Source organism: Lolium perenne, chromosome 4 (genome assembly GCF_019359855.2).
Source record: "Lolium perenne isolate Kyuss_39 chromosome 4, Kyuss_2.0, whole genome shotgun sequence".
NCBI lineage: Eukaryota > Viridiplantae > Streptophyta > Magnoliopsida > Poales > Poaceae > Lolium > Lolium perenne.
The window spans coordinates 215,485,285-215,557,373 of record NC_067247.2 but is presented as its reverse complement, the minus strand read 5'-3'; the positions used below and the strand labels follow the sequence as shown (position 1 = coordinate 215,557,373).

Here is a 72,089-nt window from a genome sequence, read left to right as displayed (position 1 = left end):
GAGGGTGGGCGGCCAAGATATGGCCGGCGGCGAACCACAGATGCGCACGCACGGCGGCGGTGATCCCCAGATGCGCACAGACGCCGGCGGTGACCCATCATCATCAAGGTAGCGAAATCAGCTCTGTTGTGCCGATTCTATATCTTGTTGGGATGGAATTCACGGCTGAGATTTCTTCTAAAAATTGCAGACTTTTTCTGTAGTTCATCTCAGTTTAGATAGATATTGTACAGTGGTAACTAAAATATATCAGTGCGAACACTTTGCTTAATCATAGCATAACGTCTATGAAATAATCTGCTATTTATAAACTCTGAACAAATTTGCCATGGTTGGGCATAGAGCTAAACTAGCACAGGTAACATGCAGTCCATGCTCAACACTAAACATACAGTCAGGGGTGCCGTCTATGTAAAAAGTTGGATATCTCTTTAGCCAATAAATATTCAGAATCGATTCTGGCTTCAGTAGTTTCTCAATTTGGTATCCCTAAATCTGGTCCTTGCTATGTTGTTAATTATCATGCTTTGTTGACTACACTAGATTGGTACGTGGTATGCTTGAGTGGCATTGAGCCCACGGAAATGCAGGCTGAAAACATGAAAAAACATGAGTTTTTTGCAACGCCTCTCAAATCATGTATCAGTCGTTATGTTAGCTGGAAATCATCCAGGGAACTGGAAAATGTGCGCTATAGGCCATGAAATGGCCAAAAACATGAAAACTGTGAGCTATAGCCCATGGAAATGGAGGCACAAAACAAGAAAAACACGTTTTTTTGTGACGCCTCTCAAAACATGTATGTTCTCTTCATCATGATTTTCTTCAGAACATTGTATCAGTGACTATTGTATCTAGACTGTCCCTATCAGATCTAGACTGTCCCTATCAGTGACTATTGTATAGTGAGAGTCATTTTTAAGATTGGGAGATTTGAGATTGACAAAATTGGGATGTTCTATATCTTCAACACTGTTTGTTATATCTGTAGTCTGTCAATGTGGTACTGCAGTAGCAATGTTCATGTTGTACTCTTGGCATGCTTCTGTTAAGTAACAATAGTTGCAAAATACATGTATGTTTTATTTCCTAAAATTACTTCTGTTATGGATATCTTCTGTTGCAGCCATGATTACTGCTGGCTTTGGCATAGTTCTCTTCCTGTATGTGACAGTTTATCTATTGCCGCTAATTGCTAGTTCGGGTTGCTTTAGGTTTTAGTTTCCTGCTTTGGCTGTTTGTTAACTGAAGAATTGACCGATCATTCTGCGCTTCATATAATCGGCAGCATATTTATTCATGCATTTGATATCAAAGTCTTTTTTAGCGAAATATGGTCTGGATCTTTAAGTTGTAATGTTCCATTGTCTGGCTCAAGGCTCAAGTCAGGGTGGCCCTGTCTAGCTGGCAAGCGGCGGCGGCATCTCGTTAAGCAGAGGATGGAGAATATGAGCCCAGTGACATAGTCCCCCGAGATGGCCGCGAACACGATGCCTGGTGTTGGTCAAGCTGAGCTCACGATGTGTCAAGCGCCGGGACCAGCCGAGCGGGATCCTCGTCCCTGTTAGGGCAATATGCTTGTTGTATTACCAGGGGGCTAAAGGCCACAATATATAGTACATGTACAGGTGCACATATGCAGAAAGCCCCCTAACATATGGGGAAACTACAATATACAGATATATACATCTAACACCCCCCCCTCAAACTCATGGTGGATCCACAACACTGAGTTTGGAGAGTAAGAAATCATGCTGCGCTCGAGTCTGTGCCTTTGTAAAGAAATCCGTCAACTGCAAATCTGAAGGCACATAATGAACCGCAACAACATCATCCTGCACCTGAGCACGTGTGTAAAAAGCATCAACACCAATATGCTTGGTCAGCTCATGCTTGACCGGATCACGTGCAATACTGATAGCACCTGTACTGTCAGACAAAAGTGGAGTGGGTGTCGTAACAGAGACCCCAAAATCTGCAAGCAACCACCGTAACCAGGTCACCTCAGCAATCAACAAAGCCATAGCCCGCAACTCAGCCTCAACACTCGAACGAGAAACTGCTACATGTTTCTTCGTCTTCCAAGCAACAAGCGAACCACCAAGAAACACACAGTAAGCAGAAAGTGAACGATGATCCGTAGGATCACTCGCCCACGTAGCATCCGAGTAGCACTGGAGCTAGAGAGAGCTGGAACGGGGAAAAAAGGCGACGAGTGATCGTGCCACGAAGGTAACGAAGAACACGGAGGAGATTACTATAGTGAACAGTGGTAGGAGCTGAGACAAACTGACTCAGAATATGAACAGGATAAGAAATATCAGGACGAGTGACAGCAAGATAAACAAGATTTCCAACAAGATGGCGATAACGAGTGGGATCAGGAAGAGGATCACCATCAGTAGGACGAAGCTTAACATTAAGCTCCATAGGAGTATCAACCGTGCGCTCATCCCCAAGAGCAGCACGAGCAAGAAGATCCTGGATGTACTTTTACTGAGAGATAGAAAAGCCATCAGAAGTGGAGGAAACCTCAATGCCAAGAAAATAGCGAAGAGGACCAAGATCCGTCATAAGAAACTGATCACGAAGACGAGCCTTGACGAAGGCAATATACTCAGGATCATCACCAGTAATGATCATATCATCAACATAGAGAAGAAGAAGAGTACGTCCACGAGGAGAAGTGTGAACAAAAAGTGCTGGATCATGAAGACTAGGAGAGAAACCAGCAGCAGTCACCATAGAGGTGAAGCGCTCAAACCAGGCACGAGGGGCCTGTTTGAGACCATAGAGAGAACGTCGAAGACGACAAAACTTCCCATCGGGAACAGAATACCCAAGAGGAGGCTGCATGTAAACCTCCTCACTCAACTCGGCATTAAGAAAAGCATTCTGAACATCAAGCTGGGAGACAGACCAGTGGCAAACAGAAGCAACAACAAGAAGGGAGAGAGGAAGCAATCATCATAGCGACAGCCTCAGCCTAGAAATGCGGCAGAAGAGATGAAGCAATCATCATAGCAGGAGTAGTCTCAAGAATATGATGATGCTTACGCTCGGCGACACTATTTTGAGCACGGGCGCCGGGATAGGAGAACTGGGCAAGAGTGCCATGCTCAGCAAGAAAAACACGCAGGTGCTGGGAGATATACTCTCCGGCAGAATCAGCACGAAACACACGAATAGGCGTGGAATACTGAGTACGAACCATGGCTGCAAAACGCTGATAAATAGAAAGCACCTCACTACGAGAGCGCATAAGAAACAACCAGGTGTACCATGAAAAATCATCAATAAACAAAATATAGTATCGATGACCCCCTTTTGAAGGAAAGGGAGCCGGACCCCAAACATCTGAATGAACTAAATCAAAAGGTCGCTGAGATACAGACGCACTAGTAGGATAGGGAAGCTGAATCTGTTTGCCTAACCTACAACCCTGACACGAATGCAAAGACACATCTCCTGAGACAGACCCCAGAAGACCACTACGAATTAATGACGATAAACGGGAGCCATAGAGGTGACCCAGCCGATGATGCCACTGCTGAAAAGCTCCAGTGACAGAAGCAGCAACCGCAGGAGAACTGGCAGATGAAGTGTCAGCACAAGGAACATGAAGCTAGTCTAACTCCCAAAGACCTGGGGACTCAAGGCTGCGAGGGCCAACTCCAACCAGGGCATGTGTACGGCGATCCTGAACAGCACAAGAATCAGCGTCAAGAATGACGCGACAACCAGAATCAGTAAGCTGACTAGCAGAAAACAGGTTCATCTTAAGACTAGGAACATGAGAAACATCAGGAACAGAGAAAGAGGAAGTAGAAAGGGTGCCTCGACTGGAAACAGGAAGAGAGGTACCATCAGCCGTGATAACACGAACATGAGAAACAAGAGAGCGAAGAGCAGAAAGAATAGAAGACGCAGAGGTCATATGAAAAGAAGCTCCAGAATCCAGATACCATGGAGATGACATACCTGACTGTGTAGAAGGTGGTGGTCGCGCGGTGCCAGAAGAGCCAGACATAGAACCAGCAGTACCCGTCGAGGAAGAGCCTGTACCAGCGAGCAGACCACGAAGACCACGGATAATGTCATGATCAGATAGCGCAACAGCAGAAGATCCTGAAGAACCAGTCTGACGATGAGTATGCTGCTGCGGACGTAAGCTGGGATCCCTCTGCCAGCAAGTAGAGATAGTGTGGCCAGTCCTGCCACAGTAGGTGCAAGGAAGTGATGTCGAACCACGAGGCTGCTGGGGCTGACGCTGGCCATGGAATGGAGGAGTAGGGAGTATCGACTGTGCTGGAGACCGCAACGAGGCCGGCGGCATAGGAGGTCCACGAGCAGACGGCACAGGAGGGCCACGAGCAGCAAGAACAGAGGGAACCTCAAGAAGACCAGCACCACGAAGACGAGTCTCCTCAGCATGAAGCTCAGCAAGTACCTCAGAGAGCGGAACACGACCACGGGCAAGCAGCTGGGCACGGCGCGGCTCAAACTCCTTATGAAGCCGCGACAAGAACTCAAAACGCACTGAAACTCCAGATCCACGCGCACAGTCAGACAACAGGGACAGGTGGCACACATAGCTGTACGGAGAGAATCAAGCTGACGCCAAATAGCAGCACTCTGAGTGTAGAACTCATCAATACTAGAATCACCCTGCTGAAGGGCATGCTCCTGGCGGACCACAGACAGGTAAAGAGCATCCCCAGACGGCTGATAGCGCTGACGAAGAAAAGGCCACTGAGCAGCAGCGATGGGAAGACCCATAAACTGAAGGTGAGAACAGCAGCAGCACGAGCATCCTCATCTATCCACTGAGTGTACTCAGTCAGATCAAGCCGGTAAGTCGCAACAGCATTAGAGTGGTCCTGGACCTTCCGGTCATAATCAGTCAGAGCAGTGTCATCAGCACTCTTGGCTGCATCCTTATCCGCCTGAGTAGCATCAGGGGCAAGGGCAATAGGTGGCGGTGCAACAGGCACCGTAGGAGCAACGGGGCGCGACGGACAGGAGAACTCGCCAGAAAGCACACCCCAAAGACGAAGACCGCGCATGTGGACGCGCATGAAGGCAGCGAAATTAGGGTAATTCGCGCCATCAAAGATCACCGGGCAGCGAGGGATCGCAACATAGCCCGAGGAAGACATAGCTCTTTTTTTTTGCTTTTTTTTCACCTCAGATCAAAGTCAACTGCGACGTGGGAGACGAGAAACGGGCCGGCGGCGCAGGAGACGAGAAACGGGCCGGCGGCGCAGGAGACGAGAAACGGGCCGGCGACGCAGGGAGACGAGAAACGGGCCGCGCGGATGAGCAGAGTGGAGGGCGTCGGGCGGAGGGGCGAGCCCTGGCGATGCGTGTTGAAGGCGGGGTGTCGGGGAGCGGGAGCGATATGGCGCGGCGAGCCCTGGCGCTGCGTGTCGAAGATGGGGCGTCGGGGAGCGGGAGCGGCCTGGCGTCGGGCCGAGGGCCAGCTCCCAGATCAAAGACGGGGGCGGCGAGCGGGAGCAGGTCTCCCAGATCGAAGACGGGGCGGGAGCAGGTCGGGAGCAGGTGCAGGTCGGGGAGCGGGAGCAGGTCTCCCAGATCGAAGATGAGAGGAAGAGCAGCAGATTGGAGCGGACGGACGGGAGACGGAAGAAGACGAACAAGCAACATCGGCCGGGAGAACTAGAGGGTCAATTTTTGCTCTAATACCATATTAGGGTAATATGCTTGTTGTATTACCAAGGGCCAAAGGCCACAATATATAGTACATGTACAGGTGCACATATGCAGAAAGCCTCCTAACATATGAGAAAACTACAATATACATATATATACATCTAACAGTCCCGACGTCAGTGGCTATGGCGAACGGGTAGTGGCGATTGTCCACAATGTGCCTCGTCACGGACTAACAAACATTGTGGACGCGACCACTGGTTTAAACGGATCCTAATTAAATTGACTAGTCTTCAACCCGTGAGCTGGCGCACGGCTCATTATTTAAAACAAAATGAGAAAATATTGTAATATTTTTAAAAAAGAAAATACAAATGAAGCTTTGTAATTAATGCCTTTCTCATAAATAATGAGAAGTTTGAAGTACTTGGTCGTTCAATCTCCAAAGGTAGTGGAAATTCCATAACAACTACCATAAGTATTATTCTGATTATACAATATCTCAACACCTGGTAAAAGAAATCGGTCGATCAGTATAAAAAGCCCTTGCAAAAAAGTAAGATATTATACCTTGTGGCGACATGAACCTTGCTAACTTGCTTGTGACAGTAATGTACGTCAGAGAGGAATATAATACAATACTTAATCTTGGCATAGAAGTTTATATGTATGGCTTATATATCCAGACTGAGTTTTTGAACTGAGAAATTATCATGTGAGTACATATACGTGCCATGTTAGTTCAACAAAGAACCGCTAACTTAATCGGCCTGCAGCAGAGTAATATGTAAACACCAGAAAGATGCACCTATGAAATCTGACCTGTTAGGAGTTAGGACATGAATGTACAACTCCAGGTTATGGCCTTTTTTTGGAAGATAGAGTGGATATCAATGTACGTCGATCCAATAATTTATAATATGAACCAATCCTTGTAATTATAGATGGCCAGGATAACCACTTCATTTTGTGGCACAATTAGAATTTAAGTGGAGCCCATTAGAAGCATGCACAGCGTGTTAATCCAGATCGCGGATCCTATTAATAGGCCAAGGATTCAACAAAACTACTACGGTTCTAGCTATGAAACTAACCTTCCAGATAAGATACGTCCTTGTGCTCCTAATTGTTAAGATTCTCCGTACTTACATTCTTACGGAAATAAATTAGCTTGAGTATATGCATTTTTTTATTTGAAACTGAAAGAACTTTTAAGAAATCTCATGCTGCAAATGTTACCATGACAACATTTTTCTTTTGTAACATACTGAAAATATAATATTACACAAATAAGCTTTTAATTTTTGAGACATGCAGATAATTTTACCAAGGTATATAAAACTTAATGAATAGCTTATACTCCCTCCGCCCTATGAAGATATTCAAATTTTCAGAACAACCTTCATGCATGGGACGGAAGAAGTAGTACGTAATAATCTTAATGAGCATAGGAATTCTCCTTATGTGAGGTCAATTTTCTAGAAGCTATGGTTTCACATATGCATTACACACAACTCAAATAATGGAGGCCACCAGGGCTTGCAAGACTAAATAGTTTGATGTCGAATATAAAATATCATCCCGTCAGTGTATTGGTCTGCAAAATTAGCCGCCACAATTTGCCTCATAGTATATCACCATAAAAAAAATGTAGTTCCTGCGATGCAGCAATTTAATCATCCTAGATTATCCAGATAACTGGTAAATACATTAACAAATACTGGTTGAGCAGCTCATGAATCTAATTGGAAAAAAATCGTGGATTGCTTACATGTGTATGGCGCTACTACTCCCCGCGTTACTGATGACGATCTTTGCCTCTGCCTGCGTGATGCTAGTAGGGAGAGAGACATAATGTGGCCTCTCCAGGTTACACCACCGTAAAGCCAAATAGGCAACAGTTTAGGAGATCGCGCATGGAAACTGGATCGAGAGCACGCCCGGCCGGAGCGATGATATCTCCTTTTTGTTTGACGGAGAAGAGTCAGGCGGTACCACGATTCACGACTACGGAGGATATAGAACTCTTCGCTTGGTTGTTTAATCATGACCGCGTGATTTAGATCGTATGGTAATTTTCAGACTGTTATCTAGGATTAACGTGGTGGCTTGTTGGGAGTCTCCAATTAGTAAATATAAGATTGTTCCTAATTAATCGATTGTTCAGATTTATACTTGAGCTAATTTTTGTCCAAAAAGTAAAAAAAATTTGGGACTCAGACCAAATTGTTCAGAAATAAATTGTGAGAAGGTTGGTCTGAACAGTAAATGTATACTGAAGTATCTGCTTGAATAGCTGCTGCACCACACGCGAGATAGGCTAGGCGGCTAGCTGGCCATATACGCATGATACTAGCGACTCAAGCGAGCCAGTTCAACGAGCGATGCAAGTCAGTTCAACGAGCGACGCAAGCGAGCCGCGAGCCGGTTCAACGAGCGACGCTAACGAGCCTACGCGGCGTGCGCGGCGCCGCGAGCATACTTAAAATCAACAACGCGGCTCTTACGCGACAAACCGCAGAAATGTTGCGGTCAGGTGCGGCGCAAACGCGGGCTTCTGCAGTGCGTCCCGCCTGCACCCTGAATCAAATCTATTTGATGCTCAATACCACGCAACGGTGGTAATTCTGCGGCATCTCCTCCGAAAACACGTCGTAGAATTTTTACAAAACACTAGAAACACCAAGAGAAGTATGGGTCATGTCGTTAGGAACCAAAACCTCACCCTTGTACATAAGCACAAGAGGCCTAGCTATAGGATCCTCACTAAATTTTCTCATATCCTCTTTGGTGGCTAATAGAACTAAGGAATTCACTCTCTCACTTTTCGTTATATCACTCAATGCATTACAATTCTCTCGCCTATCTATAGGTGCATCCTTCAAGTGTACTTCGGTTTTCTGATGAGATTCATTGACAATTTGCTGTGCTGACATAGGCTGCAAGTTGATTTTCTTGCCCTTAAACTCCAAGTGATATGTATTGGCGCGGTCATTGTGTTGCACAGAACGATCATATAGCCAAGGCCGACCCAATAGTTAGTGACACACCGTCATAGGAACCACATCAAAATCAATGGAATCCTTATACGGTCCAATCTCAAAATCAACACGCACCATGTGGTTTATCTTCATCTCACAATTATCACTCAACCACTGAATATAGTATGGATACGGGTGCGACAGATACTTCAACTTCAGCTTGGTACACAACTCCTTGCTTGCTAAATTGCGACAACTCCCGCCATCAATAATGACCTTGCAAGCCTTGTCAGGACCAACTAAAGTTTTTGTTTGGAACAAATTGCAGCACTGTGCACTTGGCAACACATTAAGAGCACGCTGAGAGCCTGAGACACAACAATAGTGCGAGCTTCAGACGGATAAGCATATACACCATCACTGTCATAATCATCATCTTCTAGAGAATATGGATCAGCATAATCTCCAGTCTCATACTCATTGTCCTCACTGATAAATATGACCTTGCGGTTAGGACAATCTCTCTTGAAATGACCATTGCCACCACATGTATGACAAGCCATATCACGGTTACGCGCAGTAGATATGCTAGAACCACTTGTACTTGCAGCAGATTCAAACTTCTTTGTGCTGGACACATTGGATACCAGTTTGCTGGACGAAGTAGGAAGCTGTGCGGAGTGCGTAGATGGCGCCGACGCCGTAGATGGGGCCGCCCTAGGCGTGTAGCGCCCAGCTCACGTAGCACGACCTTTGATTTGCGCTTCTTCAGCCAACTGTGCTTCAGCTTCTCTTGCATGATGTAGCATTTCATTCATAGTAGTGTAACTGTGATGACGAACAATGCCTTTGATATCATACTTCAAACCATGTAGAAAACGCTGCATTATCATCTCAAGTGACTCACGGACACGGCCACGCTGCATAAGCATCTCCATCTCCATGAAATAAGTATCAACAATCTTCACACCTTGTCTCAAGAGGATCAACTTATCATATATTGATCGCAAATAATTAATGGGAACGAAACGAGCTTGCATTATGGCATTCATCTCGCGCCATGTAAGAACTGGCAACTCGTTGTCTTCTTGACGAGCACGTGTAACTCCATCCCACCAACGCAATGCATAACCATCAAATTATGAGGAAGCAAGGTTAACCTTCCTATCTTCAGTATAGTCATGTAGGCGCCACAACTTCTCAATTTTCAGCTCCCAAGTGAGGTATTCTTCAACATCAGCTCCTCCTTCAAATTTCGGTATTGAGAACTTTGGCTTACCCAAACCATCGTCTTGCTGTTGTGGAGGGACACGACGAACTCCGAGTTCAACAAAGCCATGACCACGGTTACCACGTCCAACACCACGACCAACACCGCGTGCTTCATTCTGAAGCTCAGGGTCTTCATCTTCTTGTTGCTGTTGTTGGGTGAGATTATCAACAGCTATAGTCAAAACTTGAAGACTGCGCTGAATATCCGTCATTTGATCTTGCATTTTGGTGACAGTCTCATTAGTATTATCCAGCTTCTGGGAGATCTCTTGAACAGTCCCCCTAGTTCATTGTCATGAGTGCGGAATTCACGTCACATCTCATTACGAAGAGCTTCATACTCCCTCCATGTCATCACATCAGCGGCATCCTTGTTTTTCTGGTTAACAATTTTCTCATCACTAGAATACAAAGTTAGTAGATTAGTGCACTAAAACAAAATATATGGTGGTACTCTCACAACTCACTCAAAACTGATAAGAAAAGAAAATCTTACCGCTCCAAAGTGAATTAGTGTTGCTTACCACTTGTAGTGACAACTAGTGCACATATGTAGCGAAGCAAATATCAAGGGTATAAGAATAAATCACACGATAAAGCAGGATATATATGGGGCTGTAGGTAGGCTACCTATTTGCACCAATAACAAGCTCTAGCACTGACCGTAGGCAACCAATGATATTCACACAAGGCGATAAATGTGCTAATGCAACTATATGGATGAAAAGGTTGCAATGCACTCGAGAGACACTAGCAAAACTCAACGAAACATGCACAAGATTGCTCAATTACAGGTGCAGAAAAGTAAACTAGGCCTTCACTTGATCTTACTAGCATTTCAAACTTTTTTGTTTGGATTTTCTTTCTGTAATACAAGCAACTATGTAGCTCTTTTTGCTTCTTTTCGTTTTTTTATTTCATGACTCAACTCCTTGTAACACGGCCAACGGAAAATGCAAAGCACCAAAACCTAACGAGCAGCCTGTCGAGCGGTAAAACTAGTCTCTTTTGGAAAAGTTCATAGTCACTTATATCGATAGGCTGTGTCTATGGTTGGGAACACGCAAACTGTATGCTATGTGGACTCAGAGCAACAAAAACTGACACTAGTCGATAGCAGAAACACAAACCCTAACAATACTAGATGGGAGAAAAAGATACGCAAAAACAACTATGAAAAGCAACTAAAACTCGAAATTAGTGCAATCTAAGGCTATGGCAAACTCTAACCCTAATATTTTTGGCCTTTTGTGGATAGGAAAACACTCACAACTCAACTATGGGGTGAATTGTGGATGGCTTACCGAGGAAACACTGAAATCTCATACCAAGATGATAAAGGGTTTCCCGATCTTCTCAGTAAGCATGGTGGTGATGATGATCACGGGATGAACACAACGGAGATAACACGATGATGAAGTGGATGATAATTTGTATGACGCAACGAAGTCTCTCGATTGGTCCCTGTCGCCAATGCAACAGCTCTCAACCCTACAAGATATTCGCAACTCCACACACTTGCGCACGTAGCCGCTGACCACGAAGCGGTAAGTTGCAATCGTCTAATTTCTAATGGAACATCAGATCACACAAGACTTTCAGTAGAAAACACCAAATCAATGCAATATGGTGTAGGGATTCAATAGAGTTGCATAGCAATCAACTATGAACTAGGGTTTATCTTGAATGTGGTCTAAACCTAATTTGGGGGCGTCCTGGGCACTTATATAGTGGTTCAGGACGACCAGGGGTCAAAAAGACACATAGAAAACCGACCCAGATTGGATCTGGTTGAGACAGACTCGGACTCGGCCGGTCTGGAGGCCGGTCGACCGGGTATGGGACCGGGCAGGCCGGTCAAAACTGGGCCTGGCACCGGGTGGTGATCGGGCTAGGGGTCTAGAGCCCCTGGATGTGGCCAGGTGTGCACCGGCTGAGATTCTGGTCGGAACCGGGCTCGTCCGGTCTGGGTCCGGTTGGACCGGGCCTAGGACCGGGCGCGCCGGCATGGCGGCCGGTCTGACCGAGCCTGGCACCAGCCTGTACTTCTTCCTCCTTCGTGCATGCCTCCCTCTCCTCCCTCGCGCGTCCATGAGATATCTTCATGTCCAGCTCCATGTCCAGCTCCATGTTCAGCTTCTTGTCCAGCTGCTCCTCTCCTCCTCGTGCGATGCTTGCTCCCTTTTCGTACCTGATCATACATAAGTAAAAGAATTTAGGCAGTATAAAGTTCTTATCGATCAAAGTATCACTTAGGAACAAGTTCACCTGTTGTTTTAGGTCCAATCCTAACTTCATTGGACTTGAGCTTTACAGCAGCATCGTCTTTATCTTGTAATGACGGAGGTAGTAGTGTAGTAGAGATGTCCTCATCATGACCCTTTTCCTACTAGTGTACCTCCGGCTGCCTCAGGCCGCCGCCGCTGCTACCTCATGCCCCGCTGCCTTAGCAGCGCCGCTGGCCGGACGTAACAGTTGCCGACGCCACACGTAGCAAGGCCGCTCGCCGCCGGTAGCAACATTGTACAACCATGGTAGCAATGCAGCCAACTAGCGGTAGCATCTTCGGCTGTCGATCGCCGCCCCGCCGCTCACGGTAGCGCACCATCTGCACATTGCCCCGTCGTTTGAGTAGAGAGGGAGGGGCAGAGGGAGACGCCGGGCGAGGATGTTGGCCACCGGTGGTGAGGCATCACTGCCATCCCACAGCTCGGAGCGAGGAGAGGGCTCGACTGCGGATGACGCCCATAGGAGATAGATGAAAGTATGCCGATGAGGGGAGGTGTGGTAGCTAGCGTCTCTGCTCCCTGTCCCGCGAGGTTGCCAGAGGTGGGCAGAACGCGGCAGAGACAACGCCGGACTCACGATTTAAGTTGGCAGAACCGAAAGACTACGACCTAACAAATTTAGACCAACTACATATATAATAATTTAGTCTCTTCAAACCGCATAGTAATAAATTCTAGAAGAGGATACCATTCTAGTTCATCGGGCTGAACTCGTCTACCCAGCCTATTTATTCACGGGGCACATGGTAATAATTAGAGCCAATAATACTTAAAGATCATGGTTCTTTTTTGTGTGACCATAACAAAGCTAAGTCTCCATATAATTTCATTCATACCACTCTCGTCCACATCAACAATGAAAATCAAGAACAAGGTTAATATCACATACAAATGATTTTCTAAATATATTAGAGCACCTTCAACGGTCCGAATTATTTTAAATACTACGAGAATCCACCTTTTTGTGTCTATTTGGTTCGAGCCGCAGACATGAAATTGGCCTCGTTTTAGCCCCACCGGCCGAACACGTTTTATCAGCCTAGGCGTGCGGTTTAGGTCCAGATCAGGGGCCCTAAGGACACCCTCGTTGCACGGGACATCCGGTGGCGATGATCGCGAGCCGGCGAGAAGGGAGAGCGGTGCTTGGACCTGCATTGCTGCACACGGCGTGGCCGACAACAAAAGTGAGAGGTGGTTTGTGTGGCCTGGGAACTTACACAACTCAACGACGAGGCCTGGGCATGCCCGATGATTGCCTCCAGCTTGATCATGAGCATGTCCTAAGCGACGGAAGGCGATAGCCCGAACTGGCTGTTGGCTTTGGCTTGTAACCCCAAGGCCATCTCCGTGGCCACCCTTGCGGCAGCGTCGACAACTTGTTGCGGTGTCTTCGCATGCACGACGGCGCGTTGGTCCTTGCATTTTTTCGCTCTGTATCATCCTCTCCTCCTATCCTCCATCGTTTGCTCGTTCTTTGGCACATTGGCCTTCGTCGCGCGAACGAGGGCAGTGGCCCGCTTTGAGTTTCGCTTTGAGGCTCCGTTCGGTTGTCAGGGGTTAGATCCCAACAGGTATCTAATCAGCCCGGGGTGGGAGTGAAACCCGCGCGTCACTTTAATCCCTGGCAGGTTGGAATCCGCACTGTTCTAATCCCCTCCACCTGCTCTGGCCGTTCGGTTAATACACGGAGCTAGCAACCGTGGGGTTCGGTTTGGAAAAAGAACAACAAAACAAGGCAATCTTCTACTTCTTCTGCATCTGCTTTTCCCAGCAATCACCGATCATAATAATATTTGTAAAATGAACATCCTCATATTATGAACCTGGTATTATCAACATTATATTAATACCGTCATAACAATATTAGGAATTCCTTGCATTGCAGTTACACTCAACAAAATCTGACTGTTCGGTTATAACAACACATGATAAGATCGCCACAGGGTTGCCAGAATTTGGAATATTGGCCCAACGAGGCCGGTTAAACTAACAACAGCTCCAGACAGCAAGCTCCACTCAAAAAAAAAAAACTCCAGACAGCAAGCAGCAGAAACTTACAAACAGAAAAAAGGCACCAACGTTGAATCCAAATAATATCATTTAAAACATAAACTTGAGCTGAACAAATAAATATGTGGTCTTTTCCCTCATCACGGTACCCTTGCTTCACGTAGAGCTCCAACTCTTTTCCTTGGTCACATACCTATAATTTACGGAGAAAAATATAAACACATGGTTAGGTAGAAGATCACATGCTGTATGCACACATAATATTATGACTCGACTCCATATCAGTAAATGGAATACAAAATTTAGAATCTAGAACACCGTCTACCTGAACTACATATCAGTGAGCCATAAATATTACTATATTCATCTCCAGTTGACAAAAAAGGCAGTATCTACCTGAACTAAAAAGAAGACTTACAGTACTATACAAGGATCTGGAGACAAAATGCCTTCGAATGTTGGAGGCAAGAAGCAAGAAGCAACCAGAGTAATCTCCACTTTGAGCACCCTTCTTCTCACCTGCCAACAAGGCAGATTCTATAGCAAACTGCTTTTCCCTCATCTCGATGTACCTGTCCATACTTCCCGCGATCTCGTTGCTGCTTTGCTTCTTTGGCTTCTTAGTCTCTTTCTCTTCCTTGTTTCTGTCTGTAGTAGCTCTCTTGTTTGTCCTTGGGTTAGTTCTTGCCACACTTTCATCCGTCCTTGCCTCAGTCCTTGCCACACTTTCACCCGTCCTTGCCTCAGTCCTTGCCACACTTCCATCTTCATCCTCGATTGTGATGTGCTCTGTCAAATCTGCATCTTGTTCTACAGTGTATGCCCAAGTCTCTTCAAACCTTGGAAATTCACTCTCAGTGTGACTGAGCTCATCTCCATCATCTGCTTGTGTAAGATCTGGATATTTTGGTGGCTGGGTAGAATTGACATTGTAGGTCCCTTCAGCTATTTGCCCATCATACAACTCCCCTAGGGCATCAAAGGAAATGACTTGGTTTTGAACCTTTTGATTTTGGGGAATGAAATGACCAGGTTGTCCCAAAGAGCATCTTCTGCTTCAATCATAGACCTTGTATCATTCCATCCTACTCCACTTTGCATCCTCGCCTCTTTGAGCATTCGATACTCTCTTTTCAGCTCCTTCTCTTTTTCTTGGATTGGCTCTTTGTGTATGATACATAAATATTCTTTTGATGAAACTCCTTCACGATTTTGTTCCAGGCTTCTGAAGACCATCCATTTTGACCCCTATAGTGAATGGTGTTGTGCTCATGCAGTAGATCAACAAGAGACTTCTCCAGGAGTGAGTTCCAAGAGGCTCTTTTGTTTTCTACATGAACCAAGGTAACAAGATGGTTATAGCGGGCAGAAACATGTACAAACATCTAAACATTTATGTTAAAGCGGGTAGAATTAACAAACTAGAAACTATAAATCATTGTTACCTGGATTAGTCTTGTTAGCCTTCTTTGTCGAGCCAACTTCTGTTGCCTTGAGTTGCCTGCTTTGAGATGCCTTGTTCACGATCAAGCCATATCTTGGTGAACCTTTGGTAACCATTGGGGAACCCGCGGTAAGTCCTGGGGAACCCTTGCCTGCCTTGAATTGCCTGCCTTGAATTGCCTGCCTTTAGTTGCCATGTTGGCTGTAGGAAATATCAGAAGATAAACATTTCACAATTACCCAATAAGACAATTACACAATCACACAATTTATAAGGTATATTCATTACATAATTTCTAATGCAAAAACATTACAGAATTCATTACAGAATTTCTAATGCATAAACATTACAGAATTCATTATAGAATTTCTAATGCATAATCATTACAGAACTCTCCAAATGCAGCAACCAGTACACACTAATTTCTATGCCTTTGGTAGTCATTCCACATCTGGTGTGCTATTGTATCTCTGAGATTGTTTCCTTGGTTGTCAGCATGCTCATTGCCCTCATGCTCATAGTCTTCATCACCATCAGGTAGATCAACAAAGTTTTCTGGAGGGATATTATCTTGTGGATCATCCAACCATTGCTCATCTCCATTGAGTGCTTTGATAATGTTGTGCAATAGGGCTGCAGCCATGGGTATCTTCACTTGGTTCCAAATTTTATGAGATGTTGCAACCTTGAGGATGGGAAACCGTTTCTTTAAAACCCCAAAAGCCCTTTCAATAGCATTTCTAAGTACTGCATGCCTGTGGTTAAATAGCTCTTTATAATTCCGAGGTCTTCGGCGACCTGCACCGAACTCCTTAAGATGGTAGCGTACCCCACGATAAGGTGCAAGGAATGAAGATGTGTTTGCGTACCCACCGTCCACTAGATAGAACTTCCCCGCAGGTACATGGAAACCACTGTTCCTTGCTGATCTAAGGACCCTAGCATCAGTGGCCGATCCCTCCCATCCAGCAGATACGAAAGTGAAATTCGGATCAAAATCGCCAACCATCATCACATTTTGACTAAGTGTTCCTTTCCTATTTCTAAATGGAGCAGCTTCATCAGGAGATACGGAAATAGGTATGTGGGTGCCATCTATGGCACCGATACAATTCTGCACAAAGATAAACCTACATGTGATTTTGTATTCGAAATTGTAAGAGCAAGTATTGATCAAGATGAAAGTTTAAGATAAGCACCTTGAAGTAAGGATAGAACCTGGAATCACTTTGAATTTTATAAGGTACTTCATTAGGATTGGGAAGCTTCAAAAATCTGTTGCTGAGAATAGGGACAACTACATTGAAAAACTGCTTCATGATGTGATGATAGCTGTCATTGCTATGTCCAAACTGTAGTTGGAGAGCCTCAAATGAAGCATTATGACTGAGCATATACATAAAAAATGCCAGTTTCTCCTCTACTTTAATTCTGGTATCGCTAACCAATCGTTCCCTTCTAAGGTAGTTGGCCAATGATCTGAAGATTTGGGGTTCCATTCTGAAAGCTACCCTACAATTCTTCACGTGCCCTTCAAGTAGCTCCTGAACTTTTTCCTCTCCCGTTAGCACTGATGTATGACGTTTCTCCTTTTGTCTCCCTCCACTAGAACCCAACGTATATAGTGCAGGCAAAATGAACATCATCATATCATCATCTTCCTCATCCCTCCTCTTTCTAATGCGATCCCTTATCATCATATTCATTGCAAAACTAAAATAATATATATATTTTTAGTTTCCAAGTTAAACAACCAAATCGCTTGTAACATAAAATAGGAATTTACCCAAGAAAATATAACAATCAAGAATAAATGCAGCCACTGATTCATAAAATAGGAATTTACCCAATAAAATGACAAGTAAAGCACCAAAATGAGCAAGTTAAGACACTTCTGGTTGTGCAACTGTATTATAACCAGACTGATTGACAGCGAGCACGATTGCAGGGCAGAAGACAGAGTAAAAGGCAGCGATACAGAACAACTCATTCTAGTTTCTTCAATGTGGACAGCATATAATTTTTGCTATTTCTGGCGATGACCTGGAACATCTTGGGGTAAACCGATGTTGAAAGCAAGCCACGGCAAGATGTCCTAAATGCTAGAGAACACAAATATGTGCTTTCGTACTATGGCAAGAATGTAGAGTAACACCAGCATAGCATCAAAATGATAATGATACAAGTACTAGCAGATACATGACACTAGTTGAGAAACAAGAAGAAAGCCATACCGATAGGGAAAGCCCAAGGATTTTCAGCGTGACTATGAGACCAGATCAGTGTCCGCAAAACAACTATGAGACCTGATCTGTGTTAAACAGTCACAGACACCAGGATCCACCATTTCACAAAATCGTGACACGGGGCGCAGTGGGTTACTGTATTATCTAAACACAAAATAGTTTATGCTGCAGGTTACTATATACTTCGTACTATGTTTATGCTAAAAGGGGCCAGAAATTTTGATCAAAAAATTATATAAGCGAGAAACACATAACTTGATCCTTACAAAGTCTGGCAATAAGCAGTGTCGTAGTAAAAAACATGCATTCATAAGGGGTCTGGCAATCTAAAATTCTACAGATTTCTAAATCTCTGACCTACCGAATTCAATTATACAGAACTTGTAGTACAATCGACGCCCGAAGAGCCCCGATCGTTCAAAATGGAACATCAATCTCAGTCCGGGCCTAGTCACAGAATCGGGGGGGGGGGGGGGGGGGGGACCTTGCGTGCACGGAGGAGGGCGGAGGGGGGTTGATCTAGTAGAAGGAGCGGAGAAGGGACTTACCGGGGTAGGGAGGCGTAGCGGTAGGGCGAGCGGCCGGGTCGGCTTCCGCCTCCAGGTCGTGGGGGAGGGCGCTGGAGATGCGGTGGAGGGCGCTTGAGATGCGGTGGAGGTCGCCGCCTCCAGGTCGCGCCGCCGCTGCGTCGCTCGGGATGGATTTCTTCCACGAGTTGGGAGAGGATGATTCAATCCAGAGTGGAATGGACGGGGTGGAGCGGGTTTGGGCCGGGGTGATTTCCGCGTCGGGCGTAACCGAACGGGCGGTTGCAGTTGGGCCGGGATTAAATCTCGCCCGGGCTGACCCGCGCGGATTGACGCGGAATGGGCCGCGTTCCCGGCCGGGTGGGGTGTAACCGAACGGAGCCTGAGTGGGTGTTGGGGTGTGCTCCGGTGTCCCCCCCTCCCCTGGTGAACGACGTTCAGGTGGGATACCCGTTCGAGACGGTGGGGCCGTATTAGTCGCGTATAATTATACTCCACGTCATTTTCCACATAGATGATCGGATGCCACGTAGATATTGTACGTATCTTTGGTGAAGACGGTTTCCGCCGGCCCCACGGCATTAGAATCGGAGTTGGACCCGAAAATTACGTCGATCAGGTGGAGTTGATGTAGGGATGGCACCCACAGGGTATGGGTACGGGTAGAGCCATCCCATACCCGTACCCATCACCTTTAATCTTACCCGTCACCCGTACCCATACCCATCAATGGGTACAAGTTTTTCCCATACCCGTCACCCGGCAGGGTAAATGGGTACCCGCGGGTAAAAATACCCGCTCTTACAACACATCAAATTCTTCAAAAAAATATGATAGGAGGTGAAGCGATCCTAAATAGAGGTCTAATCCTCACTAATCTACCAACGATTATGAAGGAAAGCGTGAGATTTATCCTAGCAACATGAAGACATGATTAGGGAAAAATTAAGTAGTTTAAAATATTATAATGGCTCACTTGTTAATTTTAGATGGGTACATGGGTACGCGGGTATGGGTTCTATTATCCCATACCCGTACCCACTCTACCCGATGGGTATGATATTTTCCATTTACAAACCCATGGGTAATATTTTGTCCCATACCCGTACCACTATTGGGTTTTTACCCGGCGGGTACGCGGGTCATGGGTACCCATTGCCATGCCTAAGTTGATGCCGGCGATAGGCGGTGGTTACGGGGAAAATATTTGAATCCTTGCGTGTGCGCCATTGCTGGTTCTCCTTAGGGTTTGGAAGGTTCTATCGGGAGGGAGACGGCAGGGACGACGACGTTGGGAACGGCAAGGCGTAGCGGTTTCGTTCGTGTGCGCCATAGCTCGTCCTCGTTAGGGTTTGGAAGCTTCTGTCCATCGGGAGGGAGACGGCAGGGAGGACGACGTTGGGGCGGCAAGGTGTAGCGCACGGCGACGAGGAGTCTGGGCAAGGTCGGACGTGGAGGCGGGAGGCGGATCCGGCGATGAGGAGTCTGGGGCAAGGTCGGACGTGGAGGCGGGAAGCGGATCCTGCGACGAGGAGGCTGGGCAAGGTCGGACGTGGAGGCGGGAGGTGGATCCGGCGACGAGGAGGCTGGGCAAGGATCGCACGCGGGTTGTTCTGTTTGCTACAAAGTGCGGCGTTAGGGTTTGGCGGATCATTGTTGGTTCGTGGTAGGTAATTGATTGTAAAAAGTAATTGCATGTTCATGATTTGGTTGATGTTAGGGTTTGGGTTTGGAGCTCCTTTTTTGAGATGTACTTATTTTGGTTGTTACTTTGAACAGGCGATGGACGTTTCAGATTTGAGTGCAAGTTCAATGGAGTACGAAAGCGGAAATACAGATGAAGAGGAATTCAATATTTCGTCTGCCAACTATAATGCACCTCCTGAAGATGAACAAAGTTGTGGAGACGATGATGTCGACGAAAGTGTGAGTGAAACGGAACTACTAGTTTTATTTAGTACTTGCATGTAAGTAGTTAAGTGCTGATTGTGCTTATTTTTGCTAATAGATGGATGCAGATGGTGTTGATGTAGAAGATGATAATGTAGAGCAAGAAGAAGATGTTGACACTGATAATGTGAGTTTGTAGTAATAATTGTGTGATTGCATAAAAATATGGAATGTCTGATAATGTGAATTGATGTTGACATGGTTTAAAATGCATTAGATTCAGAGTGATGTTGTGGAGGAGCCAACTGATGACGAGAGATTGGACTGTGGTTTTGTTGATGAGGTATGCATTTTAATTTTATTAGGTGATATGTATGTTTAATTTATATTTAATAACTGAACAATGCATTTTATATAGTCGTGACATGGCCGTTAATATTTCTTGTTTGGTCAGGTCTTAGTTGGCGATAATTCTTCTTACGACTATTACGGTGATTCAGACTTGGAGACTATAGAAGAACCTGTTAGAAGAAGACATGTAAGATTTATGAATTTATTCGTTGTATGACTCGCGGCCATGGTGTTAAAAAAAATGTTTTAAATGTTATCCAATTGTGCATGCAGGTGAAATCAGTTGGTAAGAAAAAGAATGGATCAGAGGATGAAGATGAGAGTGATACAGAAGATAAGAGAAAGTTTTACTGGGAAGTAATGGAGAAGACATTTGTGTCTGAGGCAGCTGCTTATACTTTTTATAATGGATATGCTCGACAAGAGGGATTCAGTGTAAGAAAGTTCAAGTTCAAAGAGACTAAGGGTGCTAACAAAATAGTTCGCAGAAGGCGGTTTGTGTGTTCTCGGGAAGGAAAACGTAACAGCAAGTTTCTGACTATGGACAACCGCACTCGTAGGTTGAGACCTTTGTCACGTTGCAATTGTAAAGCGGAGTTGGATGTGAAGCTTGATAGAGGTTCGGGGGTTTGGCGAGTTGCAAAATTTGTTTACAAGCACAGTCATAAGTGTGCAGAACCGAGCGAGAGCCCATTTTTATGGTCACATAGGAGGATAAAAGATTTCCAGAAAGCGGAGATATTAGCATTGGCAGCAGCTGGGGTTAGGAAGCATGTGATCATGGATACCTTCCTCAGCAAGTATGGTCGGTACACCACTGTTGGGTTTATGAGGAAGGACTTGTACAACATGTGCTGCAGGGAGAAGAGAAAGTTACTTGCAGGTGGTGATGCTAGCTCAGCCATTGCCATGATGGAGAACCGGAGGAAGAAGTTTGCTGATTTTTTTTTTGAGTACGACGTTGATAGTAAAGGTCATTTGAAAAGCTTGTTCTGGTGTGATGCTCAGTCCCGGCAGGATTACAATGATTATGGAGACGTACTTGTGTTCGATAGTACATATAAGATGAACCGATATGGTATGCCATTTGTTCCGTTTGTTGGAATTAACAATCACCGGAGGACGACAGTTTTTGCGTGTGCCATCTTATCAGATGAGAAGGAACGCACGTATGTATGGTTACTGAAGACTTTTTTGAAAGCTATGTTGCAGCAGAAACCCAAGTCAATAATCACCGATGCCGATAGTGCGATGATTAGAGCTATTCGAAGTGTGTTTCCGGAGCAGTCGCACCGTATTTGTTCATGGCACATTGAAAAGAACATGGCTCGGCACCTAAGTTTCAAGTCGTTGAGTGAGTTTCGGGCTCTGTTGTATTACACGACCACACCGGATATATTCGAGGAAAGATGGCACGCTTTTATCCAGAAATGGCAGACGGAGAAAACACAAACGTGGCTGAAAAGAATGTACAAGAAGAGGAGATTATGGGCAGCGGCGTACCTATCTGAGGGGTTCTGGCTTGGTATGAAAAGCAATCAGCGAAGTGAAAGTCTTAACTCATGTCTTCACCTACACCTAGACTACGGTATGACACTAGTGGATTTGATTTTGCACTACGAGAATGCTATAGTGCGCATTAGAGAGACGGAGGCAAAAGATGACTGCATCAGTTCACAGACATCACCTGTACCAGTAACCAATTTGAGGAGAATTGAGAGAGCTGCTGCAAAGGTATTCACTCCGGCAAACTTTTATATATTGCAGCAAGAGATATATAAAATAGAAGGCATTGAGGTTATAGATCAGTATAAGGGAACAGAAGGTGAGATGCAGTTTGTTGTTGCTTGGAAAAAGAGAAAGCATGCAAAGTTTTATGTTGACTATAAACCGGCCAACTTAGATAAATTAGTAGAGTGCAGCTGTCGAAGGATGATCCGGAGGGGACTTCCTTGCAAGCATATTCTGCATGTACTTGATGTGCTGGATTTGGATGAAATACCGGGTTGTTTAGTTCTTCTGCGATTCTCTAAACAAGCTAGGGGTGGCTTGCCAGCGAGGCGCACGAGCGATCTATATGATTGGGGTTTTCCCGTAGCGGAGGAGCGACAAAGATTTACGGAGTTGAATGTGTTACAAGCTGAAGCATTGCAAGTTGCATACAAAGATCCACTGTTGTTCGAGCGGACCAAGGCATTTTATGCTGACATTATTTCAAACAAGATGGAGTATGATAATGTACCCAACCGTCCCACAAACTCGCTGAATACTAATGTAAATGAATTGGGTGACCCTGCTCAAGTTGCTGCTCGAGGTGCGCCTAAGAAACGAAAGCGTAGAGATGATGGACAAGGACCCGTGACAATGAATGGAAGGCCATTATCGTATGACGAGCGGGGTAGGGGGATTCGATGTAGCAGATGCAAAAAGGCTGGACACACCAAACGTAGCTTGAAGTGTGACCTGAATCCTAGGTGAGTATAAATTTTTGCTGGCGATCAATTATTTATGCATCCTTTTAAACTTTAGTTATTTACTTTATCATCTGTTTTGTTAATTGCAGGCATGTTGCGCATATGTTTGGAGGTCAGGATGATGAATGACTTATTTTGAAGGACGAACTTGGCACGACATTATGAAGCTTCAGTTGGCATGCCGATATGTGTTATGTAGTCATTGGCTATATGAAGCTGTAGTCATTGCTCATTATGTGCTGTATTTGAAAATTTTTGATGATACTGATATTTTGATGGTGCTATTACTACATTAATTGATGCTGATGATATTTCACAATTTTGATGCATACAAATTGTTGGCAGACCATGGTTTTAAAGTTATGTTATTTAAAGATCTGTTATATGAAGGTGGAGTTGGAATGGTGACATGGGTTTTAAAGGAGATAATTACAAAAACCCACCACAATTGCGGCTAGGGTTTCAAAAAACCACCGCCTTTCATATTTTTGACAGAAAACCACCAGTTTGATCTAACAGCGTGACAGATACCCACCACTTCGCGAAATGAGCTCGGTTTAGCGGGTTAAGCATCAAATTGACAGGTGGGGTCCATAGTCAAGCTGACGTGGCAAGTGTCGCCGTTAACGGCCGTTAACGGAAACAGGTCAAAACGACCCGGCCGGCCCGTGCGTTGGGTCGGTCTGTTGTTTTCTCCCCTTCTCCCGTCCGCCGCCGTCGCACGTCCACCGCCGCAGGAACGCCGCCGCCGCCATGCCGTCGTGGAACGACGGTGAGAGCAGCAGCCAAGACAGTCTGCTCTCTGAGTTCGCACATGGGGCCGATCTGAGCCCAACGTCTCGGGTACGTGTTGAGCTAGGGTTAGGGTTTGGTAAAATTTGGGAATTAGTTGATTTACTCTGTTGTATTCGAATTGGTTGCATTTTATCTTGTGATTTAGGTCCCAGAGACCATGTATGACCCGGATTACGCCGGTGTTCATGTTGGGCCGGAGCGCTGCCACCATCACTTGCTGTGCCACAAGTATGTGGCATTCGAGGGGACGAACACGGGCCGGAGGTTCTTGGGCTGTGGATGCAAGGTAGGAACATCTCTTCAATATCTTGTGCATTTACAAATCCTTGTGCATTGAGAAAATGTTGTGACAGTTCTTGTGTTGTGGATGGATGTAGCAATAGAAAACCTTGTGTCATATTTAGCACCATAGTTTTCAGCCACATTGTTTCATCAACACTTGTACTAAATTTTGGAATAAAAATAATTTTCAGGAAAATATTTGTGAGACAGTATTTTGGGTGGATCAGGAGTGGCCACAATCTCTGAAACATGCATTGCTCCAGTTGTGGCATTCATTTTAGGAGGAAAAGGAAACCAGAATCTCTGGTAATGTAGAGTATGCTACTGCCAATTACCAGCTAGTGCTTGAGAAGAGGGAGCTGGAAAAGAAAAACCTTGAACTGCATAAACAACTTGGTAGCCTGAGTAGTGACCAAGAAGCAATGGTTGCAAAATCTGCTGCTGAACTTGAGAAGGTTATGAGGGAGAAGGCAGAGCTGCAGATTGCCACTCTAAAGGAGGAGAAGAAGAAGCTGGAGTATTACGTTGCAGATCTCTTCAATTTTAGAGATAGAAACCAGAAGAAGATGAAGGCCATACAAGAGATTTGTGCAAGTTGGGAGTGAAGCATGCCACTATGTTGATGTAATAAATGTAGTAGATGTTCTATCTCTGAGATTTGTGTAACTGAACCAAGTACTATGTATGTTGTATCACTGTGTGGAGAGATCTCCTGTGTGGACCAAGTACTAAGTGTTGTTGTATGAAATAACTGTTGTGTTGGTTACTCCTTATGAAATGCATGGTTTAGTAGCTACATTGTTTGCCAATGTGTTATAATTGATTGAATATGTAGCAGTATGTACATTACAATAGCTAGTGTGTCAAAAATATGAAAGATGGTGGTTTTTTGAAACCCTAGCCACAATTGTGGTGGCTTTTTGTAATTTTCTCGTTTTAAAGTTATGTGCTGTTGAAATTTTGGTAACATACTTTTATGTGAAACGGATCCATCGGACAGGGTACTGGGGCGCAAGGCCAGGCTGCATTACAGATGGTCTGTCGATGCTACTATGGTTGATGCATATTTGTCATATAAGTGCTGTTGAAATTTTGGTAACATACTTTTTTGTGTCACACTAGTAGCTTAATATATAGATCAATCACACTAGTAGATCAATCACACTAGTAGCTTAATATATAGATGAATACTTAAAATCACACAATCACAGTACTTGCCAAACGTACTTAAATGTCATACATATAGATTCACAGAAGCCGAGATTGACACAAGCTGGGAAACCTTCTACGGGACTAAAACCCAACCTATGATCACTGCTGCTTTATCTACTTAGTAAATCTCTTGGAGATCCGGACAACCTTCGTTTTCACCGTCTCTAACAGATTTGAAGTTGCTAGAACTATCTGTGCGTTAATGAGGTTCCTTGATCCGTTTATCATCTCCTGCAAACAATAGGCATCGGTTATTCATTTTATGTACCACGGAACAAAGGTGTTTGGTCACCATGTAGAATATCAGTACCTGTGATATTTCTTTATTCCATTTATCTCCATCCCAATGTTCCATGCATTGAAGAACAAATAAGCCACATGAATTGCTGCACAATTAATTCGGTTCATTGTGTTAGTACATGCAATAGTAGTGTAATATGTATTTAGTTGTAGTTTGCATGTACTGACCCATCTGTTTGCTGCGGCATATCGTATGATTTTATATCCCAAGATATCACATCAGGGAAAAATCCAGATGTAGATTTGTTGTACTCTTGGATGTCAGCAAAAATTTGTTGTCTCTATACAAATATAGATAATTAGATGTTTCTGTACGCATGCAATTTGAAGACAATATGTAGTAGAAGAAACAAGATTTAGAGTCTCCGACCGTGTCTATGGTCACACTTAATGGAAATAATGAGTCAAGAACTTGGAATTCTTGCTTGGGTGTGTGCATGATCACGGTAGTCCAGTGATTGTTCGATATGTTAACTGGAAAATATGCCTGTGTCACAGGAAAAATTGTCAGTACATGCAATGTAAATTAGTATTACTACTAAATTTTGTCATATTGATGGAATACTTTACCTTCTCCCGCCTAAAATATTCGTCGATAACTCGTTGAATGGTTCCAGTTCTTACAGCTAGGTGATCATCGTTCTTATTATTTTTTTTGTTTTGTGGCCCTTGCGATGTGCTTCTAGTAGGAATGATGACCTCCACGCTGCACATAAGTACCGATCATCCCCAACACGACGAGACAAATCTCCAATGTAAGCATCGATAACCTGAAAAACAAAGGTTTGGTGTAGTTAACACACAAACATACATGTGCATAATTCATACATTAAAAGTATGTGCACAGTTGAATCGTCAGCAATATACTTACATCATCTGTACACCATTTATGGTCTAGAACCACTTTAAGCCGTTGTGATGTCAACGTGACGCCAATATCATTTTTGTAGATAATTTTTTTCCCATTTACCTCACTCTTGCAACAGAGTTGAACAAAAATCTCTGCTGCTGCAATGTGTTCCGCTATCAAGGCAGTAGAGTCTTGCGGAATTTCAACATCATTGCTGGACGGAGTAGCTGTACACACAAAATGCATTGTGTTTAGTATCAGATTAGTAATCAAAAATTTAAGTACATAAATTCCGTTGCGTACCTATTGCGGGAGTTGGCTTTTTTCGAGGTTGTCGTTTCGTTCGATTCTCAATGATATAAGGATACTGCAGTTTAAGAGGGAGCTTTCGCTTCCTCTTTCCATTTACATCTTCATTCTTCCCGGTTGCACTGTTGACACTTTTTGATCCTTCTGAGGCACCCTCTTTGTGTTCGTCTTCTTTGTTCATATTTTTGAGGGCAGGTTCAAAAATATTTGATGGCACCTCCGATGAAGAGGCCTCCTTAAAATCTTCAGCAACTTGCCATGGATTGTCTGGCGTGCCATCCCCTAAGAAGTCACATTTGGTCCTTGCAGGTGTTATGTAATCCTCTTCTTTATTGTCCTCTTTCGACACCTACGGAAAGGAAACATACAAGCACGTGACGCAGGTGAAATATCCAAAATATTACAGACATTGTATATTGTAAGCAGTAGATTGTATATTCACAATAGTGGAAGCATGTTAATCTGCATTATTTGTTGTTAAACTAACCTTGTCAACATCTTCTTTAGGTAATGACACACTCCGGGTGTCACTTTTTTTGTCGTAAACAAATTCTTTTCGTTCAGGTACTCCGTTGAGGTAAGATCCGCAGCCTTCGTCATAACAGTACTGATCTGAAAGTGTTTCCGCGAATGGCTTGTACCTAACACCTGATTTGTTTAATAATTTGACAACATCCTGCAACAAGGAAACAATTTTTAGGATGTCAATAATAATTAAATACATGGTGAACTTTGTTGTTCATAATTATTTCGGCCTAATCACCTTCGCGCATCTCTCTGGTAGTTCTTCCATCATCTCCCTCTTAAAATCCTGCATCATCCTCTTCATGGTGGTTTCCATCTTTATTTCCCTCGACGGGCCGGGTTTTCTCGAGCTACTAGCCTTCCCAGTGCTCCTTCCATTGCCCTTTCCATTGCTCCTTCCAGTACCCGGTTTTTTAATTTCTGCACCCATGTTTTTGTTTCCATCTGTTTTCTTCCCATACTGTCGCCTATATTCCTCTGTGATGTTATCTTCAATCTAAAATTCACAAATTTAATATGTCAGTACGATATTTGACAGTACATAGTTATATGCAAAACAACTATAATAAATGAAATGGCCGGTATATGTATGCTTACCTTAAGGATACCTTTGCCCCGGCCATTATCTTGATCATAGCTATCTCTCAAGGCTACAGCAGCTTCTATCCAGTTGATCATAAGTGGGCGTGAAGAGATGCGAGCATAAAGTGATATCTCATCAAGAGGTTGCACTTTCTCCCAATACAAGTACTACATGTAAAAAAAATATAAAGGATAGTTAGTATATGTTGCAACAAATACAAAAAAAAAACATTAAAGGACATGTACCTCTAAAATTGCAACATTGCCTTTCGGCCACTGCCTAACATATATTCCTCTCCGGCAAGGGCTGATCTGCTCGATGACATATGCAAGCGTGAATTGGTTCCAATTCAAGTTGTGTAACTTGTACATTGTTTCCACAAATGCATAGAACGGCTTGTAAACCGTAACTGTTGAAGTAGGAGCTAGAACAAGCCCTATAAGAATTAAGACAGCTCTTCGAAGGAAGTCGTCATTTGTGGCTTTAGATGTAATGATTTCATTAATCATATCTTTCATGACTAAATTGCCAGTTTTTTTACTAAGAAATCTAGTAGGTATGTTTGTTTTCCATTCTTCTCCTTCCTCTTCCAAAATATCAGCAGACGACAAACCTTCATCCTCTAATCCTAGCAAGCATTCCACATCCTCATTTGTTGCCGATATTTCACCCACCCTAGGTTCAATGATGAACCTACCCTTTTCCTCGTCATAAACCTGCATCATGTATTTGACCAATAGTGGCCGTATCTTTCTGGATGGAATTTGGATCATGCATCGGCCAACAACACAAGTGCGTAATTTGTCTCGTTGCTTGTCGGTCATTGCTGCTACGACTTTCTGCCACCTAATTATGTCACAGAAAATCTCCCCATCCGGGTCTTGCATCCTGCAGACCAATTGAACAACATGAAATTAATACGAGGTAGGAAATAAAATTGTACAACTGCATCACATAAAACTAATACACTATACCCTGGGGTTTAATTACGTCATAACAGATTTCAACATCATGTGACAGCAGATTCGAACTTCACGTGATAACAGATTTGAACTTCATGTCATTTCATATATGAACTTCCTGTGAAAACACATCTGTACTTCGTCTGCTAACATGTATGAACTTCATGTGATTACAATGATGTATTCCGTCTGCTAACATAAATGAAGTGCAAGCTAGCAATATGAATCAAGTCGTAAGTAGCTGAGGCTGGGTAAATACAAATCAATTAACGACTCAGTTACATAGACAAACATGCATGATTTCGTGGAGATACATGACTAACGGGATCGTTCATTTGTGTTGCATGTGATGAGGACTATCTATACCGCATGTGGTGAGGAAATTAGGGTTGAGGGAGGAGGATGCGACCGTGAGAGAGAGTATGGTCGCGTCACAGATGATGGTGGCCGCGGCATACGTGCGTTTGTCGAGGCAGAGACGGTGGCCGCCCTAGATACGAGGATGTCCGCGGCAGAGACGATGATGGCCGCAGCAGAGACCCACGGTGGCCGCGGGAGAGATCTTGTTCTCGATGCACAGACGACGGTGGCCGCCACAGAGATGTGCGTCCGAGGGTCGGTGATGTGCGGGGTGCCGGACGGTGGTTCAGCTCGGGGGTGGCGGACGGTGGTTCAGGTGGGGGGCGGCGGACGTGGGAAGATGGAGGTTGAGAACTAGGTCAACGAGTCCACGACCTGCACTATTTCTACCCAATCACCCCGCACTACTCGCACGTAATGTACCAGTCAACGCATTCATTAATCATTAAATGGGCCGCAAGCCCATTAAGTTGTCCCAACTCATAATAATGCAATTTACGTCCCATATTTGTAATTATTATTTTCAATGCAAAGTTTCAAATTGCATTCTGGTTTTTACAAATAATAATTTCCAAATTTTACTTCATGCACATTACATCTATGTCTGTAAACTAAGATCTATCATTTATGAAGAAAGTTACAATTTTATTGTTTCATACAAATTATGAAAAATATTATGAATTTTTTTTGCTGCATCCCTTAAATTGTTTCATACAATTTTATTGTTTCATACACAAGGTTTAACATCACAAGGTTCACAAGTATGCCAAATCTTGGCCCAATCCATGGTGGTTTGGTCATTTTCCATCAATTACCCCCTCTTTTTGTCCGAAAACCCCTCTCTCGACACATCTACACCATGGGGCCACCATGGTGCCAACTCCAAAATGGAAAAACACTGAGCAACCAAGGATTCACATCAGAAGGTTCACAAGTGTGCCAAATCTTGGCCCAATCCATGGTGCTTTGGTCATTTTTCATCAATTACCCCCTCTTTTTGTCCGAAAACCCCTCTCTCGACACATGTACACCATGGGGCCACCATGGTGCCAACTCCAAAATGGGAAAACACTTAGCAACCAAGGATTCACATCAGAAGGTTCACAAGTGTGCCAAATCTTGGCCCAATCCATGGTGGTTTGGTCATTTTTCATCAATTACCCCCTCTTTTTGTCCGAAAACCCCTCTCTCGACACATCTACACCATGGGGCCACCATGGTGCCAACTCCAAAATGGGAAAACAATGAGCAACCAAGGTTTCACATCACAAGGTTCACAAGTGTGCCAAATCTTGGCCCAATCCATGGTGGTTTGGTCATTTTTCATCAATTACCCCCTCTTTTCGTCCGAAAACCCCTCTCTCGACACATCTACACCATGGGGCCACCATGGTGCCAACTCCAAAATGGAAAAACACTTAGAAACCAAGGATTCACATCACAAGGTTCACAAGTGTGCCAAATCTTGGCCCAATCCATGTTGGTTTGGTCATTTTCCATCAATTACCCCCTCTTTTTGTCCGAAAACCCCTCTCTCGACACATCTACACCATGGGGCCACCATGGTGCCAACTCCAAAATGGAAAAACACTGAGCAACCAAGGATTCACATCACAAGGTTCACAAGTGTGCCAAATCTTGGCCCAATCCATGGTGGTTTGGTCATTTTTCATCAATTACCCCCTCTTTTTGTCCGAAAACCCCTCTCTCGACACATCTACACCATGGGGCCACCATGGTGCCAACTCCAAAATGGGAAAACACTTAGCAACCAAGGATTCACATCAGAAGGTTCACAAGTGTGCCAAATCTTGGCCCAATCCATGGTGGTTTGGTCATTTTTCATCAATTACCCCCTCTTTTTGTCCGAAAACCCCTCTCTCGACACATCTACACCATGGGGCCACCATGGTGCCAACTCCAAAATGGAAAAACACTGTGCAAACAAGGATTCACATCATAAGGTTCACAAGTGTGCCAAATCTTGGCCCAATCCATGGTGGTTTGGTCATTTTTCATCAATTACCCCCTCTTTTCGTCCGAAAACCCCTCTCTCGACACATCTACACCATGGGGCCACCATGGTGCCAACTCCAAAATGGAAAAACACTTAGCAACCAAGGTTTCACATCACAAGGTTCACAAGTGTGCCAAATCTTGGCCCAATCCATGGTGGTTTGGTCATTTTTCATCAATTACCCCCTCTTTTTGTCCGAAAACCCCTCTCTCGACACATCTACACCATGGGGCCACCATGGTGCCAACTCCAAAATATCAAAACCCATTGCAACCAAGGTGTCACATCATAAGGTGCACAAGTGTGCCAAATAATGCCCCATCCCATGTTGGTTTGGTCATTTTTCATCAATTACCCCCTCTTTTTGTCCGAAAACCCCTCTCTCGACACATCTACACCATGGGGCCACCATGGTGCCAACTCCAAAATATCAAAACCCATTGCAACCAAGGTGTCACATCATAAGGTGCACAAGTGTGCCAAATAATGCCCCAATCCATGTTGGTTTGGTCATTTTTCATCAATTACCCCCTCTTTTTGTCCGAAAACCCCTCTCTCGACACATCTACACCATGGTGCCACCATGGTGCCAACTCTAAAATGGGAAAACACTTAGCAACCAAGGATTCACATCACAATGTTCACAAGTGTGCCAAATCTTGGCCCAATCCATGGTGGTTTGGTCATTTTTCATCAATTACCCCCTCTTTTCGTCCGAAAACCCCTCTCTCGACACATCTACACCATGGGGCCACCATGGTGCCAACTCCAAAATATCAAAACCCATTGCAACCAAGGTGTCACATCAGAAGGTTCACAAGTGTGCCAAATAATGCCCCATTCCATGTTGGTTTGGTCATTTTTCATCAATTACCCCCTCTTTTTGTCCGAAAACCCCTCTCTCGACACATCTACACCATGGGGCCACCATGGTGCCAACTCCAAAATATCAAAACCCATTGAAACCAAGGTGTCACATCAGAAGGTGCACAAGTGTGCCAAATAATGCCCCATTCCATGTTGGTTTGGTCATTTTTCATCAATTACCCCCTCTTTTTTGTCCGAAAACCCCTCTGTCGACACATCTACACCATGGGGCCACCATGGTGCCAACTCCAAAATGGTAAAACACTTAGCAACCAAGGATTCACATCACAAGGTTCACAAGTGTGCCAAATCTTGGCCCAATCCATGGTGGTTTGGTCATTTTTCATCAATTACCCCCTCTTTTTGTCCGAAAACCCCTCTGTCGACACATCTACACCATGGTGCCAACTCCAAAATGGAAAAACACTTATCAACCAAGGATTCACATCACAAGGTTCACAAGTGTGCCAAATCTTGGCCCAATCCATGGTGGTTTGGTCATTTTTCATCAATTACCCCCTCTTTTTGTCCGAAAACCCCTCTCTCGACACATCTACACCATGGGGCCACCATGGTGCCAACTCCAAAATGGGAAAACACTTAGCAACCAAGGATTCACATCACAAGGTTCACAAGTGTGCCAAATCTTGGCCCAATCCATGGTGGTTTGGTCATTTTTCATCAATTACCCCCTCTTTTCGTCCGAAAACCCCTCTCTCGACACATCTACACCATGGGGCCACCATGGTGCCAACTCCAAAATGGAAAAACACTGTGCAACCAAGGATTCACATCAGAAGGTTCACAAGTGTGCCAAATCTTGGCCCAATCCATGGTGGTTTGGTCATTTTTCATCAATTACCCCCTCTTTTCGTCCGAAAACCCCTCTCTCGACACATCTACACCATGGGGCCACCATGGTGCCAACTCCAAAATGGAAAAACACTTAGCAACCAAGGTTTCACATCACAAGGTTCACAAGTGTGCCAAATCTTGGCCCAATCCATGGTGGTTTGGTCATTTTTCATCAATTACCCCCTCTTTTCGTCCGAAAACCCCTCTCTCGACACATCTACACCATGGGGCCACCATGGTGCCAACTCCAAAATATCAAAACCCATTGAAACCAAGGTGTCACATCAGAAGGTTCACAAGTGTGCCAAATAATGCCCCATTCCATGTTGGTTTGGTCATTTTTCATCAATTACCCCCTCTTTTTGTCCGAAAACCCCTCTCTCGACACATCTACACCATGGGGCCACCATGGTGCCAACTCCAAAATATCAAAACCCATTGAAACCAAGGTGTCACATCAGAAGGTGCACAAGTGTGCCAAATAATGCCCCATTCCATGTTGGTTTGGTCATTTTTCATCAATTACCCCCTCTTTTTTGTCCGAAAACCCCTCTGTCGACACATCTACACCATGGGGCCACCATGGTGCCAACTCCAAAATGGAAAAACACTTAGCAACCAAGGATTCACATCACAAGGTTCACAAGTGTGCCAAATCTTGGCCCAATCCATGGTGGTTTGGTCATTTTTCATCAATTACCCCCTCTTTTTGTCCGAAAACCCCTCTGTCGACACATCTACACCATGGTGCCAACTCCAAAATGGAAAAACACTTAGCAACAAAGGATTCACATCACAAGGTTCACAAGTGTGCCAAATCTTGGCCCAATCCATGGTGGTTTGGTCATTTTTCATCAATTACCCCCTCTTTTTGTCCGAAAACCCCTCTCTCGACACATCTACACCATGGGGCCACCATGGTGCCAACTCCAAAATGGGAAAACACTTAGCAACCAAGGATTCACATCACAAGGTTCACAAGTGTGCCAAATCTTGGCCCAATCCATGGTGGTTTGGTCATTTTTCATCAATTACCCCCTTTTTCGTCCGAAAACCCCTCTCTCGACACATCTACACCATGGGGCCACCATGGCGCCAACTCCAAAATATCAAAACCCATTGCAACCATGGTGTCACATCAGAAGGTGCACAAGTGTGCCAAATAATGCCCCATTCCATGTTGGTTTGGTCATTTTTCATCAATTACCCCCTCTTTTTGTCCGAAAACCCCTCTCTCGACACATCTACACCATGGGGCCACCATGGTGCCAACTCCAAAATATCAAAACCCATTGCAACCAAGGTGTCACATCAGAAGGTGCACAAGTGTGCCAAATAATGCCCCATTCCATGTTGGTTTGGTCATTTTTCATCAATTACCCCCTCTTTTTGTCCGAAAACCCCTCTCTCGACACATCTACACCATGGGGCCACCATGGTGCCAACTCCAAAATGGGAAAACACTGAGCAACCAAGGTTTCACATCACAAGGTTCACAAGTGTGCCAAATCATGCCCCAATCCATGGTGGTTTGGTCATTTTTTGGACATTCCCACTCTTTTCGTCCGAAAACCCCTCCGTCGAAACACTTCCCTTTGCTCTAGTATATTTACAGGCAAGGACTGTTGCTGATCTGCTCTAATATTTGGATGATTTGTTGCTCATGTGCTCTAATATTTCGATGATTTGTTGTAATATTTAACTTGGTTTAAATTTAAATTTGCATTAGTCCTAATGTGCTAGCATATCAGTAAATCCACAGCCATGTTACCTAACCATCTATATGCAAATTTGTCACTACTATTACACTAGGATTCAGGAAACGCCCTCATCATGTTAATGAAAGACATGCATATTTTTGTTTTCAATTATGGATTACGTTTTTTTTGTTTATGTTTCAAACTTCTGCTAAACTTGAGCTGTGCTTCCATTCACAAATTAATGCAAGATGCAACCACCATCATTCCAAATGAAACACAGAGCTAAGCATCATCACCTACATAATAATTGAACACACAACATAGATCCACACAGATTCAGTAATTAAGACCATCACTATAGTAGATGGTCTGACAACTCAGTTCAAAAGCTAACCAAACATTGTTCAACACAACACGCAGCAGTAGTTTCAACATCATAAACCAAAAGCATATCTACAAAAGCATCGACAGCAACCACCATCCACAGGAACTAGGCTTCAAGCATCCTCCATAGCAAGCACCAAGAGAAGCCCATGATGCTCTGCCCTAATCTGCTTGGAGGTGCCAGTATGGGCTAGCTCCTCGCAGTGCTGCCTCAGGCTATTAAGCTTGCCATCCCTGGGCTTCACCTTGTGCCATGGACAGAAGTACTTCCCCCTCTTCTTGAAAGGGAAGGCCCCAACATCCAGCTTCTGCATCATCTTGGTCTTGAAGGATCCAATGTTCTTGCTGTCCACGGACTCGGATGAATCCTGGGAGTCATACTGCACAACAACAAAATGTACAAGTTATGATTACAGATACAAACCAAACACAATGAAATACATGCAATGGTACAGAACAACTTGTATAGCTCACCTCCAGGGAGCCATCTGAATCCTGCAACTCCTCATATGGAGCAGGGACATGTGGAGCAGGCACTGGTGGAGCAGGCAATGCTGGAGCAGGCACAGGTTCTTCCTCCTCCTGGATTGGAGGAGGGACAGGTACTTCCTCCTCCTGGATTGGAGGAGGGACAGGTCCTAGCTCCTGGATTGGAGGAGGCACAGGCTCCTCCTCCTCGCGCTTCCGCTTCCTGAAACTTTCACCAGCCTACATACAAATATGAAAAGTCACCACAGTAATCACCTATAGGAAAATAACATCCAAATACTATGCATACCAAATAGATCATCTTAATTATTCTTTCATTATATCTTATGTATACTCCAAACTACCAAGTCTAAGGCAATTATATTTATAGTTACATTATGCTAGCACCTACCCTGATCATGCTTTCATTATACTATACATTACAGGACCCTTTCAATGATAGCACATTAATCCCATGATAAATCCCCACATTAATCTCAAAAGGTTAATATTCTCACATTATTCTAGGTCATCAAAATTAGCTGGATGCTTACATTATAATTTTGCAATATAATCAGCACATACTAAATAATTTACAGTACAGCCGTGTACATAATTTAAATAAAAGAAATTTCCAAGTAGCAGGACACAGGAGGCTAATTCTTGTCAGTGTAACTGATATAGATGTATACTGTCTGCTCTGTTAAGCAATGCATCAGAACTGCAATAAGTCAACAAGCAAGTAACTATATCACCTGTAGTCATTATTTTCATGGGATTTATTGATAATTAATTACAATCTTAAATAATAACTGATAACTCCTTCGAGGCTTTCCAACTTAGCAAAGATGGGATGTGCAACATCATTAATTCGACCAACATGAGCTTAAAGAAACAGCTAGCATGGTAAGCTAGTAACTATGAAATGAGAACCAGCAGCAATGCAACCATTGCACCTACCAGCTTATCTTCACATGACTTCCATGACAAATTTGATGAATCAGAACAACAATGAAGCATCCTCCTAAACTACAGTTTCTTTTGTTGTGTTCTCTGCTCTAGCTAGGCCGCTCCAATACTATAGTATTTTGAAATCACTAAGGTTTAACTAACATATAATGTTTGATGTCATCTACGTCCTGGTGTTTAATCATCATCAACGTTTCAAACCACTTGATGCATGTCTGTGTATAAATACTACTATCAATATGCGATAATCTGTATATGAACATATTGTGTGAAAACATTTGAAACTATCAATATGCGATAATCTGTGCACCCATTCTTGCCTCTCAGACCAGTTAATCGAAATCAAAAAAAGCCGACAACGAACTAACCTCCATCTGCATGTCGTCCTTGACCTCGCAGACATGGCCGGACGCCTCCGCACCGATCAGATCCGCCACCACCTTCAAGGCCGCGAACGGTTCAGCCTGATCCACCAGATCCGCCACCACCGTGACGGCTGCGGCACCATCACCCGCAGCATCACCCGCATCGCCCTTCCCTGTAGCAGATTCGTCGCCGTCCACATCCGCCGTTGCCGCCACCAACGGGCCGACGGCGGGAGAGCCGATGACGGAGGTCTCCACGGCGGTCTTGCTTGCACCGTCCGCCGTCTTCTTCTCCTCTCCAGCTCCGCCATCCCCTCCAACCGCCTCCGGCCGCGCATCCCCTTCCACGACCGCCAGCATCTTCACTTCTTCCGCGGCAGCTCTACCAGGTTCCATCGCCGCCAGATCTACTCAACGGCGGACGATCCACTGCCTAACCTACGGGCGGAGTGACAGGGAGAGAGACGAGGGTTTTTTGGGGGAGAGATGGAGCTCGAAGAAGTGGGGAAGGGGGGGGGGGAAATGGAAGCGGACGAGCGGTTCCAGGACTTTTATATGCCCCGACGCCTCCGCTCCCTCGCCACGTCTTTCTACATGTCACCGACGCCTTCCCTTCCTTGCCACGTTACACGCCACGTCATCCCCGTATACGTACAGAATACAGTATAAGTGACTCCCGTATACCCTACGCCGAAGCGGTATCGGCTAATCCTGACCGTCCTTGTGTTTTTCAGCTGAACGTCGTTCGCAAGGGGGGACACCGGAGCACAGGCGGTGGGTGTTTAGACAGCGGGAGCGCTACTTGGGGCGGCTTCATCAACGTCCATGGCGACCACGACGTCCATCGCTGGCTTGGGTTTGGCCTTGGTGAAATATGGTTTTGGGGTTGGCGGGAGCAAGAGTGGCTTTTGTGCGACTGGCGGGATAACAATGTTGGACTCGGCTCCTCTGAGCCGAACCAAATATCTCCAGGCCGTGCACCCGGTCCACGCAAACTCCAGGAATTATCCTCCTCCGCTGTGCCTCCAGTTCGTCGTTCTCCTTCTTCCCTCCACTATCCACTCCCCTCGCCTTAAACCCATGTTGCTCCCCTCCTCCTCCTAACCCCCACCTCCAGGCCATATCCATGGCCACCTCCATCCCTCGCGCTCCGCCACCCAATCCTCACCACAACCACCTCCTCCACCGGCCACCGACCCTAACCCCCCTGCTCCGCCTACGCCTGCCGTTTCGCCGCCTTCGCCATCCCTCCGCGGCCGCGGTCACCTCCACGGCGACGGCCGCCGTGGCCCACGACGACATCTCCCAGCTCAACCACCGCCTACGCGCGCTCGTCCGCCGTCGCGATGCCGCTTTCGCTGCCTCGTCCCCCATTGACCCCGCCCAGGCGGAGGCCTACCTCCACATGATCCGCGAGCAGCAGCGCCTCGGCCTCCGCCAGCTCCGCCGGGATGCGGCTGATCCGAAAGAGGATAGAGACGGCGGAAGCGACGAGGAGGTCGAGGAAGAGGGCGGCAGAAGGAGGAAGGGCATGGCGGCCGGGAGCTCGTTGGGGCACCGGGTGGATCCGCGGGAGCTGGAGCCCGGGGAGTACGTCGTGCACAAGAAGGTTGGCGTCGGCAAGTTCGCCTGCATAAGCGGAGAGGACGGCGAGGACTATGTGTTCATTCAGTATGCTGACGGCATGGCCAAGCTCGCCGTCGACCAGGCCGCGCGCATGCTCTACAGATACAACCTGTATGCCTCCGCAGTTAACCTGCCCACCTCTATCCTCCCGTTTGATTCTTAGCTATATTATGTGTCGCTTCTAGTTACACTTAGGACTGACGTCATGGGAGCAACTTGCTTATTCGGGCGCTTCTTTAGCTGATACTTGTGTTTACATTTGATTACATCTTGTGCAGTAGGATGGTCTCTTCAGTTTGATGAAAATTAAAAATTCACGCTGACCATTTATCCAGTTTGATGTTTTGTGCAGTCCTCATGAGAAAAAGAAGCCACGGAATCTGAGCAAGCTGAATGATCCCTCTACGTGGGAGAAGAGGAGGCTGAAAGGGAAGCTTGCTGTTCAGAAGATGGTTGTCAACTTGATGGAATTATATTTACAAAGGATGAGGCAGAGGAGAACGCCGTACCGCAAGCCTGTGGCAATGGATCAGTTTGCTGCTGAATTTCCTTACGAGCCTACCCCAGACCAAAACCAGGTCTGCTCTCGACTAAAAGCTGTTCTTCTTCTTTTATTCTTCAATAATATTGTCAAAAAGAAAAGAAAAAGTTGCAATTTCTTTCATGTATAGGAATGAGAAACTATCTGATTGTGTAATGTTTGCTTTTTTAGTTTGATTGGTTTTTCAGTTTCAGCCCCCTAACTTGCTTTACAAAGTTGATTTTTCTTATTTTATTTCCTATATATGATACTTGTTGTGAGTTCCTTGTTTGGAAATGACAGGGTTTCCATTACACATGGAGTGTGGACAATATTTAGGATGTCAGATGTTGCATACAATCATAAGGTTGTAAAATGATGCTGGTTGACTTGTGTAGAAATCCATCTTTATATATGTAGGCATGCCATTTTTTATTATTTAGTCTCTGTTGTGGCAATTTCTCCTCTTCACGCCTTTTTTTCTTGTAACTTCTTAGAGTGCTTTGGTTTTCTCTTCTTATCTACTTATCCTGTTATTGATGAAATTTATCATAATCAATGAACATCATAGATATGTTTTTAAATAGTGTTTTTTTTTCTGTTGATAGGCTTTCGTGGATATTGAGAATGATCTGACTGAAAGGGAAACACCAATGGACAGATTGATCTGTGGAGATGTTGGATTTGGTAAAACGGAAGTTGCAATGCGTGCTATATTCATTGTTGTATCTGCAGGATATCAAGCTATGGTTCTTGCACCAACTGTAATACTAGCCAATCAACACTATGATGTAATGTCTGAGCGTTTCTCTAACTATCCTGATATAAAGGTTGCCATATTTAGTGGTGCTCAGGTACGCCATGGAGCCCCCTAATCTACTATTAATAATTTAATACTTAATAGCCACTCTTGGACCCACGAATACCATCTCTAGCCATCTAGACCCACATGTACTATTTGTAGTCATCTATACGCACAAGTACCGCTCCTAGCCGTCTAAACCTACTTCTATCAGTATCACTATTAGCCACTTGGACTCACATGTACCACTCACAGAAAGTCTGGACACACACGTACAACTCAGAGCGATCTAGACCAATTTGTGCCATTTCTAGTCATCTGGACCCACACATGATACGACCCATCTTGCTTTGTTTCAGTTTCTGAATAATTTCTTTATTTCTGGAAATTATTTTGCTGGTAAGTATCTGTAATTCATCATGACCCTAGAAGGTGTTCCAGCTAGTTTTGCCATTCTTAATATTCTAATTTGTTTTGGGCATAAAAGATCCACATATATGTGGATTTTGTTGTAGCAATAACAAAATATGCACATAAAATCTATTTTATGTTATGCCACTCCTTTTGTTTCCACCTTTTCATATTTCTGATTTTTCTTAAGGTAAGACTTATTTAATCACATATTGTCTCATCCTTTTCGTCTAACAACCATGGGGAACTCAAATCATGTTTAGTAATTTTTAACGAGTGTGTGCATTTGTTTGCTTAATGGATTGACTACCATTTGCAATTTTGCATGGCTTGCCATGTGTCCTCTCTGCAGAGCAAGGAAGAAAAGGATGGGCTAATAACACAGATTAAGAATGGACATTTGCAAATAATTGTTGGGACTCATGCTCTTCTTACAGAACGGATGGGCTATAACAATCTTGGTCTCTTAGTGGTGGATGAGGAACAGGTATTCGTTATGAATTGTAATGTTACTTATGTTGATAGCATATCCTTGTCCTGTCCTCATTTGATGTCATACAAGACTCTTAGCTGTTCTATTCTTGGTCTCTTAGCTGTTCTATTCTGGTGATGATGTGCATTCGGATGCACATGTTCACAAACTCTTTCTTTCTTCTTAACAGAAGTTTGGTGTCCAACAAAAGGAGAAGATTGCATCATACAAGGCTTCTATTGATGTTCTTACCCTCTCCGCAACTCCCATTCCACGAACTCTATATCTTGCTTTAACTGGTTTTCGCGATGCAAGGTAAAGTTTTGTTGCAGTGCTTACCATCTTTTGTCTTTTGTGTCAGGTGGGAGGGAGATATTGCTGTTTTTATTAAACAGAGATGGTTTATTACATGGCACAATGGTACCACTTTTTTTTAAAGATAATTCATAGAGAATAATGATTATGGTTAGTAATCAACAATAAATTTAGGTACTTGGAGACTATTTGCTGATAGTTCTACTGTTGCTTCCTTGTAACTACCTACTGCTATTCCTCATAGTGCTTTATGTGGGTAGAGTTACTGAAAGATAATATGCAGTCATGTTGTTGACCTTTTGTTTGAGTAGTAAAAGGAGGGATGTTTGCTAGCTCTGCTACCTGTGTTCAAAGTAATGGGTGTGATGGTGCGAAGGATCTTTAAACTACTACCTTCTCTGTTCCATTTTAGTTGTCGCAGATTTGGATGTATCATCCCAAATCAGCGACAACTAATATGGAACGGGGGGACTACCATCTATTGGTAAAAGGAGAGATGTTTGCTATCCCTGCTATTATCAACCGATTTTTGGAATAATATAGACTCCGTGCTACAGTCAATAGTTGAATGGACCAATAGAGATTGTAAATACAATTTGTGAACACAAATGTAATATTTGTGTAGCATATGCCTGATGATCTAGGTCATAATTTTGCTGTGAGTTTTTTACTTCTTTATATTCATCCTAGATTTAGTACGGAGTACTTTGGTTTTCAACTTCTGAACTTCAGTTTCTGGTTTTTGTAACCAAAGTGTATTCTTGCTTTCAGTTTGATGTCTACACCACCTCCAGAAAGAGTTGCTGTCAAGACCTATGTGTCAGCATTTAGTAGAGAAAGAGCTCTATCAGCTATCAAGTTGGAGTTGAAGCGTGGTGGCCAAGTTTTCTATGTTGTTCCCCGAATAAAAGGTCACAGCTTTGTAATCTTCAAAGTTCAGATGACATTTTGTGTAGTATAGTATTATACCTTTGTGATGCACAAACCTTAAAATATATGTTCAGTAGTGTTTGGTTAGTGTTTTGTAAATGGGGCATGTGTTCCCAGAATTCAGTTGATCACATGATTCTTTCACTACATTTTACAGTAGGCCAACCTAAATTTGCAACACCATAAGACTCTTTTCAGCATTTTACATAGTGGAAGTTTTCATTTCAGGTATGAAGGTATAACAACACATTAGCAATATGAATTTAAGATAGATAAATCATAGATACCAATTGATTGAAATGTGCATACTGCTCTAGTGCAATTTACCATATTGCATCTAGAGTGCAGAAATATCTCTACTACATGCTTCATTAGCATTAAACTGCTAAACGCAAATTATACCTACACATAGGTTGTTGCTACTGTATTTAAACATTTGCTTTGAATTTGTTTTCCATTTTCTGGCACGAATCATGCTTTAACTTAATACCTAGTTTGACAGCCTTATATAATATAGAGAACTCCCAATCTTATTATGTCAAGGATCATGCTTTCCTTGATCTGAATGTATGAGTGAATCTTTCAAAGTTTTTGCACATTCATAGATGGAAGGGCAATGCGACTTGTTGGCCATTGCTGAAAAGGCAGTATGATGACACCAAATTTTAGTGATGAAAAGGAAGAGCTTATCCTCGTTGATAATACTCACAAAATGATGGATCTGGAAGCAGCAAAACACGGCTGTCTTCGGCGGGGTGAAGCCTTGCATTGTCATATTCAAATACAATTGAACTCTTTCATATTCTTAACCAATAGTATGGAAGGGCTTATCCTCGTTGATAATAGCAACATTCCTAGCCAACTCTGGTTGCTATTATTCTCCCATGTTGCTGCTCCTGCCTTGATGCAGTAGGCCCACGCGCACACCAATATGGTTGCACCTTCTGTATATGTAATGAACTAATGATGCACCGGATCTATCTGATATGAGATGCATTCATGTGTACTTCTTGTTATAACAATGCACTCATGCCTTTTAAAATGTCTATGCACTAATCAAGTTTGCTTTGTTACTCAACAGCCATAGATGATGTATTGCAATTTCTCAAGGACTCTCTTCCAGATGTACCAATGGCTGTTGCACACGGAAAGGTTGGTTAACCGAGTTGATTAAGATTACAAGAGTTCTACTTTATTGTGGTGCAATATCCTTGTGTAGCTTGTTAGTAACCAAATTCACTTAGGAGGAGACTCTATTTGGGGCTCTGGGAGGGCCTTATTCTTTTACCTTTCATATAAATTTTGATCAACAATCTCTATGCATTTTGATTCAGTTTATGCAAGTTTAATCTTCTTCTTTATTCAAACCCCTATCTTAAAATTGCTAGTTATTCCAGGGAGTTAGCTTATCCTGGGACAGCACCTGCATTTGCTTTCAGAAATTTGATAGTCCCTCCGGCCCAAATAAATTGATGCAGTTCAGTGTAACCGAGGGAGTAATAGTTTATGTTCTTGTTGCATAGAGGAATGGTGCTGTCCGTTCATTGATCAATTTCTTGGTAAATATTTTCGCACAGAAAGTGTCAAAGAATATACAACTTGCTATGGAAAAGTTTTCTTGTGGAGATATAAAGATTCTTGTATGCACACATATCATTGAAAGTGGAATAGATATTCCAAATGCCAACACAATGATAGTTCAGTACGCAGAACTATTTGGTCTCGCCCAGCTATATCAGGTGGCTTTAATTCATTTATGTTTTTATTTGACTTTTGGCAAAAATATTGGTCACATCAAATCTTAGGTCCGAACAACAGGTTAACTGCTTTTATTTTCCTTCACAGTTGCGAGGAAGAGTAGGAAGATCAGGCAGAGAGGGTTATACATACCTCTTCTACACTGACAAGTCTTTGCTCTCCAGAATTGCTATGGTGAGCTTTGCAGCATTGCCCTATATTTTCTTATTTTTACCCAATATTTATGCTCATAGAGTTCAATGTACAGGATGCTGAAAGCATCTTCATGGTACTACTGATATTTAACTATCCCTGCTCTTACTAATCATCAATACAACAACAACAACAAAGCCTTTATTCCCAAACAAGTTGGGGTAGGCTAGAGGTGAAACCCATAAGATCTCGTAACCAACTCATGGTTCTGTCACATGGAAAGCAAGTTTCCATGCGGCTCTTTCCATGGCTAGTTCTTTGGTGATACTCCAATCCTTCAGAGCTCTCTTTACGGACTCCTCCCATGTCAAGTGTGGTCTACCCCGTCCTCTCTTGACATTATTAGCACGCTTTAGCCGTCCACTATGCACTGGAGCTTCTGGAGGCCTGCGCTGAATATGCCCAAACCATCTTAGACGATGTTGGACAAGCTTCTCTGCAATTGGTGCTACCCCAACTCTATCTCGTATATCATCATTCCAGACTTGGTCCTTCCTCGTGTGGCCACACATCCATCTCAACATGCGCATCTCCGCCACACCTAACTGTTGAACATGATGCCTTTTAGGCCTTAGTGCCATACAACATTGCGGGTCGAACCGCCGTCTTGTAGAACTTGCCTTTTAGCTTTTGTGGTACTCTCTTATCACAAAGAATGCCAGAAGCTTGGCGCCACTTCATCCATCCGGCTTTGATCCGGTGGTTCACATCTTCATCAATATCTCCATCCTTGTGCAGGATTGACCCCAAGTATCGAAAGGTGTCCTTCTGAGGCACCACCTGCCTATCTAGGCTAACCTCCTCCTCCTCATGCCTAGTAGTACTAAAACCGCACATCATCTACTCAGTTTTAGTTCTACTAAGTCTAAAACCTTTCGATTCCAAGGTTTGTCTCCATAGTTCTAACTTCCTATTAACCCCCGTTCGACTATCATCGATTAGGACCACATCATCTGCAAAGATAAAATGTTATAACCACTGTCTCTGGGATCTCCTTGATTTGTGCAGCTTTAGGACAATTCTGGCAGCTCGTACTGAACCTTGCTTTGGTTATTAGTTCATTGTCCATTGAACTTCCTTATAAGTGGGTTACCTTTTTTTAAGGTTGAAACAGTGGCTCAGTTTCATTGTAGAAAGTTAGAATGATAAGGATCAACCTATGATCCGTAGAGTTTTGCCCAATCTTTCACAGCGAGTCAACAAAATAGGAAGATGATAAATCTTTCAATCACGCGATAAACATAACCTGAAGAAAAGGAACGAATTCCAGCAAGTAACGTGATGATGATCAACACGCCTCAAACTTCAGCCTAATAATTTTTGATGCACACAAGAACCATCACGCAACTTTATTTAACTGGATACACGGCGGCACTGTCCCCGGAGGGATGATACACACGTCGACACAACTCAATGTCTAAACTCCAAATTCTGAACTCCCTAAACCCTAGCCGTTGGTTCATTCATACAGGAGACCCTAAAACTAGTCGGTTGGACAGGCCCAGACTGAAACATAAAATAAATTCTAGATGGCCACAACATGACATGGCTAAAAATAACATGGACACAAATAAAACGTGCAAACCGGCCCAAGTACCTACATGGTTCGGTCACCTCCATGGATCGTCTCTAGCTTGGTGGAGTCTTGAAGTTGGGCTTCACCTCCTCCTTCATAGGAACAATAGGAGGTGTAGGGATGCCCTCATCATAGAACCAAACGTCTGACATGATAGAACTCTATAAGCATGGGCAATCAGATATACTGGCATACAAAAGAGCCCAATCTCGTGGTTATAATAACGTAATTACCTTATTTATAAAAATAATTACTTATCGTGTACTATAATTACCTAAAAACAAACAACCCAGCGCAAATTTGGTTCGGGAGGAATAGAACAGACTATGTCGAACCAAGAGCATTTTCATTACTATGGAAAATGATGGATAGCAAAATCCACAATTGATCATGTTCTTCAAGTCGCACGTTGCTTTCTACCACATCGTTTTAAACGAAGTTTTACCATAACAAACATTCCTCTTTTCATTGCAAAGTGGTATAGAGAATTGATCCAATATGGATGGAATCGTGAATAGTTATTGGTTTAGTTTTGTGTATACTAATTCAAACTTGCTGTATATGGAGTAATATGGATAAAAGAAAGTAAGTTTTTATTGGGAAAGCCTCCGATCCTATTTATTTAAGCCCATATTATATCATATAAATGAAACATAGTTCGAAAAAGACGACTAAACGGGTTTGCTTAAGACTTATTTATTATTAATATTAACCACCAGACGGCTCGAGATCATCAATTTTGAAGTGAGAAGAGAAGGATCCACTCTTCCCCAATAAATAAACTATCAACCTTCAAAAAAGTTTAATTAATTTAATTACTATATTAGAATTAGATTAGCAATATATTTCTTTCCTTAAGAAAAAAAAGAACTATAGTAACTAACATAAAATACTCCAATGAAAAGATTGAAAGTTTTTGATAGTTAGAGAATTCTCGTACTTCCGTACTTCTTCGCCTTGAATACAAAAAAAGTAAGAAAAATATGATTAAGTGAATTTAAGTGATTTATAGTAGAGACATATCCTAAATGTGACTGATAGACCCAATTTTTTCATGAAAATAAAGATATTCAATTTGATTTGACTGGACCTAAGACTTTATTATGTTTTCTGAGAAAGAAAGTGAATGCTTAGAAATGCCTCTAATCTAAGAGTTCATAAGATACCATTATTCTCTTTAATAAATTAATAAACTTTTGTCTTTTGCGGAGCACTATCAGAAATTTTTTGGGACGGAAGGATTCGAACCTCCGAGTAACGGGACCAAAACCCGCTGCCTTACCACTTGGCCACGCCCCATTTCGTTTTATGCGACACTAATAAACAATATTATGTTTATTTGTTATTCGTCAATCCCATTTCAAATATATAGAAAATGAGGAATATTCTCTTGCTACTATTCTAGACATCCAGATAATATAGAATCAAAAAAATGCATTGATCATTACATGGAATTCTATTAAGATATTATATGAAAGTCGAATTTATTCCACTCACATTCGAGAGTGCGAATACAAGGAGGTATTTTGTGTTTGGGAAAGTACGGAGAAAAAAGATTTTGAATCTGCCTTCTCCTTTTTCCCTTAGAAAAATAACTCAATCAAAATCCAATTATTTACTCTACAAGAATGAAATGCTTGTTATGCCTAATATACTTAGTTTAACCTGTATCTTTTTTAATTCTGTTCTTTATCCGACTAGTTTTTTCTTTGCCAAATTGCCGGAAGCTTATGCTATTTTCAACCCCACCGTGGATGTTATGCCTGTCATACCTCTATTCTTTTTTCTATTAGCCTTTGTTTGGCAAGCTGCTGTAAGTTTTCGATGAAATGTTTAGTACTCTATCCTATCTACCAAATTGAATGGTGTTTTCATTCCAAAAAATGAAAAAATGGGTAAAAGGCGAGAACTTTTATATTTTTATATTATGAACCTTCAACTCTAAAATGCAAATTCTTCTACATTGAATGGATAGCTGCATCAATAAATTTTGATCAGCCTTTCTACCCTTCTGCACCTACGTTGAGCAGGTTTAGGTACCTACACAATACCTAACAATATTTTTTATATTGATAAGAGTGCTTATTATAAATGAATTCTTCCAATTTTTTTTCAAGAATTCATTTTTGCATTTTGAACTATAAAAATAAAAAATAAACAAAATTCATCGTAGTGGATCCATGTGGTAAGGAAAAACTGGTAATCTATTCCTTAAAAAAAATCTTGGAGATTATGTAATGCTTACTCTCAAACTTTTTGTTTATACAGTAGTAATATTTTTTGTTTCCTTATTTATCTTTGGATTCTTATCTAATGATCCAGGACGGAATCCTGTGCGCGGGGAGTAAAAATTCCATTTTTTTTATTTTTTCTTACAAATTGGATTTGGTTCGTACATTTATCTATGAGCAAATCCGGGGGTCAGAATTCCTTCCAATTTGAAAGTCCAAAATGATCCGAGGGAGCGGAAAGAGAGGGATTCGAACCCTCGGTACAAAAAAATTGTACAACGGATTAGCAATCCGCCGCATCATCTGTAACTCATAATTATGAACACTAGATTTTTCCATATGTAAAGATGCTTCATCATCTCCTTGATGCCTGCATCTCCCTAGTTCAATAACATGCATTGACGCTTTCATTTATTTTTTGTTGAATATCATATTGTATTAGAAGAACGCTGGGAACGGGCTAAACTTACAACTCACTGATATAACCGTGATGAAAATCTAGGGCCACAATGTAAAATTCAACTCTGAAAGACAACAACAACATCAAAGACCCAACAAAAATAAAAGGAAAGCAGAACAAGAAGGAGAAGGAAAAAAGAGAGTAAACTAAGATTCCGGTACATGGATCACTGATCTCCATGCAGTCCTATCAAGAGCCAAGACTTTAGGTACATAAGCAAAGCTGGCTTGTCCAAAATATTAAAAAAAGAAAAGAGAAGGATGAAAAGAGATCGAGCTCCATGGTGCAGAAGTTCTTGGGTGTGACTGTGGCCGTCCAGCTATAATTCAACCTGAACTGCACAATCTGGGAATCTGGGGTTTTGGGTGAAGAAAACTCTTTACAGGTCCATTATGCTTCTTGAAAGAGAGGTCCGACATGAATTATTAAGTTTCCAAAACCTTCCTTTTGGAAGGTAGCACTGCAGCTGACCATATTACCTGGACCTTGAATGACAGTTTCTTATTTTGGACGGCCACTGGGTTCTACCTTCCATTTACCCAAAATATAGCTAGCACCTCCCAAAACTATGTGCTTTTCCCTGCAATCTAGTTGATCTTTTCATATCTTCGTTTGTAACTTAATGTTTCCATCTGCAGGATAGACTTGGAGCTATTGAAGAGCATTCAGATCTGGGTCAAGGTTTCCATGTTGCAGAGAAGGATATGGGTATTAGGGGATTCGGAAGCATGTTTGGTGAGCAGCAATCTGGAGATGTTGCAAACGTTGGCATCGATCTGTTCTTTGATATGCTTTTTGATAGCCTGTCAAAGGTATTGTCAACTTAACTCACAGACACATTCGCTAATATGTCTCCTGTTAAAATGTACTTCTTAGGTGTGCAACAGAGCCTGTTTGCCTGCCATGGCATCTTATATCCATTGATCATGTTAATGCTTATCTTATATCATTCTAGGCCTTGAGCATTTAGAATTTTTTTATAGGAAACACCTGCAGTATGAATACTTTATTATTGCAATGTGCCGGTGTAAAGGAAACACACAATTTATAAGCTTCGCCATGAAAGGCAGAAACACCGACCAGACTTGCAACTGCAAGTTCTGAAGGGTGTACCCGCTACTTTGATTAAGATCTATATTGCTTTTCACTATGGAAAAAGGTTAGCTTATTTTTAGTATGGAGAGAATCCACTTTATTCCCTTGAACTATTTGATTCTTTGTCTTCTTAGTGTAGCTGTCATTTGTCACATGTTTATGTATTCCCCTCCTGACTCCTGTATTGCATTATGCGCACATATGCCCCATTCTTTTGCCATCAGAGAGTGCCTCATTCATGGAGTCTGGCAGTCTGCCATTTTAGTCTTGTGGTTACTCACTGGAGGATATTAGTAATGCATTTTCTCTTCGCCCTTCTGCTTGTAATGTATTTTATTATGATTTTCTATTTTTTAAATGTTGAATTCGTTGTTATGAGCCAAATGTCCTTCTGAAAATATACCTGATGGCAGACTTCTTGATATCATTATTCTAGTTTTGACAGTTTTTCTTTCTATTTTTAGGTTGATCAATTTTGTCTTAACCCTGTTCCTTACAAAGATGTTCAGGTGAGCCTAAAAATTCTTATCTTTTGGGTCAAATAGATTTACACAATCATGAACAATTTCATTTAGTTATTCTTTCCCTTCTCACTTATTTGCTAACATTGTTTCTATGTTGCTCTATTCTTTCAACAGCTGGATATAAATATTTCGCCACATCTCTCCTCTGAATACATAAGTTATCTTGAAAATCCTGTTGAATTGCTGAATGAAGCAGCGAAAGCTGCAGAAAAGGACATATTGACCTTAATGCAATTTACAGAAGATCTTCGTCGACGATATGGGAAGGAGCCCCGTGATATGGAGGTCTGCTATTATATTGTTTTTTTTAAACTTCCAGCATGAGTCTTCTAATGCCTTAAATAGTTGCTTATATTTCTTGCCAGTACGAAGTGTTTACAATGATACATTTTGTCGTCTAATGCTCTTTTCATGCAGTTGCTATTAAAAAAGCTCTATGTCAGGCGGATGGCAGCAGATCTTGGTATCAGTCGGATATATCCATCTGGGAAAATGATTATCATGAAAACAAACATGAATAAGAAAGTTTTTAGGCTTATGGCAGAAGCAATGGCTTCTGAGACACATCGGAATTCCCTATCATTCACTGGAAAGGAAATTAAGGTAAAATTAATATATCTCCATGTCGTTTCCTTGAGTATGTTAGAAAATCCCCAGAAAGATATGCTAGGGAAAATGATGTGTACTTGACTTGTATTTGAGCAATCCCTCCCAAAAGAGTTATTGTGGAAACTAGTTACAGTGGTGCTTTTATTAGCACAACTGTCATTTGCTCTTGCGTAATGGACTAGAATTAAGAATGATCTAATGGTTTATATCCAATAATCCATTGAATGAACTAGATGAGCTCATCTAGCGATTGCTAGAGTGGGCTTCATAAGTCATCTTATTTCTCTGCCCAAAAGACACATTTATTGGCACTGATGAATGTTATCCCTCTGTTAACCAAGAGGAGTCGACTAATTTTTCTAAACGAAAGATATAAAAACAAGAATGACCCACTCCAAGGCTGTAAGCGAGATATAAGTTCATTTGCGAACAAGGTTCGTAAATTATAATTGAACATTTGAAATTGCTGTATTGTACTACTTCCGTTTCAAAATAAGTGTCGCAATTCTGTTCATATACAACCAAAATAAGTGTCGTAACTTTGTCTAGATACAACGCTTATTTTGGTATGGAGAGAATACTTGTGAGTTTGACCATTGTAGAAAGGAAAACACTGGTGTTCGGGCGCATGATCGCGCCCTCGCATCCGTAGCTCACGACGATGTATGTAAGTATGGGTGGGCCACCACCTCAACCTTATCCCCAACCTGACTCTCCCTAATCCTCCGTCCCCTTCCTCGAGCAACTCCTCACCAACAACTCCTCGGCGAGCTGCCTTGCTCCTCCCCAGTGTGCCGCCTGTTCTCCCACATTCCACCGCACCGCCTCTGCTTCTTCCCCTAGGAGCGCCACCCATCCTCCACCTCCACGATGCCAGGTCTGAGGAGGAGATCAAGGATTCAAGGTCGACGCCACCATGTTGGACGGCGACGCGGAGCCAGGACCTGACGCTTCCATCTTCCACCGGGTCGAGCTTCGCTGGCCGCTGGATCCATGGCTGCTGGAGGGGTCGGGCCACACAGCTTCTGATGCTGGGGTGGCTGAGGAGTTGCCACTCGATACTGCAACCGGCGTTACTGGAGCTGCAAGGGACGGCAGCCAATGCTGTGAGTGGCGGTGGCGTCTGCTACAAGGGGTGGCGTCTTCTGCTACATGTGGCATCGGCCAGGAGGCAGATCCAGATTCATGGGAACGAGAACCTTTTCCGAGAAGAGTCAAGCGAGGGATAGGATAGATGAATAGGTTTAAGCCTTCTACAAAAACATTATGGGATTGAAATTTGTATGCTACAATAGGCGGCGGCGTCTCCTACAAGGGCCGGCGGCGACTGCTACAAGGATCGTCGTCGGCTGCTACAAGCGGAGGCGATGGCGGTTGCTACAAACTGGGCACCTTCATGCTACAAGGAGGCCAGCGAGGGGCAGCGGCGGTTGCTACAAACCGAGCGCTGTCATGCTACAAGGAGGCCGGCGAGGCTGGCGACCGTTGCTGCGAGCGGCGGGAGCGATTGCTACAAACCGGGCGCCGTCGTGCTACAAAAAGGCTGGCGGCGGTGCTACAAACCGGGCACTGTTGTGCTACAAGGAGGCTGGCGGCGGTGCTACTACAGGCCGGCGGCAATGCTACAAGCCGGGTGCTGCATGCAAGGGGCTGTGCTGCTGCGGGTGGCAGTGTGGGCAGGAGTGCTGTAAGCCGGACGAGCAATCGTGCGTTAGGGTCGGGGAGAGGAGGAGAAATTTCTTCGATGATGTGGTTCTTTTTTCCGCGCCAGAGCGTTGACCTGGGATCTGACGGCTATTTTCAGTCGCATCGGATGGCTGGCGACCTGGGGGGTCGTGGACTTGATCCCCGGGGGGACGCTCAGCACGACCCTTGTAAAAAGCCTTCAATTTTTTAAAAAAGCACACCCTAATGATGTTACGTGCAAGATCTCTTCGGTAATTGTGATGGGTTTCAGGATGAGTGTGTGCAAACCTGACCCTTGGGCAGTTCCAGAGTGGCAGACCAGCAGCTAGGGCGGCTGCTTTGTGTTGGAGTCTAATCACCTTTAGGCCCCGCTTGGAATGAGTGTGAAATTAATGTGTCCACCGGTATTTAGCTCAACTTTGACTAAATACCTGTAGCCACACTAGTTTTACATCCATTTTAAACAGCCCCTTAGGTTTAATAACTTGATGATTAGCTAGCTTCCCTTTGTACAAAGTTGAGCCATTATGCTCATTTGGCGGTTTGGTCCACTGATAATAGCTCATTATATTGGAAAGAAAATTCTGTTGCTGACTGACCTCATGGATTTTTTTATCATAAAAGTAGCAACAACAAAAAATTCATTTCTAATAAAGTCGGAGGACTTGAGTGTCTATCCTTTTTTAAAAAACTTCTACCAGTTTGAGCAATTCATTTCTTATTTTGCCTTATTAACAAGTTTGCTCTTTCCTAGGCTGAACTTCTGGTCAATCTGCCAGACACACTACTTCTGAACTGGCTTTTCCATTGCTTAGCAGATTGCTATTCAGTAATGCCAGCCCTTGTGAAGTACTAGATTGTTCCATTAAACTGGAGGTGTTGACAACTGCTAAAATCTCAAACAGACTATTCATGCTCTGCAAAATGATAAAGCAGACTTCAATCAATCAGCAATGGATGCTCCCTTGTGGTGGCATTTCAGGCAAATGCGTGGCAGTGATATACAGCATTCTTTAAGAAAACCCATAGAAGTGTAGTGTGACAGATTATACCGACACAAAAAATGGTACTATCAACCCCTCCTGATTTGCCCCTTCCCAAAGTTCTTTAACAACTATTCCACGTATGCCATTCCATATCTGACTTAGGAATTTTGCAGGATGCTCATAGGAAAGGCGTGAACTGCATTTCCGCATTTACTGACAGTTTCATTTGGCTAGCAATGGCTGATGGGACGCACAACTGCTAGCCTGAAATGCTGTTCGTCGTGGGTGTTACAAAACTCAGGTTCAGATGCTCCCATGCAGAGAAGATCTCCAAGATTCTTCTCGGGACCTTGTGACTGAGGAACTCGGTGTTGCTTGACTAACTGGTACACAGTGTTATTCACTTACCCATTTGCCATAAACCATTTACGGAGGAACTCACAGAAGCGCCAGTTGGCCAGTTATTGTACATGCCTGTCCAAGCTGGCAGGCAGCAGAGTGGGATAGTAGTTTCGTTAAACGAAGTTGTAAAAACACTTCAGCTGAGAACTGCGCTTCTGATTCAGTTTGTTGCAAGTTAGCATTAATGGACTGGAGATGTATATAAGATGATCAAAGGCACAGGTATATCTGCCCTGTATGCCTCACATCTTGCAAAAGTGGCTCCAGTGCATGGGGATTTGAAATGTGTATCTGTATTACTGTTTGAAGGGTTTCGACTCGGTCTGGTGTGCTAGAATAAAATAGTTCGTAGAGCGCGACACTGGGAATTAGGGTCAATGACATTGGCCATAATTTTCAAACTAGAAAGGGATTTAGGCAGGGTGATCCTTTGTCACCATTTTTAAAAAAATATTGTAGCTAATACGTTGGCTATTCTTATCTCCCGCGACAAGTTGGAAGCAGTCTGATTCCTCATTTGGTGGATGGGGGTGTGTTCATACTTCAATATGCAGATGATACGATATTGTTTATGGAACATGTTTTGGCTAAGGCTGTAAATATGAAGTTGATTTTGTGTATCTTCGAATAATTGTCTGGGGATCAATTTTCATAAGAGCGAGATATTGAGATATTTTGTTTTGGTGAAGCAAAGGAGATGCAACATCAATATAAACATATTTTTTGGATGTGAATCTGGAGCTGGTGAAGCAAAGGAGATCGAACATCAATATAAACATATTTTTGGATGTGAATTTGGAGTTTTGATTCATCACAGGACACTTTGGAATGCGGAGTGGAATCCTGTTGAAAATCGTTTCATTTCGAAACTTGGATGTTGGCGTAGTAATGTTATCGTATGAGGATAGACTTGTACTTATAAATTCTGTTTTGGAGATTCTGAAGGGGTTAGAAAAATGCTAGATCATTATCGTTCCAAGTTTTTTTTGGCAATCCGATGAGAATAAGGGGAAGTATAGGTTATCTAAATGGAATATTGTTTGTAGACCTAAAAATCTGGGAGGCCTTGGAATTGAAGTGCCTGAGTTAAAAAAAATAGGTGTTTACTCAGCAAATGGCTGTTTAAACTCTGAACTGATGATGGGATGTGGCAGCAACTACTGCATAACAAATACCTCAATAATAAAACTCTAGCGCAGGTCGAGGCTAAGCCGACCGATTCGCCCTTCTGGAAAGGTATAATGCGAGTGAAGCAAGATTTTTCAGTAAGGGTACTTTAAAGTTGGAAATGGTGCTGCGGTGAGGTTTTGGAAAGATATTTGGTTGGAGGAGTTGCTTCTAGCACAACAATACCCATCCTTATATAATATTGTGCAGCATAGAAATGTTTTAGTTTCTACTGTTCTTGCAAATATGCCTCTTAACATAGCTCTTAGGCGGGGACTAAATGATCATAAATATCTAGAATGGCTGCATCTTTGCTAGCGGCTTATTTCAGTTGAATTGACTGATGAGTCTGATAGGTTTATTTGGAAACTTACAGACTCCGGTTTGTTTACGGTGAAGTTTATGTATCTTGACCTTATGAATGGACATACTAGATATCTTCGTAAATACCTTTGAAAATTGAAGATCCCCTTGAAAATAAAAATCTTCACGTTGTTTCTTAGCAATAAGGTGCTTTTAATTAAAGATGACTTAGCTAAACGGGAAGTGGAATGGGTGTCAAAAATGTTGTTTTTATGATTCTACTGAAACCGTTTATTTATTTATCAACTGGACTTTTGCTAAAATCATTTGTTGTATTGTCTATTTTGCTTATCATATTCCACCACCAACTAATATTACTAATATGTTTGGTAATTGGTTATATGGCGTGACAAAGAGGGGCAAAGATAAGATTGGGGCTCTTTGTTGGTCTATTTGAATAACTAGGAATGATATGGTTTTAACAAACAAACTCGAACAAAAAATTGTAGGTTATCCGGCATACTTCCCGGTGGATCCAGTTTTGGACTTTCCTTCTCCCGGAGGATCTGCAGGAGGATATGGTTTCGGGATGCAACCGGATGCTGGCGGTTGCTCATGACTTCTTTTTCCAGTGGTTGGCGGCACATTAATAGATTAGCTAATGGGTAACTTCTTCATGTGCCTCATTTTCTTATGGTTGATACATGTTTCGACCATGATCAATGTATTAACATAATTCTTTTGTACCGATACTTTATAATAAATGAAGGGCCGTATGCATCGCTTGATGAGTCCGGGGATAGGCTCCATATCTAAAAAAAATATTACTATTTGATGTGTCTCCAAAATGGGTTTTGACTAATTAAAGCTGATCCAGTGTAAAAGCATCGCTGACATGACTTGAGACATGGATATTTGTGTTCCCCTTCCCCTTCGTTTGTCACAACCATCCCCGGTTTTCCTACTTCTGTTTGCGGATGCCTTTGGCTGGTGGGTAGGATAGATTTTTGTTGAAGTTTTAGTGTGTAGCCAAAATTTTCCATCTGTCTTGAACCAGACCTCGAGAATTCGTTCATCCCTTCACTTCGAGGATTGGCTAGAGTACTTGACCACATGCAATGAGTAGGCATGTTGCCAGGATGCTCCATTAACAATTACTGAATCTGAGAAAGAAAAAACAACTGAATTTGTAGGGAATTTAAATATATGTGTTCCATCATCAAAGAAAGGAAAAAATGACTAATTTTGAAAAGGATGAAGATGGCGAAGGTGCAGGCCCACGATAAGGATTCCCAAGCTTACTTCGATTTGGTTGATAAATTTGAGTATGCTTAGGGCAGATACTTTGCATTTCCATGGGTACATCACTACTAGAACATTAGCCATTCCTATTAGGTGTTATACACCTCGACCTTTGGTCTTAGTCGCATCATGTGCATCATCCCAACACATTACACAAAGGTGAATCTTCTCCTTTATGCGTGCGAACAATTTCCTATGTGGAATGATATGTTACTTTTATCCACCGTCATATGTCTATGATATGGACACATCAACGGTACAGAGGGAAGGGAGGATGCCTCGGATGCTCGAGGAATCAACGCCGATGTCACGGAGGAGTGGAAGAGAAGAAGGAAGAAGTTGTGTCCTAGGTCGCCAAGAAGAAGGACCAGGAAGCCCCACTGCCAGGCAGGATTATCCGGCCCCTGCGAGGCTGGAAAGCTGGATAATCACCACCCTATGCGACCAAGACTTGGCATAACCCATGTAATTTAAAGATAACCCTTTGTATGCTTAACATATCCCTCCTTAGTTGGTACGTATATATATAGGCCCCTACCCCACCTAGAAACCTTAGATTTATGATATGAAGAATTAAGCTCATGCCCCCACCATCCCTAGTGGATTGCGGAAATAATTTACCCCCCCCCCCCCCCGCCCCGCTAGCTCGTGTGTGTGGGCTACATAAGCCCCCTAGTTTGTCAACCACTCTTTTAGCCCCCTAGTTTGATGTTGGTGTATAACTAACGAATGGGCACATGAATAGACAAGAATTTACATATATATAATGTTAATATCTTTAGGTTTCAAACAAAAATTGTTATAATTTCTCTGCAATACAAAACGTTCACACAAACTCACAAAATGAAAGCTAATATAATAGTTTCACAACCATACAAACTCGCAAACTGATAGCATAGATAATAATAATTAACCCCAACAATAATTAAGTTCCCCAACAATAACTAAGTTCCCCAAGAATAACTGATCGCAATCACAACAATAATTAACTTCCTCCTTGAGAGATCAAATTTTGAGCTATTTTTTGGTGTATTTTTCAGAATTTTTTTTGTGATGAAATCAGAGGGTTTGGGGGTTAAATTTGTGGCAACCTAGTGCTCTGGTACCATATGATGAAGGCTAAGCCTCGATGTGTGGCCCGATCTCACGAATTGACCAAGGAAAAGAGGGTGACAAGGATGAACACAAAGAACAATGTAGAACGACGAAGAACACGATGAACACACACAACACAAAACCCGATACAATCTGGTTTGCTCTCAATGGCCCAAACCACGGTTCAGCTAGAATCCCTCAAGAAGAGACACAAGTTAGAATCCCCGAGGAAGGGATCAATATGCAATCGATGGAATCACTCGTGTAAGAGATCGAAGTATAATTACACAAGTGAAAGATCAATCACATAGAGAGGCCTTGATACAACTCATAGATTTGTGTCTAAGATATGAGGGGGCTTCCCTAATCCACTAGGGATGGAGGCACACGCCAAGTTCATCTCAATTGCACTCTATCCATGAAGGGGGAGGTGGGATCCTATTTATAGTCCTAGCAACTTGGGGGTACTTTAGGGAAAAGCAAGATACATCACGGCTATACACGAGGCAACGAACGATGCAGATTTGATGAGGACATCCCATCCGTTGATACAACCGTTGTACCTACAGCCACACAAATACAATGACTAATCACTCGAGCTCGTGCCAAACAACTTAACTATCAGGTACTTTCGTTTCTTGGAACTATTCCTCACATACATGAGAATATGATGTTGCCTAAATCAGATGTGTTTGTTACTCTTAGGAATGATGGACCTAGCATGGATGAGAAGGACAAGCATTGGAGCATGATCATACATGGAGAAGATGGCAGCAAACATGTGAGGATTGAAGAGGATGCCACAAGTGGAGATTTCGGAACTTTGAAGCCACCATAATGATGATTGAAGACTTGGACGAAATACACAAGATTATACTTCATAATTTCGTCCATAGCATAATATGGTGCTGCATCACCTTTAGTTTTGGGCCAGGCCTGGAACTTGAGACACTGGAAAAGTCTAGAAACGCCTCCGAATTTTTTGTGTGGCTACACTGTTTTTCAACTTTGGGGATCACTTTTCTCCACTGGCCGTTATAGCGACATTTTTTTTGTGCCTGCGCGCTTTTCGGAGCACTTTTCAGAAATTTTGACAATTTTTTTAAGAGGCTATACTGTTTTTAGACCTCGGGAATCATTTTGAGACACTCGCCATGATAGTGATTTTTCGCTTTTTGGTCGCCACCTCACCGCCACCTCATCACTGCTAGTTGCTTGTGTGCCGCGCCGTGACATCGTCAGTGTTCTAGGCTCGCGTTTCTAGTACAGTCTAGCCTAGAACCAACAAGGTACCGTTGTTGAGCATACTTTCAATACTGCATCGCTGTTTTGACAATTGCTATTTTTGCTACCATATATAAGCCTTCCTACAGCTCCACATATTGTCTCCACGTGCTTTGTATCGGCACCTGGTACTCGCTTTGGCAATCTTTGGGGCAACACTGATACTTGTTGGTTGCCATATCGCCTTCCTCCTGTTTGGTAAGAACTTGTAAGAGCTTTGTATTTTGCTTGATGAATTGCGCTTGAACCATCATATCCCGTAATTTGTAGGTATATATATTTGTGCTTTTTGAGTACTAATCATGACAGGAACCACGACGGACGCTATTGACCCATCTAAGATGACGAGCGCGGAGTTACATGCTCACTTCAGCCACCTTCTAGGCGGGCATGTGATCTCTACGCACACTTCTATTTTTGTAGACAGTGTTGGGCCTCCAAGTGCATAGGTTTGTAGAACATCAACAAGTTTCACTTAAGTGAATCACCCAAGGTTTATCAAACTCAGGGAGGTAGAGGTCAAAGATATCCCTCTCAAGCAACCCTGCAATTACGATACAAGAAGTCTCTTGTGTCCCCAACACACCCAATACACTTGTTAGGTGTATAGGTGCACTAGTTCGGTGAAGAGATAGTGAAATAAACGCAATATGGATGATTATGAGTGGTAATTGCAATCTGAAATAAAAAACTGGCAGCAAGCAAACATGTAGCAGAACTGGTTGTAAACGGTGTTTCAATGCTTGGAAACAAGGCCTAGGGATCAAACTTTCACTAGTGGACACTCTCAACAATGATATCATAATTGAATATATAAATATCATCTCTTCACTATGCTACTCTGAACTACTCTCCGGTTGGATAACGAACACCAATTCACTGCGTAGGGCTACAAAAGCACTCCTTAAATTTGCTTTTCCAAATCTAGGGATGCCCCGCGCTATCACTTTGAGCATCTAAAGATAGTACTAACAAAGCACCATAATTTATAAGTATTTATGTAAAGTTTAGCCTAAGAGATACACTTGGTGTGCACACTGTCACCTTCACACCATGGGACAAGGTGTCTCCGGAGATCACATAATAAAACCACTTGAGTAGCATAATAGATGAAAAATAACATCTACTTATTCAACTAGATTACAAAGCTCATGATCACATAAAGATCATACCATGGGAGAGAGAGATAGACCACATAGCTACCGGTAAAGCCCTCAGCCTCGCGGGAGAACTACTCCCTCCTTATCACGGGAGTCAGCAACAGCGATGAACATGGTGGTGGAGTCGATGGAGATGGCTCCGGGGCAATTCCCCGTCCCGGCAGGGTGCCGGAACAGAGACTTCTGTCCCCCGAAACTTGTCTTCGATGGCAGCGGTGCTACAGAACTTTTCGTGGATGGAGGCTAGTTGATTTAGGGTTTTCGCATCGGGAGGCAATTTATAGGCGGAAGGGCGAGGTCGGTGGGCGCCCTGGGGGCCAACACCACCCCTAGGCGCGGCCAGGGGTTGGCCCGTTCCTAGGAATGGTGTGGCCGCCTCCTGGCCCTCCTCGTCTCTGCTTTGGACTCCGTCTTCGTGTCGGAAAAAATAGGAGGTTTGGATTTTGTTTCTTCCAGTTCCGATAATATTTCCTGTATAACTTTTCTGAAATCTAAAAACAGCAGAAAACAAGAACTGGCACTGTGCCATCTTGTTAATAGGTTAGTTCAAGAAAATGCATAAAAATGCCACGAAGTGTCAACAAAACATATAGAAATTGGTGTAAAACAAGCATGTAGCATCAAAAATTATAGATACGTTTGCAACGTATCAACATCCCCAAGCATAACTCCTACTTGTCCTTGAGTAGGTAAGTGTAACAAAAATAAGTTTTGAGGTGACATGCATCCAACACAATCTTGATCAAGTTATTGTAAAAGCATTGTGAGTTGGGATCAAAGTACTCTAAAGATAGGCATGATAGATATAATTCTAACAATAGAACTTAGTAACTATGTTACAACATGAGAAGTAACTCAAACAAAAGATTATGAATACTAGCGCACTGAAAGCAACTGTTTGTTTTTGAGCATAGAGAAAACATAGTAACGTGGTACTGATATGTTGCAAACGTATCTATAATTTTTGATGCACCATGCTTGTTTTACACCAATTTCTATATGTTTTGTTTACACTTTGTTGCAGTTTTATGCATTTTCTGGAACTAACCTATTGACAAGATACCACAGCGCCATTTCCTTGTTTTCTGCTGTTTTGTATTTCAGAAAAGTTGTACAGGAAATACTCTCGGAATTGGACGAAACAAAGCCAAAGTTTCTATTTTACTGTAACGAAGAGGGAGTCCAGAGGGTAGACGAAGAAGTTCCACGAGGCGGCCACACCTGGCCTAGGCGGGACCCAGCCCCTGGCCACGCCTAGGCGTGGTGTGGGCCCCTCGGGCGCCCACCGACCTCGACCTTTTCGCATATTTATTCATCTGATCGGGAAAAACCTAAATACCCGAGCCTCCATCCACGAAAAGTTTTGTTGCGTCCGCCATCGCCGACCCTAGCTCGGGAGGGTTCTGAAGCTCTTCTCGGCACCCTGCCGGAGAGGGAGATCATCACCGGAGGCCTCCACATCGCCATACCCGCCTCCGAAGTGATGCGTGAGTAGTTCATCTCTGGACTACGTGTTGTGGGTATACTTCATGGGTGTACCATCGACAGTGCCTGGATCCGGCATGCCCGGGTGGCCCATGGACGGTGATGGTGGCATGAGGCCCATCGGGCGGCCCAGTTGCTGTAGATCACGTTGGATGAAGACCAGCCCAGGAACAAGGAGCCGGATCCACCGGACCGATATTGGAGGCGGATCCGGCTTGGCCCATTAAGGGTAGCCGGATCTGGTACGATGTAGAAGGTAAGGCGGATCCTTGACATACACGGCAAGACATTGTACCGTAGTTAGGCAACTTGTATTCCGGCTAGGACTCTCCATGTCAACCCTAGATCCGTGCGCCTTTATAAGCCGGATCCCGGGAGCCCTAGAGGCACAACCACAACTCATTGTAACAACGCGCAAGCGCCCAGATAATTCCAGACAAGCAGCAGTAGGCCTTGTCTCCGTGCAGGTGTTCCAAAGCTGGGTAACTCGCGTACTACCGTCCCGAGGACACTCCGCCCTATGACCCCTACTTCTTTTCCCCCTCGCGAGGATCCCTCCTCCGAGGTACCATCTACTAAGCAACGACAGTTGGCGCCCACCGTGGGGCCTGAGGCGTCTGGAGGCCGGAACCGGGAGGGTTCCGCCATGGGAAGCTACGACAACACGATCGCCGTGGGGCGTGTTCTTTACGCCGGCAACTTTCCGATCGTCCCTCCGGACGAGTTCTAGATTTCGGCTAGGACCAACCCCGTCAAGCTCTCCATCATCCCAATCGGCGGCATCCACATCTTCATCGGCAAAACCGTCGATTTCGACGGGAACGCTCTGGTAAGTAACGCTGACGCAACCGCCTCTGAGCAGGATGCAGTCGCGAAGATCCGATCTGAGACGGAGGAGCTTCCTAGCGAAGATTCCGCCTTAGATCTGAAAAATTCAAAACCCACCCAATCCGCCCCTGAGCAGGAGATAACGGTGGAAGACCAATGCAGATTCGCCTGGGTCTCCCAGGTGTTAGAGAAGCAGAGGTGTCACTTCGTGCACTTCTTAGCCCATACCGCAGGGGCCGTCCCTCTTGAGGACGGAGCCGATCCCATGCAGGTTGAGGCACCGGAAACAGCGACGCTCCGGATCAGCAGGAGGCTGTCGGAGACAGCGACGCTCCGGGACAAGAGGAAGCCGGAGACCCTGAGGAATCAATCCTCGGCAACTTAAGCCCAACTTTCGACGATGCCTCCTCATTAGGCATAGAAGAATACAACCGCTTGACGAAGGAACTCGAGACCAGGGAAATCACTGACGATGCCTCCTCCATGAATACGGAAGAGTTCAACCAACAGCTAGAAGAACTCGGAGGCGGTGAGCAACTTGACGCAGATTCCGACAAGCCTATGCAGGTTCTTGCAACCGTGGCACCGCTGGATCAGCAGGAAGCGGAAGATGAAAACACCACCTCTAACGCAGGACCGTCCAACACAGGATCTCGGTTACAACGGGACTGACGGCGCCAGGAAGTATTGTCCCCAGAAGAGATTGTCGAGCAGGCACGTATGGATCTAGTCGCGCAGTCTGATGTCCTCAACAAACCGATAACTCCTGGCGACGCCGTAGATCTGGAGGCCTTAGAGGCCACGAGGAAGGAGATGCTGGCCACTGCCAAGAAGTTCGCCAACACCGCAGTTGCGATGCTGGATGAGAGGAAAGAAGCTGCAAACTTGATGGATCACTTTGAGAGGCAGGATCGCGAGATCACCGAATCACTTGCACATGTCAAGCAGATGAGGAAGGAATGGGAGGTAAAAATGATCTATGCGCAGGCGGAGGCTGATAGAATCGTTCGAGAAGCCATCCCTCTCCGTAGGATCACCTTCGCAACCCCCACTGAGCAACAACCGCTCACAACTCCAAAGGATAACATGAAGAAGGCTGCGGAGCTCCTGAAAAAGAAGGACGAGGATATTGATATCAACTACGTCCGCAAGCTCGTTTCTTCAGCAATGCAGCAGCAGAGCAAGGCAGACACTTCGCACAGGTTGGAATCCAATCCGGATCACTGTTTGTCCACCGCATAGAAGGACGCCCTCAGAAATCAACATCGTGATGGCGAATCGCGCACCGGATCCGCGGAGCGCAGGAGAAATGCCAGTGAACACCCGAACCCAATCCCGGTACCCTCGGACTCAACTCTGAGAAACCCATCAAAGGGTAAGGGCCGAAGGTACCGTTCCCTCTCAAAATCCCCAGGCGGCGGTCCCCGCGACGCTCGGGAACGACTCAACGAGTACAGATCCGACAACATCGGCCCAAAGTGCTTTGGCCGGTGATCCGAGAGGAACCAAAGCCAAGAAGCTTGAACCTTAAGCTACCCGGAAACCTGAAGCATTATGATGGCAGCGAGAGGCCGGATACCTGGATTGAGGATTACTACAATGTAGTAACCTTCGCCGGAGGAACCCCCAATATAGCCTGCCGCATGCTCCAGTTGTACCTTATTGGTCCAGCTCGCGTTTGGCTCAGCGATCTCGAGGAGAATTCCATCTTTTGCTGGTATGACCCGAAGAAGTCTTTCGAGAACCACTTTAGGGGCACCTACAAGAGGCCGGCCACCACAAGCAATCTTCAGGCCTGCATCCAGAAGAAGGGTGAAACATCAAGGAGTTTCCTCACCCGATGGTTGGCAACCAGAAACGAGTGCGAGAACATAGATAACCGCACAGCTATGCACGCCTTCATTGGTGGCCTGCAGCGAGGAGGGCTTCTACGGCACAAGCTTACCTGCCTGGTGAACGCAAACAAACTCACACTTGATGAGATGATTAACATCGCCAGCGATCACACCGCCGCCGCCGACGACGTAGGCGGAGATCTCACAGCTACAGCCATGCCCCTGCACCAACAGAAGAAAAACCGTGACAATGGCGTCAGCAACAACAACAAGCGGAAGAACCCCTCTGAAGACCAGAAAGGCGGAGGATCCAACATGGTCACCATGACGTTCCAACGCGGAGGTCCAGGAGGCGGAAGAGGCCGCGGACGTGGTGGCGGAGCAGGCAGGGGCCATCAGCGCGCTGACGAGGTCACCGCTGCCGGATCCCGCGCTCCCCAGACGTACGAGGAGTACAGAGATATGCCGTGCCTGGCTCATCTAGATCCAGCTACGGGCAAATCCACTCACACCAATCGCAGCTGCAAGTGGGTCAACGACTTGAAAAACGACCCGGAGGCAGGATACAAGCGAGCCCGGAAGCACCGCCCTCGTGGCAAAGGAGGCAAGGGCAAGAACAAGGACAAAGAAGAGGACAGTTCCGAGGTAATGGACGAAGATGACGCTTCACCGGATCCCAAAGAGGGTACCGCAACTAACAAGTCCAAGCCCTTCGGGAAAAAGATTGTCGGAGCTTACCACACCTTCCTCGGAACCCCAACAGTTCGTGCCAAGAAATCGGTGCTCCGGCTCTTGAACGCCACAGTTCCGGCTGTGCTGCAGTATGTCAAGTGGTCGGAGAAAGCCTGCACTTTCGACAGGTCGGATCACCCGGCTATCATCCCCAAAGAATGCTACGCTCTGGTTGTAAGTCCCCGCATCGACGGCTATGACTTCTCCAAGTGCCTTATGGATGGTGGAGCTAGCTTGAACATCATGTACCTGGAAACTCTGGAGAGGATGAACCTGACCAAGGAACAGCTTAAGCATAGCACCACTGAGTTTCATGGTGTGGTTCCGGGTAAAAAGGCAAACTCCCTGGGCAGCATCAAACTTCCCGTGGCCTTCGGCGATGTTAACAATTACCGTGAAGAGATGATCACGTTTGAAGTGGTGCCCTTCAAGAGCTCCTACCATGTAATCTTCGGTAGGCCCACCTACCACAAGTTCCACGCCAGGGCATGCTACATCTACAACAAGCTCAAGATTCCGGGTCATAACGGTATGATCACCGTATCCGGAGACTACAAGAAAGCTAGGGACTACGAGGAGGGCGAAGCCGCCTTTGCAGAATCCGTCATATCTGGAGAGGAGCTGCAAGGCTACAGAGCCGCAGTGGATCAACCTGAGATGCAGACCACCAAGAAGCAGATCTCCGAACAGAAGAACTCGTTCAAGGCCGCGATAGAAACAAGGAAGCACGACCTCGTTGAAGGCGACAGCTCCAAGCAGGTTTCAGTCGGAGCCAACATGGACCCCAAATAGGAAAGCGCACTCGTCGAGTTCCTCAGAGCTAACATGGATATCTTTGCATGGCAACTTTCTGACATGTCCGGAGTACCAAGGGAACTCGCCGAGCACTACCTCAACATAAATCCGGGTGCAAAACCGGTGAAGCAAGCTATGCGACGCTTTGGAGATAAGAAGCGCCGCACCATAGGAATGGAATTAGCAAAGTTACTAGAGGCAGGTTTTGTAGTAGAAGTTATCCATACTGAGTGGGTCGCAAACTCCGTCCTTGTACATAAAAAGAATTCTGAAATACTAAGAATGTGCATCGATTACTCCGGCTTGAATAAGCATTGTCTGAAGGATCCGTTCCCCTTGTCGCGCATTGACCAAGTCATTGATTCGACGGCAGGGGCGGAACTTCTGTGTTTTCTTGACGCATATTCCGGGTATCATCAGATCCGGATGAAGAAGTCTGACCAAAAGGCTACCTCGTTCATCACACCCTTTGGCACTTACTGCTATGTTACTATGCCTTTTGGCTTGAAAAACGCAGGTGCCACATACCAACGTACGATGCAGCGGTGCCTGAAGGACCAAATTGGACGGAACATGCACGCTTATGTCGACGACATCGCGGTCATGACCCGAAAGGGATCCGACTTGATCGGCGACTGATGACGCGTCAAGCACACGCCCGTTGGGAACCCCAAGAGGAAGGTGTGATGCGTACATCAACAAGTTTTCCCTCGGTAAGAAACCAAGGTTATCGAACCAGTAGGAGTCAAGGAACACGTGAGGGTTGTTGGTGACGGAGTGTAGTGCGGCGCAACACCAGGGATTCCGGCGCCAACGTGGAACCTGCACAACACAATCAAAATACTTTGCCCCAACTTAACAGTGAGGTTGTCAATCTCACCGGCTTGCTGTAAACAAAGGATTAAATGTATAGTGTGGAAGATGATGTTTGTTTGCAAAGAACAGTAAAGAACAATGTTTGCAGTAGATTGTATTCAGATGTAAAAGAATGGACCGGGGTCCACAGTTCACTAGTGGTGTCTCTCCAATAAGAAATAGCATGTTGGGTGAACAAATTACAGTTGGGCAATTGACAAATAGAGAGGGCATAACAATGCACATACATATCATGATGACTACTATGAGATTTAATTAGGGCATTACGACAAAGTACATAGACCGCTATCCAGCATGCATCTATGCCTATAAAGTCCACCTTCGGGTTAGCAGCCGCACCCCTTCCAGTATTAAGTTGCAAACAACAGACAATTGCATTAAGTATGGTGCGTAATGTAATCAACACAAATATCCTTAGACAAAGCATTGATGTTTTATCCCTAGTGGCAACAACACATCCACAACCTTAGAACTTTCTCGTCACCGTCCTGCATTCAATGGAGGCATGAACCCACTATCGAGCATAAATACTCCCTCTTGGAGTTACAAGTATCAACTTGGCCAGAGCCTCTACTAGCAACGGAGAGCATGCAAGAACATAAACAACACATATATGATAGATTGATAATCAACTTGACATAGTATTCCATATTCATCGGATCCCAACAAACACAACATGTAGCATTACAAATAGATGATCTGTGGTGACCCGGCATACCACTGCATGGTGTAGTATGCAAGTCTGATATGACACCAATGAAACACCGTTCCACTAGTATTATATCGCTCAGAGTGGTACAACAGAAACATATGCGGGTCCAAGGTATGTCTATAGAATTACAACATCAACTCTGTTACATAAGATCATCACAGCCTCCTACTTTACAATGAGGTAAATCTGCAAATAAACTCCAGAAGAACGACTCGTAGTCTAATCTATCACGAACTCTATTTGTAGAGTATTTGACTAGCTATAGAGGCTATGAATAGATTCTAGCTAAGTAGGAGCTAGGTTTAGGAAGCTAGTTCCCTTCTAGGGCTAAACTAGGTTTTCTCCTTGTTGGATGTGGTATTCGACTCCTCGACAGGTCCTGTCTCGTGAAGTAGTTGTTGACTCCTCGGCCTTCGAGTTGCACTGTAGATCCTCCTTCGATGCTTCCATATCTAAGCAGGGGATTTAAGAGTGGGATGAGTACGAGCGTACTCAACAAGTTCATTATAGGAAAGAGGTGTTTAATGCACTAGCTACAGCATTAGACCAGAAAGTCTAATACCAATGCATGTTTTCATAACCATTTCTTCAAAAGGTTGCTTTTATTCAGAAGAACTATGTCCGTCAGCCTTCACCGGTTTACTAGAACTTCATCGAGCTCCTTTCCGGCCGCGTCAGCGATTCCATATCCCGAACGAGGAGTGACAGGTCACGGTTCTTTACACTCTGCAGAGGTGTGTTGCTTTACCCATAAGAGATCTTAACCTTGGTGCCAACCAAGCTGCAGGCTTGTCCACACTTCCTTTGGTGTGAGGCCAGGAGTAAGGTCATAGCCAATCATATTCCTCCGCTACCTCGCACACCCACCCTTTTGTAAGACTATCCTCCCCTATATCCATGGTGAGACCGTTCCGGGCATTTGTTCTCCCCTATACCGATTAAGGTAGACCGTTCCGAACAATTTTATATGCCCTCCCCTATCAATCATGGATAGACCGTTTCGGACATCTTACAATCCATCATAGACCGCATTACCGTGGGGACTTTAGGCTTCCCCAGCCCACCGCTTGTCCCTCAGGATACAAGTGTCTACGGCAAGCGCATCCGTTGATGTACAAGAGGTGGAAATACGATTGACTAGTCCGTCCCATTCCAGATCTTATGGTTAACACGGTTATTACGGCACAAGAATCACTGGCGACATTTGTTGTTTAATCCTAGATGGATATTAACCCTTGCAATGGAACCTCCACCATATCAACACAATCCATGGTTCCATTGCCCACCACATAGTCATATTCATAGTTATGAAAGTAGTGGTTTTGGTTTTTATGCAATAGTGATAATCATAGTACTTTGCAAGTAATTTGATAAAGATACTCAAATGGCATGAGCAAGTGATGAACTTGCCTTTCTTGGCTGCAAGATTATGCAGACAAGGTCTTCGATACGCAATAACTCCAAATTCTGAAATAGCATCATCGTCCGGTAAGGACGATGTTTAAAAGATTGGCAAGGATGCAATAATGCATAAGAATGAGATGCAATCGCTCTAAGCGTGACCTAACCCCGATGATTTAGGATTAGTGAGTGGTAATAATTGATTCAGGGTGTGTTGCACTTTTAGAGTGATTCACAAACAAGGTTCTTATTCAGGTGTGATTACTTGGTATTATAAACAGGTAGATAATAAAGCATAATAATCAATTGATCACAAAGAGAATGATTGTTGGCATAATGTTAACAAGTAAAGAACAAAGGGTCAGTTTTAGTACTATATGGCATGGTTAATGATTAATTATCTTATACTTCAAAAGAATAACTTTTGAAGAACATGTTCTTTGATAAAGAACAAGTATGATAATTAGGGTTGTGGAGTTCTATGGTTTTCTATAGTTCTAATTGGTTTCTGGAGTAAGTAGTAGATGGATCACAACCTAGTTGGATTCATCAACACGAAGGGCTTGTAAGGTTGAGTTAAGCCTGGCATTCTAAGCAATTATTCATACAAGATGGTTGTCAAGGTTGGTTTATCTTGCTAGTGATAGTGGCTAGGGTTTATAGGTCCTTATAAGGTGGTTGAGGATGATTCTTTATTTACTTCAAAAGAATAACTTTTGAAGAACATACTTCTTAAATAATAAGAAGTATATCAATTAGGGTTGAGATGGTTTAGGTTGTACTGTTGGTTCTATTAAGTAAAGAATAATTGGCTCCTAAATAGGATGATTGATAATTATCTCATATTGACAGGGTTTAGTGGAACAGGGGTTATGCAATGTTAAATAGTAGGTATGGTTGCTATTAGGTTTCATCACAATGGTGTGATGCTAAATAGGGATAAATAATGCTGATGGCTTTGGTAATAGGATCTAGGGTTTACACTTGGTTAACCCTACTGGATTATCTAGGTCTGATAAAGATGAACACATGGGTTGCTAATCAGTACTGATAGGGTTCCCATATTTTATGTGGGTTTGAACTAGTATTTAGTTGCTAGCTATGAATCTATGATAACTAATGAAGTAACATGATCACATGTTACTTGGGTTTTAGGTTTGGAAATAATTTAGGGTTCACACATAAAATAGTGGAGCTAGGGTTTCTAGTGAATTAGGTTTTTGGGTTTACACATGAAATGATGGGTTCCTAGTTTTCTACCATATGGAACTAGGAGTTCTTATTCACCATATAGTTCTATGATTAATAACTTCAATTTAAAGTTGAAGTTATTAATAATTTGGGAATAAAAATAATATGGAGTTTGGCACTTTTATTAATTTTAAATATTTAATAATTAAGAGAATTATTAATTAGGGTTTAAATCCTTCTAATAAGGATTTAACAAATAATGAGTAAAGGAAAATTAGTTTTAATATTTTCCTGATTTGTTAACTGGTTTTTATTAATTTTAGAAATTTTTCTTAATTATTGAATTTTAATTGAATTTGGAATTAAAATTAAAGACTTAAATAACAAGCATTAAATACTTAAATTTTTATTAAAAATAAAAATTCCTTTTATATTTTTATTGGATAAAGTTTTAGTTTCTAAGAATTTTAATATCTCATTTATATTTTTCTAACTTATTATGAATTTTATATGAATTTGTAAAGTTCTGACAATTATTGAATTTGAAACTAAAATTAGAAAATGGCTAAGTGTACCCGGCCAGGGCTACCCACAGCCACTGGCTAGTGGGGTCTAGACCACGTCAGCAGCCACGTGGCGATGACGTGGCTAGGGAAGCTCCCTGCCGGCGGTTTGCCGGCGACGGTGCCGCCGCTCCTGGGCTCGAGCGGACGGGACTCTCATACCACCAGAACGAGCACGACATGGTGAGTAAATTGATACCAGCGCCGCCCCTATTAGGTCGCCGGAGCAAGGCCGGCGGCGTGGTTCTGCGGCGGAGGGCACGGGTGAACGACACGGCGTCTATACGGTGCATAATCGGACGAGGCGGGCATGCGATGAGCTTTGGTGGCTCACCAGGGTTGCGCAGAGCTTGACGGCGCGGTCGGGGATGGCCGGAGTCGCCGGAATCGACACCTCCGGCCGACGGGAATGGCGGCTCGGTGAGGGCGTTGCAGAAGGCTTCGGATCAATTCCTTTTGCGCCATGAACATGTCGAGGACGGCGGAGACGATGGTGGCTACGGCTTGGCCAGGGGAGGTCTCCACCGGCGGCGATTGGAGATGGCCGGCGAGTTAGGGTTTCGGGAATGGGGAAAAATTGGGACGAGGACGAAGAACTCGATGCAATTGTTCGTGTTGGAGCTTTTATAGGGCGTTGGATGGTGCCTCGTCACGACGCCGATCGCTGGGAGCTCGCCAGCGAGAGGAGGAGCTGGCCACGGCATCGAGGTGGCCTCCATGCGGGAGACGAGGATGAGGATGACCTCCTCATCATATTTTTTTACGAAAGGGTACTGGGCTGTGCTCTGGCAGTGGATTGGGCCGTGGTGGTGGGCTGCCTACTGGGCTGTGGTGGTGGGCTACGGTGGCCTGGCAGGTAAGCCACTCTTCTCTCTTATTTTCTTTTTTTTTCTTTTCTATTTTTATTTACTGGTTTCAATTTCATTTATTGAATTCTATGTTAAATCTAATTTGATTTCAAAATTTACTTGCAAGTTTCTTGTTATGTTAATTCAATTACAAGGTAATGTGATGTATCACACCACACTCCATTATGAAGCAAGCATTTTATATTTGATTACATTTCATGCTTGTTGGCTTCTTCAATATAGCAATTAAACATGAGTTTGTATTCTCACTTTTATTTCCTTTATTATTAGGAGTTCAATTCAATTTAGAAGTATGAGAGTTGATACTTGTATCACAAACTATTTCTTAGGTTGTTAGTAGTTCATGGTTTCTATTTGAGAAATTATTCATTTGCATGTTATTTCATGTGATCACTTGTTGATTAAGGTCTTGTGATTTATTATAACCATATTTCAAAGGTAGCATTAGGATTATATTTAATAATACTTTGGATTACCTAGAGTAGGTATTACTCTCATCATGGTTTAGTCTTGGTTATAATTATGAGTGGTTGATCACCACCATGGTTCTAATCAAATGGTTTAGCACTAGGTTATTCTTAAGTTCCATAATGAATCATGAGCTTTAATTAGTGAACAATTCTAGGGTTCTCATCATATTTACCTAATGGCAATTGGTTTGGAGCTCACTTAGGATCTGGTTTTATAATTGTAATTACCCAAGTGGTTCATAACTTGGTTTGAGATATAATTCTGGGTTGTAGAATTTAGATAACACCATAGTGCATTGTCTAGGTTTAATCTCCCCTAACCATGATAATATGATTACTTGCTTAATATTTCATGTGCTTTTCTAATTACTAAGGATTTGAGAATTAGTTTTATCTTCTACCAATTAATTTCTATTATTAACCTCAATTTATCATTGAAGTAACTATATTGATTATAGTTCTTTTTA

At 43.8% G+C, this 72,089-nt stretch overlaps 3 protein-coding genes and 1 non-coding gene across 8 annotated transcripts; 2 read left to right on the top strand and 2 right to left on the bottom strand.

The window, feature by feature from the left end:
• Positions 1-15,919: 15,919 nt before the first annotated feature.
• Positions 15,920-18,811, bottom strand: LOC127295031 (uncharacterized). 3 transcript variants are annotated; one of them, XM_051324931.2, is made up of 4 exons: positions 18,463-18,811; positions 16,868-17,381; positions 16,542-16,782; positions 15,920-16,466 (listed from the first exon to the last, which is right to left on the bottom strand). In XM_051324931.2, the coding sequence occupies exons 2-4, from the start codon at positions 17,372-17,374 to the stop codon at positions 16,087-16,089; spliced, it is 1,128 nt and encodes a 375-aa protein (XP_051180891.1). In that variant the 5' UTR covers positions 17,375-17,381; positions 18,463-18,811; the 3' UTR covers positions 15,920-16,086. The 3 variants fall into 3 exon arrangements, with proteins under 3 accessions (XP_051180891.1, XP_051180889.1, XP_051180888.1); XM_051324929.2 differs by adding an exon at positions 17,903-18,058 and having other exon boundaries at positions 15,920-16,782; positions 18,463-18,809; XM_051324928.2 differs by having other exon boundaries at positions 15,920-16,782; positions 18,463-18,808.
• On the top strand, positions 18,540-24,838 carry LOC127347518 (protein FAR1-RELATED SEQUENCE 5-like). Its single transcript, XM_051373697.2, has 9 exons — positions 18,540-18,677; positions 20,221-20,367; positions 20,450-20,518; positions 20,609-20,674; positions 20,786-20,869; positions 20,956-22,996; positions 23,803-23,999; positions 24,097-24,237; positions 24,515-24,838. Exons 1-9 carry the CDS (start codon positions 18,540-18,542, stop codon positions 24,836-24,838), a joined length of 3,207 nt encoding a protein of 1,068 aa, XP_051229657.2.
• Positions 24,839-37,962: 13,124 nt separating this feature from the next.
• On the top strand, positions 37,963-55,818 carry LOC127295032 (ATP-dependent DNA helicase At3g02060, chloroplastic). Of its 3 annotated transcripts, XM_051324933.1 has the most exons (15): positions 37,967-38,696; positions 38,938-39,163; positions 39,714-39,959; positions 40,671-40,805; positions 40,981-41,105; positions 41,877-42,016; positions 43,117-43,187; positions 43,613-43,774; positions 43,881-43,967; positions 48,891-49,064; positions 49,812-49,856; positions 49,986-50,156; positions 50,289-50,474; positions 52,921-53,232; positions 53,326-54,174. In XM_051324933.1, the coding sequence occupies exons 1-14, from the start codon at positions 38,086-38,088 to the stop codon at positions 53,020-53,022; spliced, it is 2,481 nt and encodes an 826-aa protein (XP_051180893.1). In that variant the 5' UTR covers positions 37,967-38,085; the 3' UTR covers positions 53,023-53,232; positions 53,326-54,174. The 3 variants fall into 3 exon arrangements, with proteins under 3 accessions (XP_051180894.1, XP_051180892.1, XP_051180893.1); XM_051324932.2 differs by lacking the exons at positions 52,921-53,232; positions 53,326-54,174 and adding an exon at positions 55,534-55,818 and having other exon boundaries at positions 37,964-38,696; XM_051324934.2 differs by lacking the exons at positions 43,613-43,774; positions 52,921-53,232; positions 53,326-54,174 and adding an exon at positions 55,534-55,818 and having other exon boundaries at positions 37,963-38,696.
• TRNAQ-UUG (transfer RNA glutamine (anticodon UUG)) lies at positions 46,789-46,860 on the bottom strand. The gene has a single exon. It is a non-coding gene; the product is annotated as a tRNA-Gln (tRNA).
• Positions 55,819-72,089: the final 16,271 nt, after the last annotated feature.

What these genes read in the sequence shown, in the direction of transcription:
- LOC127295031 (XM_051324929.2), bottom strand. Translation starts at nt 17,374, where the DNA reads ATGAATATGATGATAAGGGATCGCATTAGAAAGAGGAGGGATGAGGAA. An exon ending in GGTTCTATCCTTACTTCAAG is followed by an intron (nt 16,783 to 16,867) that starts GTGCTTATCTTA and finishes ATCTTTGTGCAG; the next exon opens with AATTGTATCGGTGCCATAGA.
- LOC127347518 (XM_051373697.2), top strand. Translation starts at nt 18,540, where the DNA reads ATGCGGTGGAGGGCGCTTGAGATGCGGTGGAGGTCGCCGCCTCCAGGT. An exon ending in ACGATGATGTCGACGAAAGT is followed by an intron (nt 20,368 to 20,449) that starts GTGAGTGAAACG and finishes TTTTGCTAATAG; the next exon opens with ATGGATGCAGATGGTGTTGA. An exon ending in ACTGTGGTTTTGTTGATGAG is followed by an intron (nt 20,675 to 20,785) that starts GTATGCATTTTA and finishes TTGTTTGGTCAG; the next exon opens with GTCTTAGTTGGCGATAATTC.
- LOC127295032 (XM_051324932.2), top strand. Translation starts at nt 38,086, where the DNA reads ATGGCCACCTCCATCCCTCGCGCTCCGCCACCCAATCCTCACCACAAC. An exon ending in CCATATTTAGTGGTGCTCAG is followed by an intron (nt 39,960 to 40,670) that starts GTACGCCATGGA and finishes TCCTCTCTGCAG; the next exon opens with AGCAAGGAAGAAAAGGATGG. An exon ending in TGTTGTTCCCCGAATAAAAG is followed by an intron (nt 42,017 to 43,116) that starts GTCACAGCTTTG and finishes GTTACTCAACAG; the next exon opens with CCATAGATGATGTATTGCAA.